Genomic DNA, 72,089 nt, shown 5'->3' with positions numbered 1-72,089 from the left:
AGAGGTCGTCACGATTGTGGACACTATGCGACTCAACAAGGTTGATCTAGGCGTAATAGAGGATATTCTTCTAGTCGTGAATGAAGAAAATTGTACATATAATTAAATTTATTGATGAAATTCAAACACGAAAATGCACTTCAGTCTACAATACATCCTAAGGAATCTTGAATATTATTTATCATAGTCGAAAGTTAATATCTATATTTTTGCATAAGTTTCTAACAACTTTAAACAAAAACAAAAATTTGAAATTAAAAATTAATATTGAGTGTATCAAAACAATCATAGAAATTTCTTGATCTCAAAGTAACATTATTTTTTATACTATTAAAAAATTAGTAATATTACTATTAAAATAAAAAACGAGATTAGTGAGATAGTTGATTTTATGTAAAATGATTTAGAATTAAACAAATGGAATATTATTATTATAAAAAACATAAGTAATGAAAGAGTTGATTTTAGAGTTGTTAAAAGAATGAAAAAAATAAAAACAAAAATATTTTTCTTTTTTTATTATTATTTATGAATGCATCTCTTCAAGAGACGCATTCTTAATTTTTTTTTTTTTTTTTAATGAATGCATTTCTTCAAGAGATGCATTTTTTTTAATGAAAGAGATGCATTCATTGCATGGAAAAAAAAAATTCAGAATGTGCATTCAGATAAAGACAGAAAAAATATCCCTTTTACCTAAATAAGTTGAAAAGTACCCCTTTTACCTTATTAAAATAAAATTCCATCCCAAAAATCTAATTATCCCCAAAATCTGGTTAAAAAGTTAAAGTGACTGATGCACACCGTTCAAAAGTAAAATAAAAAATAAAATAATAATAAAAATAAATAAAATCAAATGGTGAAAATTTCAATAAAATACCCTTGATTAACTAATGCTCTTTTTTTGGTTTTTGTTGTTAAAACTTCGTGAGTTGAATTAATATAAATATGATAAAAAATTAATTTTAAAAAAGAACTTAATTATTTAAAACTAATGAATAGAAAATTAACATTCATGATTAAAAATAGATATTAACTAAAATTCAAGATTACAAGTATAAAATTTTGAAGCGTAGGGATGAAAACAAAAACTAAACACAAATGTCGAAAGGTACAACTCATATAATTCAACCATAAATAATACATATATTTGATATCGAAGGTTTAAATTTTCATCTCTCACTCTTAGGACCCGTTTTGATTGACTTGAGAAAAAAATGATTTTCAAAAATTTCATTTTTATTTAAACACTTTTTATAAAAACGGATTAAAATACACTTGAAAAGTTATTTTGAGTTGCCAAGTACTTTAATTTCTTCCAAGATGACTTATTTTTTAAATTAAACACTTGAAAATATATTCTAAATACACCCTTAGTCAATTATAAAATACGTTTTTATTCGGTCTTATGTCCCAAAAATTGACACCTTAGTCCTTGACATTGACGATTATATTGGGAGGTCCCTTTTTCACTTTAAATATATCTATGTTCTATTCTAGAGTGTTCTCCAACAACTTTAAGAAATGTATTTTTCTTATTTGATCATGAATTTTTCTTAATCATCAAATCCGCTACATAAAAAACAAAATTAGAGAAATAGCTAGTTAGATCTACAACTCTAATTAATCTAAAATTAACTATTAATGTAACATCCCAAATTTTAGAAAAATTTAAGTTAATTATCTAAAATTATTGAGTTTAAATTTCCCTCTCATTTAGAAAATTAGAATTAAATTGAAATAATTGAAAAACTTTTATTGATTAAATTGAATTTAATTGATTAGATATTCGATTTGATTATCTTGAAAATATTGAATTTTGCTTCCCTTTGACTTTGGATTTTAGGGCCAACTTTAAAAAAAAAATAAAAGATAATTAAAGTGATGGATCTTATGCCATTTAATTTTGGTTTTTGAAGCCTAAATTAAGATAATTTGAAAAATTAATTGATTATTAATTTAATAGGATCTTTGGAGATTTTGAAGATATTGTGATAAAATATTTTATTTATCTTTTTCAAAATTTGAAAAAAATAAAAAAATTGAGATTTTTTTCGAAATTAAATGAGAGTGAAAAGAAGCCAAAAATTGGGGAGAAAGCAATTCGATTTTTCAACAACAGCTTCCACAAAATTTTCGATTGCTGGAGTTTGAACCGTTGGATTGTGCTAAAATATGGTCAGTCTGTTCGAGACATATATAGTTTCATTTGTACGGTTGGATCGTTATTTAAAGCTCTAGTTTGTTCATATTCGCTGCTAAATAAAATCTGTAAAACTAGAAATTCCCCTTATTTCTCACTCTCCCAAACCCTCCTCATGCAAGACCTTCACTACCAACTGCTACCTTAAACAATTTTTGTCGTTTGACAGCAACACCTGCTGCCTATTTATGGTAGCCACAAGCCGACGCGCCATTAGCGACCACTACCCGATCTTTGCCAGAATCTTGAGAAAAACCTTGGGTAAGCCACCACTGTTCCTTATGACCACAAATGGATCTTTCGTTATCATCAGATATGTGCTTTCATTAAATGTTTTATGGAAAATGTGTTTAAAAGCCTTCATGTCTAAGCTTTATGTATTGACTGAATGTTATTGCTAGTGTAAAAACCTAAAAGAAGTTAATATGAGATGACTATTTTGTTTTGGTGTTATGGAAAGAAAAAAGGATCATAATAAGGCCATTTGGCATTAGTTTAATTCATGGAAGGGCTATTAGAAATGAACATATATTTCTGTTCAGGGATATTGAAACCTGATAGAACTATGAAGTGTTATACACTTATGACATGAAAGAAAGAAATGGATGTATTTGGTTAAGCTATAGAATAAGGTAGGTGAATTAAATTCACTGGGAAATAATATTATGTTTTGCATTACGAGAATAGAACTAGTGGTGCTACAAGAAACTTTATCACAAGGCACACGTTCTTAGTTCGAGATTAAAGTTTCTTTATAAGATAAGAAAGAGGTGAAGAAGAGACTATAAATTCTATTAAGGATTACTAGATATTAAAGTCAAAATGTTCCAATAAATTTTTTGAAAGGTTTAATAGGTCATGATCACTTTCGTGGTATCGAAGTTGGTGGACCGAGTAATGTATGGTGTTTTAGTTCTTTATGTAACGTGCCTAAAAGGAAGAAGAATAACTAGATGGAGCAGAAAGTGATAGTATGAGGAACTCTTTACAAGATAGGTAAGATGAATTAGTCAAGGAATGCCAAAATGGTTGAAATTATAGTTGCCTTTAGATGGGGAGAAAACTAGTTGTTGGATTGAAAAATTCTTAAGGTGTTTGGGTTTAAACTATGTGTTTGTCTCAATGAAAAGGTTCAAGTTTAGTTAACCATACCAAGAGGAAGGATAAACGTTTTGAAGTTTAAAAGCAATATTATCTTGTGGGGATACCCTACTAAAGTTCCAAGTTTGGAATGAAATATTAGATTTCTGGAAGAGGTTATAAAGGGTCACATGTCTTGGTTTAGGGATTATGTTTCACTAGAAAAGTGAAAAGTGCACCTTCAAGTTGTTGGGTTAAACAAGGATAAATGTGAAGAAAATAATAGTATTTTGAAGAATCTCTTAACAAAGAGCATCCATGAGCACCGTCGGATCTCTCCAATTTCACCATGACTGAACAACACCAAATACATTCGAACATATAGTTATGCAAATATACAATAATTAACGACATGCTTTGAACACTAAAAAGTAAGGGAAATAGTTCTCATACCAGTTAAAGACGCTCTACAAGCTTTGGAACTAAATGCAACGGAAGATCTCTACTCGATCAACAAATGCCCAACAAATGTGTCGGTTGCAGCTGCACGAACAACCACAAACAAGAAAACGACGCGGTTTTCCCACTAACGTATGTCCGAGAGAGTTTTTAAGTTAATTATCATATAATTAACCAAATAAATTATTAATAAATATAATCATATTATATTTTTACCCTATAGTTTGATATCACATATCTACTATAGTATTTTCTCCTCTACTTGATATAAATCATATTTATATCTAATTTCCTCCAAAATAATGTATCTCATACATTTAACCAATTGTATCATATATAATTAACCAGTCCAATTATATCATATATAATTGAACTTCCTCTTGTCAATTTGAACATTTCAAATTAACCCAAACACTTGTTCTCAACTTTATCCAAGCTACCTAGGTGACCTAATGGACCTGTGGCTCGAAGCTCCAACTGTACGTGAATAGCTGACTAAACTCTTTAGCCACGAGATCCACCATCCGTTAACTGTCAGGCATTCCACTAAAGACCAACAACTGAACCCTTCTTACCACATATATATTTCTGTATCCATCAGATATAACCAATCATGAGTACGATGACCCTTCACAGATGCTCGTAAGTACAGCTGGGCCAAATTATCGTTTTGCCCATGTAGTTATATCTCACTTCTTAAGTACCACCGATTCCTCTAATGAATAATACAACATAGTCCAACTATGTGTGAACACCTCTCGGGCCAAGAGAAGGTGTGTGGCGCCATATCGTTCAAGCCCTGGAATCAGCCCTTAAGGGAACTATCTATCTACTTACCCTACCTCGGGGAAGGAGTAAATTTCATATTATGTAGCTGAGTTCCCATCTCCCAAATCAGACGAATCTCCAAAACGGTAGGTTTGAATTGGCGACCTGGCCACTCGTACCCATACAAATCAAAGGATTGCCCTCAATGGCAGGAATTCCCAACTCACTCAGGATTGAGGTTATGTTACCTATGATCATCCTAATGAAGTGAAGTCTCTATCATGAACGGTTTTATATAACGAGACATTAACACTTTGTGGTCAGGTCTTATACAAACTCTTTGTATAGGACGCCCCCGCTCGCATGTCCCCAACACAAATGATTAAGATCAGACCATCTGTGACAAGTCACAATACTTGTAACCATTCCTCAAAGCGGACCGCATCTGTAGCATTACCAGGATAAGGTTTCCCTCCTATATCCATATACTACATACTATTTTGGTTATCACTCAAGACATGATCCACTTGTATGTCACCATATGCATGCTTGAGTTACATACAGATAACCAAGAATTTTATGTTTATTGGTTTGTGGTAAATCAAATAAAACATGCAACTGAGCAAAATACAAGATGTGAAGTAAAGTATCATATATTATACAACACAAGCGTTCGTACAAAGTGTTTACAAACTACAGGACACGAGATTTTAGGGCATCAAACCCCAACAGTATTTAAGGAAAGGTTTTATTCATTTGGGGAGATAAATGGAAATTAATGTGTTTAAGATTCTCAAATAGTTAAAAACGGTTTGGATTTTAAGACATGATATGGGTGGATACAAAGCATGGTTTGGTGTAAAATATGAATCTCTCATTACCATTTGGAACTTTGTACTGTAGTATGCATTGTATATATATATATATATATATATATATATATATATATAGCTTCTTAGGTTGTTGGATTGTAGACTGTGAAAGGGGATTCGAATAGTCGCATGTTTTGGTATAGATATATTTCACTAGGGAAGTGAAATAGAGTATCTTAGATCTATTGGTCTTGGAAAAGATAAGGGAAGATGAAAGGATTTGAGAAATATTTTGTTGTTTTGAGAAGGGAAGGGGAATTAATATTTGAGATTAAGAACAAAAGTTTGGTTTGGTATCCAAGATAGGAAATATGTGTTTACGAACCTTTAGAGTTGGTATGAACAATCTCGTTACTATTTGGAACTATGGATTTAGTATTTATTGGTTGAATGGATATCCTACCTAAGTTATTGATCATGGAACTCAGTTTTAGCATGAGAATTTGATTAAACTAGACTATCACACGTTGGAAGAGTGATTAGCAATCTTCTTCAAATTATAGTAGAGTCGGAGCAAATAATTTTTTATGAAATGATGTTTAGTAGCAATATGTGAAACCTGCATTCCTATTTCCTTATATAAACTCATAACTAGGAGAATCTGACTAGGTATGAAACCCTGCGCTAAAAAGGAAGAACTCTCAGTGTTGAATAAATGTTCTTCAAAAGTTGAAATTTAATTAAGTGCAAAGTTAACACAAAACCAAGCGATTGTTGTTAAACGCATAAAATAAAACTAAGTCAAATCCAGTGTGAATTTGAGAGCTTGACTCTTGGGTAAAGCTCGGGAAAATTGGCTAAGTATTAGACAATGCGTTGGCCTTATGCTAAACGTTGGTGTTGTGTCATGCGTTGGCCATTAGACTTTGAGAAGTTATTTAGGCATTGAAAGAGGCTGAAGTATGGCCGAAAGGAAAGGCTTGCGATGGTGATATGTGGCAACACTATGCGATGGTGCTATACGGCAACATTATGCGATGGTGCTATGCGGCAGCACTATGCGATTGTGCTACGCGACAACACTATGCGATGTTGCTATGTGGCAACACTATGCGATGGTGCTAGGCGACAGCGATACTAGACGATGAGCTATGCGACTGTAACGACCCGAGTTCAGGAGGGGTACATGAATGAACCGATATCACATCCGAATGAGAGGGATGATGAGGACATGAAAGCATGACTAAGAAAGACTTAAAAGAATTGAAAGTTACTACCTATACCAACAAGGTGCACCTTTCTTTTCGGTGGCTCAATCATAAGAACTCCAAAGTTAAGGGTGCTTAGCTTGGAGCAATCCTATGTTGGGTAATCTCGTGGGAATTTTCCTAGGATGCATGTGAGTGAGGACAAAGCATGCTGAAAGGACCCGTGTTGGTTTATGGGGACAACTTTCATTTCTAAAAAGCATTCAAGGCAAGGGAGGAAGGGAGGTTGACATTGCCAAGTCGCAGGGGACGTAGGGGAATGTCGAGGCCATTATGGGTCGAATCCGGATTTCAAATCCTAGTCTAGGGGTGTTACAGCGACGATGAGATGAGCCATGGTGGACGCATGGTGAAAACGTCTTGCGTTGCTAAGGCTTGCAGTACATAGGGTTGTTATGCGTTGATGATGTGCTATACGTGTTGGACATCCGAGGGCATGTGGGCGCGTAGGATAAGGCTAATAGTATGCGATGGAAGGGTGTGGGTCATTATCCTAGTTGAGTGCATAGGGCAAAGGTAAGCCATACGGTAGAGGGCATGCCTCCAAGGAGGAGCCTTGCGAGCGTCAAGCATATGTGACCAAGTTGCATCAATCGGATGCATAAGGTAAGGTTGCGTTAATTGAAAATGGCACCATCAAGATTAGTAGGTCACATATGGGGAAGGTGATAGGCAATAATGGCTTGAAGGGTCTTATGTGGAGATTTGAAAAGACACCGCAAGAGCACGAAGATTGGATGTACGCATATGAAGTTGAGTGGACGCATCTGTGGTAGATGGGCGCATATGAGATTGAATGAACGCATTCAAGTTCGTCATCCGGACATGTGGCCTATTGGGAAGAAATCTTAGGCCTTAAGCAAATAAGGTGGATGCACAAAAAGACATGCAAATTTAAGCATTAAGTATTGGCTAAGGAAGAGGAAGACACCTTAGGTTGCGTTGATAGTATGGGGAAAAGACACATCAAATAGAAGGTGGAAGAGGCTGGGCATTGAAAGGACGCTTCATTTTAACCCACAAACCATTTAAGTCTATAAAGATCACAAAGAAAGGAGAAAATAAAAGATATTCGTATGATTGAACGAGGGAAGAGAGGCGTTGATCGGATGAAAGTACAAACAGAGGTGCTGAAGGAAACTATGTGTATGGATAAACGCCTAGGCTAAATTCAAACGAGAAGTTATTCCAGACTACTCGTGCAAATCAGGAAAACCGAGAGGTACTCACCAGTGGGGAAATAGTCGAGCCAGGGGAAGTAAACTCAAGACTCGAAACTTTCGCCAAGGAGTTTCAAGGCGAAACTCTAAGGGTCCAACAAAAGAATAAGGGAAACCAGGTGAACTGGGAGGGAAAATCTCAGCGAGTCACTATGAGTGATTTCTCCTTTTACTCTTGTAAGCATATTTAGAAATAATATGTTGTAGTTTATATTATGAGATGAATATGAGATGGGGATGGTCAGGGGGTCGATGGACCTAGAACCTGAGCCCAAAATAAATCCTTACAGGATGGTCAGGGGACCAAGGAGTCTAGTTCCTGAGCTTATGGGAAGGAAAAACCTTGAACGGGATGGTCAGAGGGCCGACGGGCCTAGCTTTTGAGCCCATGGAAGGAAGAACTATGTGCACATAAGTTGATATTTTTAGATGTGAAATGTTAACTATCTACCGTGTATGTAGGTAGGTTTGTGAAAAGCTTCATGGTTTGATGGAGGTTTGCATTGGAATCTCGTGATATAATACTTATGATTCCACTCACTGAGCTTTGAAAAGCTCATGGTTCATTTTCTATGTTTCTCTCGCAGGTAGCAGAAGAGTCCAAGTTGCAAAGTTGGTCAAGGTCTGCCACAAGTTTAGAAATGTACTAAATGAGATTGGTAGTCGGGTAGTAACACCCATGTAAATGTAACTTGAATTTGTAAACTAGGTTCCTAAATAAAGCATGTAAGATTTTTCAGTTGCTGTAGTAAATAAGGTTCTAAAAGGAAACTAGTAAGATATTATCAATAAAAAGTAGCATTAGTTAATATCACACATCTCCTCGGGCTCAAGAGTGCGGGCTAGGGGCGGGGTGTGATACCTTAGTATCAGAGCATAAGGTTTTGGGAAAGGGTAAACTAGAGAAAAGCATAGTGATATTATAATATGTCTACGTGGTGTATTATAGGAATCATGCCTCGTGGAAGACCGTGCAAGCAACCGGTGGGGACTCAAGATGCTACCTCAAAAGCAACGGGAGAGGACCAAGGCGGGTCAAGTCATTCGCAAGTAGAAATGGGAGGTGAAGAGCAAATGATGGGAAAATTTGCTTGATATTTGGCCGAGAGTTTAGGAGGGGTGTCAGTAGACCCTGAGAATGGTTTGGTATTGAACGATTGAAGGCATTAGAAGCCTCAATCATTGAAGAAACAACGAACCCAGTGGATGCAGAAGCTTGGTTCGTGATGATAGAGAAATGTTTTAGGGTTATGTGATGCCCTGAAGATAGAAAGGTGGCACTAGCAACTTTTCTACTTTAGAAAAGAGCTGAGGATTCGTGGCGGGTATTTGAAGATAGAAGAAGGGGAAAGGAAGAGGTTACTTGGGAGGAATTTGGAAAAAAACTCCCATGAACAACTCTATCCCCAAACATTTCGCGATGCAAAGCGAAATGAATTTCTTAAACTCGTACAAGGCTCATTATCAGTAGCTGAATATGAACAAAAATATACCAAACTTAGCAAATATGTCGTCGGCATAGTACTAGACAAAACTGAAAGGTGTAGAAGATTTGAGGAGGGGCTACAAGCTGAGATACGAACACACGTAACTGCCAGAACGAATAGGGCAAGAGTTTCCAAAATTAGTGGAAACAGCGTTACGTGTAGAAGTTAGCTTAGGAGCACCAGGAGGAATAGAATTCGAGGGGTGGAGAGAAAAGAGCCAGAAATTCTCCTTGGGGGTTCTAAATAAAAAGATAAGTAAGACCGATTCCAGGAAGCAGAAAACAAAAAGGAACCCACTCTGGAAGAAGTGTACATGCCCAAGGAATCTATAGCCAGTACCCAAAGGCCGTGGTGTTCAAATTGTAAAAGGTATCACTTTGGGCACTGCTATGGAGGGGCAAATGTGTGTTATAACTGCGGAGAAATTGGTCATTACAAACGAAACTACCCCCAGTTAGGAAAGGAGGACAAAGGCAAGGGAAAATCCCAAAAGTATAAACAGATGCATACTATTTTCTATTATAAATGTTTGTATAAAATTACTCTCCTGTAAATATGTTTTATTTGTGATTAATAAATATATTTTGACAAATTATGTTTGTTTGATGTAATGATTGCTAGCTAAATGGGATTAAGTCAAGCAAGAAATCCTTTATGCGAAAGGCTTGGGAAATACCACCCTGGAGAATGTTTGAAAGGAACGGATAAATGCTATATTTGTAGGCGCACAGGGCATAAAGGGAAACAGTGTCCAAAGTTTCAACATTTCCTTAGTCACCCGGAACCAACCTTTGACGTGAGTAGAGACTACCCCTGTCGTAGATGTCATAAAAGCCATCAGAGAGACCGAGAAGGGAGAAAAGGTTTATGCTTTAAATGTGAACAACCCAGTCACCAGTGTAGGGATTGTCCAACCAATATTCCAGCCAGTAGCTTAGGTGGAAATCACGCTTGGAATGATTATTGGTATTAAAAAGGAAATAAAAGTGTTTGTAAATAAAACCTATGTGAATAAATAAAGTTGTAAAAGGTTGTGGTGATGTATTTTGGAATGACAAATGCTCTACAGTATATGGGGACTTCAAAAGCCTCATTTAAATGAGATTTTCAGACTCGTGCATAGGAGGGTCTAAATGGTGATATGTGTTTATTTTAAGATTAAAGAGTAATATGATATTGTCTCAGATAAGTCATACAATTCATGGTAGACGGTGAAGACTTTCTGAAACGTGGAGTTAGCGCTAATTAAAAGTTCTTTGGCAGTATTATCGGTCTGAAGAAGTAATTTGGAAACATGAAGATGAGACCAGAACTAAGTATCACGAGCCTTTAAGGACTTGAACTTTCAAGGACGAAAGTCTCTTAAGGAGGGAAGAATGTAACATCTCGAATTTCAGGAAAATTTAAGTTAATTATCTAAAATTATTGAGTTTAAATTTCCCTTTCATTTGGAAAAAGGATTAAATTGAAATAATTGAAAAACTTTTATTGGTTAAATTGAATTTAATTGATTAGATATTCGAACTGATTATCCTGAAAATATTGAATTTTGCTTCCCTTTGATTTTGGATTATAGGGCCAACTTAAAAAAAAGAGATAATTAATTTCATGTGGTTTTGAATTGATTTAATCTTTGAAATAATTTAATTTGTATCAAATTAATGGATTTTGTGCCATTGAATTTTGGTTTTTGAAGCCTAAATTAAGGTAATTTGAAAAGTTAAATGATTATTAATTTAATTGAATCTTTGGAGATTTTGGAGATATTGTGATAAAATATTTTATTTATCTTTTTCAAAATTTGAAAAAAAAATAAAAGAATTGAGTTTTTTTTCGAAATTAAATGAGAGTGAAAAAAGGCCAAAAATTGGGTAGAAAACAATTCGATTTTTCAGTGATAGCTTCCACAAAATTATTGATTGCTGAAGTTTGAAACGTTGGACCGTGCTAAAATTTGGTCAGTTAGTTTGAGACCTATAGAGTTTCATTTTGAACAGTTGGATCGTTGTTTGTAGCTCTAGTTTATTCATAATCACTACTGAATAAAATCTGTAAAACTAGAAAATTCCCCATCTTTCACTCTCGCAAACCCTCCTCATACAAGACCCTCACTACCAGCCGCTAGCCTAAACAATTTTTTTCGTTTGACGGCAACACCCGCGGCCTATCTATGGTATCCATGAGTCGACGTGCCATCAGCCACCACTACTCGATCTTTGTCGGAATCTTGAGAAAAACCTTGGGTAAGACTTTTTTTTTCCCTTATAATTTGGGAGGTGAAATCACCCATTTGATTTTGGGTTAAATTAGTAACCTCTATTTGGTGTGAAACTTAGATTCAAGATTTGAAAGTTTTGAGGCATTCACCATCAAGCTAGAGATCTTTTTTCGTTTTGCAGAAAATTGTTAAGTTTTGGGTAAGTTGTTGGTTGGTTATTCTTTTGGATTGAGAGTAATAGTGGGAAAATTAAGATATTGATTTTGGATTTAATTCTTGACCAAATTGGCTAATTGAATCAAGTTTTGGAATTTGTCTTGGATCAAGCCACAACTTTGGGTTGATTCAAGTATTCCAAAGGTTTTAAGGAATTATTTGCGTAGACTTTTGTGACCAAGTTGAGGTAAGTGGTTTACTACCGGTTTGCCCTCGAACCCAAATACGTGTTATGTATTGGTTCCTAAGTTGGAATAAAATATTTTGATATGCCTGCTGATCAGATGAAAATTTTGGAAACTTACGCTTATGTCACTATATGTCGATGTTGTATGTTGTCGCAAAGTTTGATGGATGGATAAATTGTGAACTGTTGGGTGATCTTAGCATGATTTATGATCTGGTTTGTATGCTTATGTCTGTATGAGATTTTAGTGACTGTTAGTATTGCCATTGGGTTATGCACATCGCATGTTGTGAGCCTTCAGGCCCACACCCTATGCTTATGTACGGTGTTCTTTTGGGACCACCACTTATGTTTATGTTTGTGATCTCTGGGGTCACTACTTATGAAAATGTGCCTTCGAGTTCGCCCCTTATGCCTATGCCTATGCCTACGCCTATGATGCCCTTGTGCACTTCTGTCCCAATAGAAAGACTAACAGATCACTGAGTGGGCCCAGTAGTGGGTCACTTACTGAGTATCCTTTTATACTCATCCTTTTCTTTTCATGTTTTTCAGATAAGGGTAAAGATAGATTGACACATGACAAGAGTGATCTGTGACCTGGCCATTTGGATGAATTACTGCTTCCGCGCTTAGGTTTCACGTACTAGAGTCTAGTTTAGGAGTCATGCATTTTAAAAATTTTATGAAATATTCCTTGATTTTATTTATTGATTTATTTAATTGTTGTTTAATTTAAAGTTGGATTAGGGGTACCCCGAACAATATTTTTTTTTAGGTTTTCTCTTCTTTGTGTATTTGAGCATTATTTAATTAAATAAAAATATTATCTCTTTTATTTAATTATTCTTTGAGAAAATGTATTGCTAAGCCTATGCATGCATAAAGTAGCGTCCTAGAAACATACTAGAAATTTGGGTTGTTACAATTAAACTAATCTTAATTAATTATATTATACAAATTATTTAATCTTCCTCGTCCCTCCATTATTCATAATTATTCTAAATTAATCAATATACTATAATAACAAAGACTAAAGTGAGTATTTACTATTTAGTGAAAAATCAAAGGCAAGAAGTATAAACTTCAAAATTTAGAAACTAAATTGAAACAAAACTCAAACTTTGAGAATAAATTATTACATTTTGAAATTTAAAGACTAAATTAAAATTAACCTCAAGATTTAATAACTAAAAGTATAATTTTTTGAAATATAGACAATAAACGGGAATTAGATAAAAAAAAAAATCTTAGAAAACAATTAGGGGGAAAAATTAATTAGTATGAATATAAAAACATTAGAATGGGAAAGTGAAGAATGAGAATGAGAGAATAAATGGAAAGAGCTTGATATATTATTTTAGAAAAATATTTATATTAAAAGAAAGAATAAAAATATTGTTTATATACGGTGAAAAATGTATTCAATGAAAAGCTAGTATTATTTTTACTATTTTTTGGTTTTTAAATTAGGGTAAAGATAAGGGAGTTTATTAAGTTAATGAGATCAAACATAGCTTAGTCTCTTTATCATTGTACCACATGTCATGGGATGGAAGCGATATGCGTAAATCATAGAACTTTTTCCGTGAGGTGCCAAGAAAGTTTCCTCAACCAACCTATAAGTTAGACCCAAATTTTTCCCAAAGTCACCTACTAAAGCTCATGAACTCCAGAGTGGGTTGTTTTGTTGACTCACGTTGAAAGAGAAAAGAGGAGAATACTTTGATTGCGGAAATAACACTTTATTACCAAAGCTGATAAAATCCACAATACAAACACTCAAGGGGCACTCTAACTACGAGACCATGAATTTTAGAGAGAATTATAATGGAGAGAATATCACTTTCGCCTAGAAGTGAAGTAGTGTTTTTACATCCGCTAAAATCCTACTATTTATACTAGTGGGAAAAGCCTAAAAATGTGGAGGACGTGGGGGAGTGACCCAAATGGGGGTTAATCTCCCACTACCCTTTAAAATAGTACCACTTGTCTTGTCCCATGATCTCCTTCCTTTCCTTCTAGGAGAGGACATACCCACTAACTGCACCGGTTTAGCTCCACTTTCCCACATACTATTTTTAAAACACCACCTTTCTAGCTTGTAGGATACTTCTCACCTAGTGGGTGGTTACTCTTGGAATTTTCCACAATTCGTGTAGCTTTATCCCACGTTTGGAATGTGGTCTTCCCCACTCCTTGGGTAGTCTTCCAACCGTCCATAGGTCAAGTGTGCACTAAGTGCACTACCACTCGTGGCTGTCAGGTTAGGTGTTAGACTGCAACTCTTGCGCACTACCTTGTTCGGGTGTGCTTGTGGCTTATTGCTTGGTGCGCACCTGGGACCTTCGTGTGTTCGCCTAATGTGTGCCAGTGCCTAGTGTTGCATTGCCTTATGTCGCGTTGCACCTATTTGGGTTGTGCACCATGTGCACGCGCGTGCCCTTGCAATTGGTCCCTACGTGTCCATGTGTCATGCGTGCCCTACCAGCCACATATGCTCGTGCTAATCTCTAAGCACGGGGTGTGGGCTGCTTGCCCACATCATATCCGATGTCCAGCCGACCTCTCGTTCGCCTGGTGCGCCTGCTCGCACATCCGATACCTTGGGCGTGTATGTCTTGGCTAACCTCCCATTAGCCTTGGGCATGCATTGCACCCATTGAACACGACCCACCTACCATGTCATTGTGCTTCGGATATTGAGGGTCTGACACTATGCCATCCTTAAAAAGAACGAACACTTGTCTCATTTTATTACAAGACAATTTGCTTCAATATTTTAATTATGAGAAAAAGATGCCTTTGTTCAAATTACAATTCATGAACGATTTTTTAAACTTCTATATATTTATTAATTTATAGTAAGTGTTGGATTTTTACCCTTAATCTCAAATTAATAATTAATTAATATTTTGATGATAACAAACGTGATTTTATTCACTAATATTTTTAATGTTTTGAAGTGTTCATCGTGTAGAGCTCGAAACAACGATTCCAACAAAATTTGAATCGTTCAAATCAGAGTTCAAACGAAGAAGATATAGCGGAAACAAGCTTTAAGGGAAAAATCTCGAGATGATGACATGACAGATTTTATTCATCAAAGTGGACAGCTGAAAGGTGCCACTTGAAGCAATGAAGGAGTGACACATGGTGGACATTTGATTTTTGGATTGGTTTTAAAAAGATAATTTAAAAAGGAAATGATTTAAAAACAAATATATAAATGATTTAAAAATAAATATATATTATTATATTATATTATATTATATTTGTGTCTAATGACTAGTTGAGTTTAAATTTTCACCATTCAATTTTATTTTACCAACATCTAATGATTATATTATATTATTATAATATTATTATAATAATATAATATAATAATATTATATTATTATAATAATATAATAATTCACCATCTAATGATTATAATAATATAATATAATATTATTATATTATATTATATTATATTTGTGTCTAATGACTAGTTGAGTTTAAATTTTCACCATTCAATTTTATTTTACCAACATCTAATGATTCAAATTAAATTTGGTTTTCACTTACCCCATCTCTTTTTAAACTCTTCATCTTCTTCAAAATTAAAAAGAACATTTTTTTTGTTTTCAATCCTCCATAATTCATTAAGCTCCATTGTTGCACTTTCCAAGCTTCAACTTCTTCTTTTTCATCTTGTTCTTGAGAGAGATATATTATTGTATTGTGAAGATTGATTTGTTGTGAGCAAAAACTTGTAAATTTGCTCTTCAGGAGAGTTTTTCTCATATTGTTCTTCATTTCCAAATTCATTGTAAGAGTTGATCTTGATCCCTAAAAAGAGATGTTGTAATAGTTTGATCCTAACCATGGAAAGGATCCGTTCATTCTTACTCCCGAAAAAAGAACATTGTATTGATTCGATTCTAAGTCATGGAAAGAGTCAAGTTCGTAGTGACATACCCAAGAGGAGTTTGGAAAGTGGATATAGGTCGGTGTGTCGAATCACTATAAAATTCTTGGTGTCAATTTCTCCGTCCCTCTCCTATTTAATTTTGTAATTAATTTATTATTTTTTATTTGCAAGAAATTAATTATTATAATTATCCTTGAAATTAATGGCTCACCTTTGTCTATTTAGGTTGGTTGAATTTATCTTTGCATATTTATATTACTAATCTTATTATGAAAATTAAATTGGATACTTGAATTCATTTACATGAATTTATTGTTTAAATTACTTATTAGTAAAAAGCTTGTTAATTTGTTCAATTGGGTCCACATTAAAAAAAAAGTTCTAATTAGTTTGATTAAATCGTATTCACCCTTCTAGAGTTGCTATACCGGTCCTATAATAAGTGCCAAAATGAGCTTAGCTCTACTAGCATCAAGTATAAACTCTTAACCTCGAGGTCGAAAGTTCGATCCCCACCCTACATATTATTAGAAAAAAAAGGTTAAAATAAAAGCTTAGTCCCAGTACTATAAAGTTTGTTCAATTTTGATGCATGTACTTTCGTCCAATTTTAGTCTTTGTACTTTCAACAAGTCTTAAATTTTGTCGGTTAAAGTTAATTTTTACTAAAATGATAATTTTCATGCAATAAAATAAAAAAATGTGAATACATTTTTAACATACGGTAGAAAATAAAAGGTTTTTAAGAAAACCAACAACTAACTAGCATTGGGACTAAATTTAAAAGTTATTGAAAATAGAAAAACTAAAATTAAAATATAGGAACTAAATTGACGAACTTCAGAATGTTAATCTCACGCTTGTTCCTCATCCACCATACATTTCTGCCTACTTTTATCCCTTGAAATTATGTTTTAATTTTCCATTTTTATAAAAATAATATATTATCAACAATTCAACATTGACACTCTGTCATGTTGCATCAAACTTCATTCCAAATTTTTATTTTCATTAATTTTGACGATATACTTCAGTTAATTGTTGCGATTTATAGCGTGTATTTAATTTTTGAAATCTACTTACCCATTTGAATATAATATCCATACTCTCTCTCTCTCTCCGGTTATGCAATTTTTTGGTTCTTACAAAACAAAAGGAGAAATATTGTGTTTACATATTTATTCAATCAATATGGCCTCAAATGGAGCAATCACAGCTTGCACCCATGTCTGCGGAGGAAAGGGTGGATGAGCAAGACGGCGCCGCCGTCCACGGCGACATTTTGGAGTCTATTCTCTCCCACGTCCTTCTCATCGATCTGGCCTCCTCCTCTTGCGTTTCACGTGGTTGGGAACGCGCCGTTTCATCATTTCTCTCTCATTTCAACGCCCTCAAACCATGGCTCCTCCTCCACTCTTCTTTCACCGCCGCCTACGACCCCCGCTCCGCCGTCTGGATGGACATCAACTTCCGCCCATCGGTCACACCCGCTGCCCCCCTCCATTCTTCTCACTCCACTCTACTCTACACACTCACCCTCTCCCAGTTCTCTTTTTCAATCGACCCCCTCCATCTCAGGTGGCATCACGTGGAACCCCTGACATGGTGTGTCGATCCAATCGTTGCCTTCGTTGCCCACAGAGTCATCATCGTCGCCGGCAGGTGCGACTTTGTCGACGAAGCGCCGGCCGTTGAAATTTACGATTTGGAATCCAAAATGTGGGACACGTGCGGTGAATTGCCCTCAATTTTTGCCGAATTCACGACTGCCACGTGGTTTTCCGTTGCTGTTGACGAATATAAATTGCACGTCATGCATAAATATTCTGGGACGATATTTTCGTTTGACCCGATAAATAAATCGTGGGCCGAACCATATGAACTGAAACCCGACCCGGATGTATATTCGTCGATAATCGGATTTGCCGACGGCAGAATGGTGGTTGTGGGACTAATGGGATCGCCAGAGGATGTTAAAAGTGTGAAGATATATTAAGTGGCCGTTCAATTTTCGGAATGGAGGGAAATTGGGGAAATGCCGAAGACATTGGTTGAGAAGTTGCAGGGAGATAGTGCAGAAATGGCGTGGATCGGATTGTCGTTGGCGGAAAATTTCATATTCCTCCACCACGGATCGGACCCGGTGGGGGTGATACAATGCAAGGTAGTTGGCGGCGGTTGTAGGTGGGGAATCGTACCGATATAGTGGTGGATGACCGGACCCGACTTCGGCGGTTGGCGTTCACCAGTTCCAATGTCGGCATCGAAGATTTGAAGAAAGCACTGAGATTGGAAACTCCACGAATCACCATCAAGATCAAAGATTCTGACGGTGACTGAGTCAGATCGTTTTTGTCCCGATGAAATCCGGTAATACCTTTTTTTCCTTTATATATATAAATGTATTTTATTTTTATTTTCTTGTTGCAAAGTCAGACGTTGCTATTCAATCTAAAATGTTACTTTGGTATCAATGATTGAATGTTAGGTGGAAAAGACCTTTTCCGACTCTTGAGGTTTTTTTTTTTTTTTTTTTTTTTTTTTTTTTTTTTTTTGAAATTAAACCCTAAATATGGTAATAGTTACAATTTTACTTTTAGATTTTAAATTTAAAAAACCTACCTCAGGCACTGTTTAGGCCTCCAACTCCAAGTAAGTGAGGTGGGTTCTTTGGTTATTTCATGTTCGTGGTTTCAATTATAATAGTTGGTATTTCCAACGATTATAGTCTACAATTAAGTACAATATTAATATTTCAAATTTCTCTTTGTTATAATGTTTATTATTCACTACAAAGTTTATCATTTCATACTTATCCTCTCTTTCTCTCGTTATAGTGTTTGATAATTCTTATCCATAATAACATAGTCTGCATCCCAAATATGGATTATTATAACCAACCTACTAATATAACTATTAACTGTAATAATCACTGACTATAATAACTAATTAAAAATCCCAAATGTTCCTTAAACTTCTTTGTTGGTAAAAATTGGGCACAACCCAATCCTTGAGATTAATGTTTGTTAACTTCTTAAAATTGATAATAAGAAGAACTTTGTTAGCCTGATGTGATGCCTCAATGGTCTAAAACGCCTCGATGTTATAAATAGAAACCAATCATTTCATGGTCTGATCTTGTATAAACCAGACCACAAAATGATTGATTTCTATTTATAACATCGTTAATTGAAGAGACTAACATTTCATTAGGATGACCATAGGTGACTTGACCTTAATCCTGAGTGAATTGTGAGCTCATGTTTATGAGGAAATCCTTTGATCTATATGGGTGAGAGTTGTCAGTTTAGTCAACTCAATAAGCCTACCATTTTAGGATTTGTTCGAGTGGGGAGCTAGGAATACAACTATGCAAGATGGAATACACTTCCTTCCCGACATTAGAGAAAGTAGATGAATTGTTTTCTTAAAAGCTGATTCCGAGTCTTGAACAATGAGACATCACCCTTTCATTGGCCCGAGAAGGGTTAGTTTATAGTTGGACTATAGACTCTTTGTTCATTAGAGAGGCGAATGATACTTAAGGAGTTAGATATAACTACAGGGATAAAATAGTAATTTGACTCAGTTGTAGTTATGAGCAATTTGTGAAAGGTCAGCTTACTGTTGATTAGTTATATCCATGGACACACAAACATATATACCGTGCGAAAAGTTTAGTTATCAATATTTGTTGGAGTGACCTGATTAATGAATATTGATTAATTTATTTAAAGAGTTTAATTAATTAATCTCATATCATTAGAGCTTCTAATATATAGATCCATAAGATCCTCTTGCTAGCCATTAAGGGTTAAATAAAAATCAATTAATTTTGGATTAATTTGAATTGTTCAAATTAAATAAGGGAATTAATTGTATATAGATACATTATAAAATTAATTTTGAATAAGATAAATTTGATTAATTTTTAGGGATGGCAAATTTGGTCTATTTTTCTGTTTAATTTAATTTTACATATGATGTATGATTAAATTATTTTTTAATGTATGTTGTATAATGTATGTCATATAGTTTAAAATCTCACTTTAGGATAAACATATTTCATGTATCATATTTAATATAAGTGTTATATTATATGGTTGCGTGATTAATTAAGCATGCTCATGTATCATACTCGAATACAATTGATATATTGTATGATAGTATGTGCATGATTTTCATTAACTTTTAATATAAGTGTTATATTGTTTAATGAAAATGAATTATGCATTTAGTATGACATTATTTTAGTAAATATAAGAGTTATATTATGATGTCATTAGAATGCATGTTATAGGTTTTAATATTTCATTAAAATATAAGCGTTATATAATTAATGAATTAGATATTAAAATCTATAATCAAGGATTGCATGTAAACATAGGTCTTAATTAATTTTAAATGGTTCAAAATTAATTCACCTAGACTTATGTTGAATATTTCTAATATGATTAGAAATAAGATAATCTTTTATTTTTCTTTTAATATGATTAATTTAAAATAATAAAATGATTATCTATAAGTGATCTTTGTCTAAGCAAGGTTCTGTTCAAGGCTGAGGTATTTAAATTAGTGGAAACATAATACTCCTACTTGGGAACTGACCTAAAGGGTGAATTAGACAAATATTTTGTAAGCATGCAAAAAATGATTGGATTTATTAAAGTGTTTAATAAATAAAATCATATATTGTTAAAATATTCAATATAAACGTTATATTGAGCAAATTAACAATGATTTAGTTAAATTAATTAGTTGGATTTATCTAAGTTAATAAACCCTGGGTTCTAAAATACTTAGTGAGAGGGAAAAGATTATGTCATATGTCCTTTTTTCACTCACGTTCTCCGTATAAGTTCACACTGTGAGATCCATGTTCGGCCTCATGGCATCCTGGGTACACCCTTCCTTAGAAAGATATTTGCATTGGTCAATATCTAGGTGAATGGAGAAAGTGTTTGTAGTAAATGGGAGAAGGATGTGTGTCAACCTACGGTCTTCTTCATTAGTTTGTAATTTTTTCCATGCTCGGCCTCGTGGCTCTCTGAGAGAGTCCCCCATAGGAAGGTGTTTGCATGGAAAGAGACAGAGCGAACTCTAGAATGGATAAAATCACTATTGTCAATTGCACCAATTATGTTCTTCTCTAAGGCAGACTAGTTAGGGCGGGACTATAGGGTTGAAAATGAAGGATTACACTTATAAGAAAACATTACAGAAGTTAATGATTTCTTGACCAAATCAATGGTAATTAATAGGAATAAGAATTATTCTTGTATAATTTTTAATTGAGAATGTTCAGTAAAGGAATAACTACACCCCGAGTGACATTTATTCTAAATCACTAAAGTATCATTGCAAAATTAAATGTTGTTAGGGTTCATTAATTTTTGCTAAATTAATTTAATTAAATGAGTTTTTGGAAAGAAATCTAATATAAATAATTTGTTTTGTATCAGCATCTTATAACCATGACTAGCACTGTAATCTCCTTACTTGGTGCAGATAAATCAAATGGTAAGAATTATGCCACATGAAAATATACGATTAACAATGTCTTGGTCATCAGCGACCTCAAAGTTGTTCTAGTGGAGGAATGTCCTCCAGTCCCTAGACTCAATGCATCACGAAATGTTCGTGATGCCCATGACAAGTGGACAAAAGCCAATGAAAAGGCTCAAGTCTGCATTTTGGCAAGTTTAACTGAAGTCTTGGCCAAAAAGCATGAGACCAGGGTCACTACACGTGAGATAATTGAGTCATTGTGTGAGATGTTCGAGCAAGTGTCCACATATCTCAAGCATGATGCTCTCAAGTTCATCTTCAACGTCAGGATGAATGAGGGATCATCTGTTAGGGAGCATGTCTTTAATATGATGGTCCACTTCACATGGCAGAGATGAACAGGGTTGTCATAGACAAGTCTAAAAATAGAGACTCTTTCGAAGAGTTTCCTGCAGTTCCGCGACAATGTTTTCATGAAGAAAATAGAATACAACCTTACCACCCTTCTCAACGAGCTGTAGATATATGAGTCCTTAATGAAAGTCAAAGGACAACACAGAGAGGCAAATGTTTCCAGTTCCTCAAAAATTTTCTACAGAGGTTCTACCTCTAGGATTAAGTCTGCGCATTCTTCCTCAGGGTCCAAAAAATGGAATAATAAGAAAGATGGTAAGGGGAATAAAGCTACACCTGCTATTGTTGTCTAGAAGGGCAAAAATGTTAAGGTTGCAAAGGGAACCTGTTTTTATTGCAACTAGAATAGGTACTGGAAGAGAAATTGCCCAAAATACTTGGTCGAGAAGAATAAGGCAAAAGAAGGTAAATATGATTTACTAGTTTTAGAAACTTTTCAGTGGAAAATGACGATTATAACTGGATACTTGATTCATGGGTCACTAACTACGTTTATTCTTCATTACAGGAAACTAGTTCCTCGCAATAGCTGGAGTTGGAGACATGACTCTACGGGTTGGGACAGGGCAAGTTATCTCGATGATTTCAGAAGAGAGCTTGAAGTTTTTTTTCAATTCAAAATTTATATTGTTGGACAATGTTTATTTTATTCCTCATTTTAAGAGGAATTTAATTTCATTATGTTTTTTTTATTGGAACATTCATATAATATATTTTTTGGTCGTGATAAAACGTTTATCTAGAAAATGGTATTGATATTTGTTTATCAATAAACAAAAACAACTTATATGTGCTAAGATCGTTAGCATAAAAAAATACTTCATAATGTTGAAATGTACAATACTCCAATTATCGAAAATAAAAGACTAAAAGTTCCTCCAAAAGAAAATGCCCATCTTTGGAACTTGTATATTCAGACCTTTGTGATCTGATGAATGTTAAAGCAAGAGAAGGGTATGAATACTTAATCACTTTTACATATTATTATTCTAGATATGGGTATGTTTACCTAATGAAACATAAGTTTGATGAAAAGTTCAAGCAGTACAAGGCTAAAGTTGAGAATTTATTAGGTACAAAGATAAAAACACTTCGATTATATCGAGGTGGAGAGTATATAGATATTGGATTCCAAAAGTATTTGATAGAACATGGAATCACATCTTAACTCTCAGCAGTTGGTACACCTCAATAAAATGATGTATCAGAAAGGAGAAACAGAACCTTGTTAGACGTGGTTCGATCAATGATGAGTTATGCTTCTTTACCTAACTCGTTCTGAGGTTATTGAGTAGAGACTGCAGGTTATCTTTTAAACAAAGTTCCATCGAAAAGTGTTTTTGAAACACCTTTTGAATTATGGAGAGGTTGATAATATCTCAAGATTTGGTGGTGTCGGTCACATGTGCTAGTGGCAAACCCAAAGAAATTGGAACCACGTTTGAAATTATGCCTCTTTATAGGCTATTCCAAAAAAATGAGAGGTAGTTTATTTTTTGGTGTGTTTACAAATATACTAGAAAGAGTAAATGAACATCGCATATACAATACTACAGATTTGGTCATTCTTAATGCACGAAATTTTAAGAGGAATTTTAAATTCCGAAAATGGTATTGATATTTGTTTAGCAATAAACGAAAACAACTTATATGTGCTAAGATTGTTAGTATAAAAAATGCTTCATAATGTTGAAATGTCCAATACTGCAGCTATCGAAAATAAAAGACTAAAAGTTTCTCCAAAAGAAAATGCCCATCTTTGGCATCTGTGACTGGGTCACATAAATCTTAATAGAATTGAGAGATTTATCAAGAATGGACTTTTAAAGAAGTTAAAATAAAATTCTTTTACTTGTATGTGAATCTTGTCTAGAGGGAAAAATGACAAAACGACCATTTACTAGAAAAGGTTATAGAGCAAAAAAACCCTTGGAACATGTACATTCAGACCTCTATGATCTGATGAATGTTAAAGCAAGAGGAAGGTATGAATACTTAATCACTTTTACATATTATTATTCTAGATATGGGTATGTTTACCTAATGCAACATAAGCCTGATGAAAAGTTCAAGCAGTACAATGTTGAAGTTGAGAATTTATTGGGTACAAAAATAAAAACACTTCGATTAGATCGAGGTGGAGAGTATATGGATATGGGATTCCAAAACTATTTGATAGAACATGGAATCACATCTCAACTCTCAGCAATTGGTATACCTCAATAAAATGGTGTATCAGAAAGGAGAAACAAAACCTTGTTAGATATGGTTCGGTCAATGATGAGTTATGCTTCTTTACCTAACTCGTTCTGAGGTTATTGAGTAGAGACTGTAAGTTATCTTTTGAACCAAGTTCCATCAAAAATTGTTTCTGAAACACCTTTTGAATTATGGAGAGGTTGACAGCATCTCAGGATTTGGGGGTATCAGTCACATGTGCTAGTGGCAAACCCAAAGAAATTGGAACCACGTTTGAAATTATTCCTCTTTATAGGCTATTCCAAAAAAACGAGAGGTGGTTTATTTTTTGGTGTGTTTACAAATATACTAGAAAAATAAATGAACATTGCATATACACTACTACAAATTTGGTCTTTCTTAATGCACTTTTAAGAGAAATTTAGAATTTCGAAAATGGTATTGATATTTGTTTCACAATAAACGAAAAAAAACGTATATGTGCTAAGATCGTTAGCATAAAAAATGCTTCATAATGTTAAAATTTTCAATACTGCAACTATAAAATAAAAGACTAAAAGTATCTCCAAAAGAAAATGCCCATCTTTGGCATCTATGATTGGGTAACATAAGTCTCAATAGAATTGAGAGATTTATCAAGAATGGACTTCTAAAGAAATTAGAATAAAATTCTTTAATTGTATGTGAATCTTGTCTAGAGGGAAAAATGACAAAACAACCATTTACTAGAAAAGGTTATAGAGAAAAAAAAACCCTTGGAACTTGTACATTCAGACCTCTGTGTTCTGAAGAATGTTAAAGCAAGAGGAGAGTATGAATACTTAATCACTTTTACATATTATTATTCTAGATATGGGTATGTTTACCTAATGCAACGTAAGTCTGATGAAAAGTTCAAGCAGTACAAAGTTGAAGTTGAGAATTTATTGGGTACAAAGATAGAAACACTTCGATTAGATCGAGGTGGAGAGAATATGAACATGGGATTCCAAAACTATTTGATAGAACACGGAATCACATCTCAATTTTCAGCAATTGGTACACCTTAATAAAATGGTGTATTGATAGTTGGTAGAAATACAAGTTATTATAGCTCAAATAAGTAAAACAATGAGAGAATGCGATGACAAAATAAGCAATATCATGTCCGAAAGTGCTAAACTGATAAGAATTGCGATCGCAAGCGCTAATCACATAAAAACAGTTAATTTACTTATTTTGTGCAGGAAAAATGCGATGGTGCAAGGGAAATTGCGATCCAAAGGAACAAGTCGTTAGCGTGCTTGAAGATTGTGATTGCAAGTCATGCGATCGTATGCGATCATGAGAAGCTTCTAAAAAAAGGTGGCCGCATAAAGACTGCGCATCAAGGTGACAGCATAATAAATCACGATAGGACGGAAAGTTGATAACGGTCGAATCCGAATTTAGTTGACAAGCTGTTAAAGCCACACTATAGCAAGTACACTCAACTTTCGGTGACCACTAATTGGCGCATTAGAGCAGGAGAATTAATGACACCCATCATTGCAATCATTAGCAAGAAAGGCTGCTTCATCTTGAGCTCTATAAATACCGAAGGCCACTAGTATAAAAGGGTTAACGAGCTTAGGAGTAGAGAATCAATTAGTCTGTTCACGCACATACTCATACATATACTTAGAGGAAGGAGAAGAGCAAGGAGACGAGGAAACCGAGAAATCATTCCCGAATAGATCGAGAGACTACTGGAAAGCGTTACAAAGGAGAGAGGACCAACAACTGTGAGAGCAAGAATACACATCTTGAATAGAGTTGGAGTGAACAAGAGTAGTGTAAAAGGCCACGGGAAGTAAAACATTGCTTACCGGGCTTCTTATCTCTCAAATCCATTAGTTATTTTGTATTCAGTACTTTATTTATAGAAAATGGAAATCTCATTTGAATCTATGTTCAATCTCTCCATACCACGCATGAGTAGCTAAATTTCTGAATGGGTTGAGAAGTACTTAGCTAGCATGACTTAAGATTTACATTTTATGCAATCATCTTGTCTTATGTATGCGTCATTCATCATTTGGACATACTTGAGAGAGTAGTCTAAAGATAGAATCTAGGCTTGAAAGAATCAAATTAGAATCTAGGCTTAAGAGAGTCAGATTAGAATCGCATAAGCAAGAAATAGGGGCTTAGACATAAGCTCTATTGCTATCTACACATCGCATGCACCCTAGAAATAGGAATGATTGTATGTGGTCACCTTGTTTTATGTGTGCATCATTCATCATCGCATAGACAAGAGTAGAGGCTAATAAATAAGTTCTATCGACTGTTTCATATACATATCACATGCGTACTAGAAATAGGAATAATGGCATCTACATTGAGAAATATAGTACTAATATTTGTGTGTAGCATGGTCGCATAACTTGTGTACAATCTTAGGAAATATTAGCTAAACCCCTTCTCAACCCCTTCATTGCATACTCACTGTAACTCTACGCTTTCATCAACTCTGCGTTCAACTCCGTCGCATAGGAAAACTCTCAATCAAAATATTATCCACTTCATTTATTTACCACCACAATAGAATCAAAGAGTCTGCTGCATATTTATTCAGTAGTCCCTATGTTTGACCCTGAATTTAATAGGAAACCTAAGAAGGCTTATACTTGGGTCTTGTTAGGAAAACTTGCATGATCACCGCATAACATATCACCGCAAACTCACACCATAATGTATCACAAATTACACGCATCAAGTTTTTGGCGTTGTTGCCAGGGACTACGGTATATATTACGCTAACAACAAACCTCTTTGATTTTCTTTGCATCTTTCGACCTTTGTGCATTGCCATTCCTTCAGTAAAGGAAGAAGCAGACATCATATGAGCGAAGGACATGCTCCTGAGCCAACTACGACCCAGAGATCGGAAGAACATTTTGAAGAAGACAGAGAGACAACTCCCAGAACGGCGGAACAACCGGAAGAAAGAGCCGCAAATGCGAACAACATTATGGCAAATCCTATCCTCCTGGCGAATGATCGCAATAGACCCATCCGGGACTATGCATCACCTAAACTGTATGATTTCTCCTTAGGAATCATGAGGCCAGCTTTGAATGGTCAAGGTTTGAGATGAAGTCTGTTATGTTATAGATGATCCAGACAGTTGGACAGTTTGGTGGACGGCGTGACGAAGATCTGCACGCCCATCTCCGGAGCTTTATTGAAATTTATAACACTTTTGTGTTCCCGAATATCTCTGCTGAAGAAGTTCAGCTCACGCTATTTCCATTTTTCGTTATGCGATAAAGCAAGGAAATGGGCATACTCCCTCGAATCAGATGAGATAACTTCATGGGAACAGGTTATCGAGAAGTTTATGAAGAAATATTTCCCTCCTACAGAGAATGCCAGAAGGAGGAAGTTAATTACAAATTTTGAACAAAAAGAAGAAGAATCGCTCAGCGATACGTGGGCGAGGTTTAAGAGATTAGTGCGAGATTACCCGTACAACGAATTACCAGACTGCCTCCGGATAGAAATTTTCTACTGTGGATTAAATCCTACATCGCAGACAGCTGTCAATGCGGCAGCAGTAGGCGGTTTGCTGGATAAGGCATATGATGAGGCTAATAATATCCTTGATCGCATATCAAAAAATCATGAAGATTGGCAGGAAAGCGACCAACGAGTAAAACCCAAAGAAGGTAACACAAATAACGGTGCCATCGCATCTTTACAAAATCAAATGAATACGATGATAAATCTGCTACAGGGCATCGCAATTAACAATCCTAGAACACAAAGAGTGCAAGTCAACGCAATTGAACAAACAAGCATGAGTTGTGCTACATGTGGAGAATCGAATCCGATTGAAGAGTGTCTACGGAACCCGCAGTCAATCTACTTTGTAAAGAACAACCCTTTCTCAAATACATACAACTCTGGGTGGAGAAACCACCCCAATTTTGCTTGAAAAAATAACCAACAACAAGGTTACAAACCTATGGTGCAAAAACAAAAACTTGTTATAATGAAAATGAATGATGTGCTAAGAGTCAAGTTCTTATCCCCGGCAACGGCGCCAAAAACTTGTAAAGATTTAAAATGAATGATGTTGATGCTCTATGCGCTCAAGTTGCTTCTGTGAATAAGATGATGCGATACTACGTTCTAAATGTATGCGATGATAATGATATGCTTCGTAGTATGCGTTCGTGTAGTGTGTGTCACAAGTTTTCTTGCGCTGGAACCAAGTATAATTCCAACGCAAGTTTCTCAGATTGACCTGAGGTCGAACACGGGGATTGTTGAGATTATTGCGATACTAATGTGTATGTGCGACCGGTTAAAATAAAGAATAATGAATCGGTTTTGCAGAAAAGTAAATTGCGATAAAAAGTAAATTGCGGTGATAAAATAAATGACTAAACTATTAATATACAGGTTGAGGACTGGCTGTGAAGTTATGCAAAAGAGTCTAATGAATGTGGAGGCAAGTCTTGTGAAGTGAATCAGAAAGAGAATAGGTTGAGGGAAAGGACATCGCAAGTTCGTCAATCTTGTTGAGGACGCAACTAAGGTTCCGCTTTCTCTTGGCTTACACCTTTCAGTGATCGGCCACGTTCCCATATGTCTATGATGAAACAGGGATGAATGTGATGAACGCAAGGTTGTTTCTATCTCTGGAAACACTTCTCACTTTAGTTAACGCATTTTTCCAACCTTCTTTCGATAGGTAGAATAACATCTTCACTTCTGCTCTCACAGGTGAAGATGTCGTCGAGCATGCTTTAGCTAAACTCGGTCGATTTCCTTAACAAGGATTAACTCACTCGCTTAATCCTTCCCCTTTACCTAGGGGATTGGTGACATATGATGAAGAAAATGGATGATAAATGTGTGGAAAAGAACAGAGAGATGATAATGATTACGATAATGATATTAAATCTAACAATCAGCGTTTGTTACAATGGTGAATGAAAGATTAAAGATAGATGGACACAGTAGATGAATGGAAGAATAAGAACAAATACGGAAAGAGTGTCAATGTCTTGACACAGATCCCGATCGGAGACGTTGTGCTTGCCGACGTGTGGAAGTAATGGAGTGGAAAGCTTCCCTCTCAGGCTTGCTTTCCAAGTAGAAGTGACCTCTCGCATAGAGCTTCTTCTTCGGGAATGGAAAGAATTACTTGCTCGGAGACTTACTTTTCAGTCTTGTCTCGTCGTTCTCCCAGATTTTCTCTGGATTGTCTCTTCAGACCAGCCTCTCTAATATTGAATTCGATGAAGCTATTTATAGACCTTGGCTCCTTCTGTATTAGTGGTCCCACTTTAAAAATCTGATAATTCCTGCCATGGCATAGTGAAAATGGCCACCCTGCTCCACGATCAATTTGTCAGAATCGTACAATAGAAAAGCTGTACACTTGTCAGAAGTCCCTACAAATGCGTTGCTCTTCTCATCTTCGATCAATCGCCGCATGCGGTATAATTGTTTTGATCTTCTATCGATTGTCGCATGCGGTGTGTAATTGTTTTGATCTTCTAACGATTGCCACATGCGGTGGAAATGCATTGATCGCTTGAATCCATGATCGATCATCGCATACGTTGCAATTGCGTTGTTCTTTTCCATTCTTGATCGATTGCCACATGTTGTATGGATGCTTTGTTCATTTTTGTCCTCGAGCGATTATTGCATGCGGTGACCTATTTCCTGTAAAACAAAGACTTGGACATTCCATTTCGCCATCGCAATGGGGTTAGCGGGTGTGTTTACGACACTTTACAATTTTTGTATTTCTAAGTCAATTTCTATACTGTCGACGCAACTTTTCCTTCTTTTTGTCGCATAATCTAAATAAAACGGCATAAATAACTTGTATTTCTATAAGTTATCAAAGGACCACCGGGATTTTTCCAACGAACTAACGGTCAACAGCAACAACAAGCCAGCAGCTCTCAAGCACCACCATCATCCTCTCTGGAGAACCTGTTAAAATAATACATTGAAAAGAATGAGACGGTCTTCCATTCATAGGTTGATAGCTAATATCATTCCCTCAACAAACATGGAGTTTTTTTTTCTTTTATTAGTGCAAGGATTTTTTATACCAATGTTAATTAGGACTACACAAACCAGAAGCTCAATTCTCCATAAATAATAAGAAACTATGTCAAATGACAAGAAAATTATTTTAAACTTGCCTTCCAAATGGAGTTTTATGATTTGAATCAAGTTCAAAGATCTCCAAATTAAATTTATGATCATTTAATTAAACTTCCACTGCACGAGCTGAAATGACATCTCCTGTTCCAACCTTGAGTGTCATTTCACCCTCCTCGAGCTGCTGGAAGAAACTAATTCTCTATAAAGAAGAAAAAACATGATTAGTGGCTCCCAAATCAAGTATCTAGATATTATGATCATTTTCCACTAAACAAGTGATATTATGATCATTTTCCATTAAACACGTTTCTAGAACTAATAAATATTATTTACCTTCCTTCTCTTTCTTCTTCTCATTGAGGAACTTGGGGCAATTACATTTTCAATGACCATCCACATTGCAATGGGAGCACTTACCCTTGTTGACCACCTTGGTTTTGGCCTTGCCTTTCCCAGCAGTGGGAGCCTTCCCCTTCGCTTGTTTCTTTTTCTGGATCTTCTTAGAACCAGAAGATGAGGGAACAGACTCAGTTCCAGATGATGAACCCTTGTGGAACTTCTTGGAATGGGAAACATTTTCCTCTCCTTATCTCAATCCCTAACATTTCATAAGAGATTGATAAGTCCGCAACTCATTCAGGAAGGTAGTCATGGTGTACTCTGTTTTATTCATAACTACATTGCTATGGAATTAGAGGAAACTCTTTGGAAAAGATTCTAAAATAAAGAACATCTGACTTTGCTCGTCGATGACTGTGTCGTTCATCTCAACGACATTGACATGGACCATCAAATCGAGAACATGTTCTCTAACTGATTGGCCTTCCTTCATATGCACGTTAAAAAAGTACTTGAGGGCCTCGTGCCAAATCTAAGAGGACAGTTGCCCAAACTTCTCCTCGAGCTCCATGATTTGACGTCAGTGATCATGGCCTCGCGTTTCTTGGTAAGAATGTCAGACAGACTTGCCAAGATATAGACTTGGGCCTTGTCATTGGCGTTTGTCCAACGGTCATAAGCATCCCTTACCGCTTGGGATGCATTACGAGTGGGGATTAGAGTACATTCCTTCGTTAAAACGAATCGTGTTGGGTATAATGTCCTAAAACTCGTCATTTGTATTATTAAACATATTCTATACACAATAAAGATGTTGTTGAGATTATTTCCATAAAAATTTTATTGATATTGTAAATTACATTGATAGTTTCCTAAATCTAATAAACTAATGAACCTATGGCTATAGAATGAATACTTAATCTTTATGTAGAGACATAAAAGAGGATCAAGTTTGAGTATATAGCCAAATCAGTCAATAAATATATGGATAGGGTTGAGTACCTTATTCTGGGGACACTATTGAATGCGGCCCAGTTTGTATATTGATACAAATGATATGATCCTGTAATCATGCATGAGGAGACATGTGAGTGGAGGCATCCTATGCAAACGATGTTTGCATAAGACAGAACCATGAAATAATCACTTTTTCTTTATAACGTCGTTTATTGTTAAAAACTAATTATTTCAAACTAGATGACCTAAAGTAACTCGATCACAATCCTGAGTTAACTATGAACTTCTGTTTATTCGGGATTATCCTTAGATTTGAATGGGTGAGAGTTGGTTTAACAGCCCGACTCAATAAGCCCCTAATTTCAGGGATAATACTAGGTAGATAACTGGGGACATAATCCTGCAAGTTGGAATTCAAACCTACCCACTTTAGGGATAGTAGATAGGTTGTTCCCTTAAGTACTGACTCCTAATTTTTAACAAAGGGACCCCGCACTCTCCATGGCTGAGAGAAACTCCGTTTATATGGTAGGACCATAAACCAATTGTTCATTAGTGGATCAGTGGAGACTTAAGGAGTAAGATATATTACAGGGGTAAAATGGTAACTTTGACCTTGTTGTAAATACAAATGACCTATGAAGGATTTACTTACTGATTATGATTAAATCAAGTAGACATAAATATATCTACAGTGAGAAGAGTTCAACTATTGACGTATAGTGAAGTGTCTCGGTAGTTAACGAATATCGATGAATTCGGTTAAAGGAGTTTGACCAATTAAGTTTAAATCGTTGGAGCTCATGATCATACTTAACCTATAGTGGTATTTATCTAAGTGACATCCATAAAGCATTTAAATAGCAAATGAATCGGTAATTTTGGCCCCTAGGATAAAATAAAGCAAGAAATTAAAACAATTATGCAAATTTTGTCCTGAAATAAGCTTTTACTACTCCGGAACCGGACTAGACCAACTCAAACCAACTCAAACTGTTTCAAACCGGACCCCAAAGTGGGTTGGATCATTGCGTTTGTATCAAATACAAAGTGGGTTATATCCATAGTGTTATCAAGATAGGTATCCAGCCTTATCCCTATACTATAAACCCTTTAGGTTGTATCTTAAAGATTGATCTCTGTATGTCTCCACATACAGTTTAAGACTCATCAGACAACCTTGGATGTTAGTTTATTAGATTTCAAGTTATTAAGACAAAACAAAATACAACACAATCAATAACATTTATTGAAATAACATCGATAACTCTTTATTGATAACGGTCAATTATTTGCATTTACTATCTACGAGTTTTAGGTCATAAAACCCAACAATTGAGACAACACTCAAAGAGAAAATTGTAACATTTTAGAACCTATGGACTAAATTGAAATTAAACCAAAAAACTTAAAGTGACATTCTGAAACAAAGAAATCAAATGGTAATTGTACCCAAAATCTAGGGACCAAATTTTTTTTTTTTTTTGTTGGGAAAAATATAGTTTTGTCTCTATGAGTTTGTTTTCAACTAACAGAAATATGATATGGCTGAGGCGAAGTGTGTAACTTTTTTAATTATGTGGAATTTTTATTATTTTCTATTAATTCTGTTTTATTTTTTATTTTTTTAGTTTCCCTTTCGTCTCTTTCTCTTCCCCTGACATTGTTTCTCTTTTTGGAAAGAATTTTGGATGCACATAAACACCAGCCCCGTCACCTATCACAATGAAAATCTCAAAACTTAGAATTACCAACCCATTAATCAGCTACCAAACCCATCGGAAACCATCTCTTCCACTGCGAAGTTATCTAATTTCTTTTCACACCTAAACAAACAAACACAAATTTTTGTACTAGCTCTTTCTTTAGAAGAAAAAAATCTGCCCATATATGCTTAATTTTCCCCTTAAAAATCTCAACTCACATTGGAGCTCAAAAGGAGAAGAAAAGGGTGGGTGAAACTAAAAATGGTGGTAGAGAAAATATCATTAACAAAATAATAAAAATTTACACATCATTAAAAAATGGCACCTCATCTATGCCATATCATCTTGGAAAATTTGTACGGATGACCAAAAAATTGACAAAGAATATCAGATGACCTAGTTATTGATAAAACTACTGAATGATCCTTTGTTCACATCAAACTCAGGTAAAATTACCTAAATATACTCGCGTGCAAGTGGAAAAGCATCTCGCTCTCTCTCTCTTTTTTTTCTCACTCATAAATCACCACTCTCCCTATGTCTCTCGCTCTCTCTTGGTCTCGCTCTTGCTCTCTCTTCTTCTTTTTCACTCACAACTTACTACTCTCTCTATGTCTCTTGCTCTCTCTCAGTCTCGATCTCTCTCACTCTCTCTCGGTCTTAGTTCTCTTACTCTCTCTTAGTCTCGGTCACTCTCACTCTCTCTTAGTCTCGATCACTCTCGCTCTCTCTTAGTCTTGATCACTCTCGCTCTCTCTTAGTCTCGGTCACTCTCGCTCTCTCTCGATCTCTTTCTCTCTCGCTCTCTCTTGATCTCGATTTCTCTCGGTCTCTCTCTTCCTTTCCTCATACACAAAATCACTGTCCTCTCTCGCTCTTGCTCATCGAAGTTGGTCACGTCGGAGCTGCTCACTTGGACTTGTCGTGCTGGAGAAGAAGAAGAAGACGTGCAGAGGAGAAGAAGCAAGAGAATCTCACTCTCGTATGTCGGAAAAGATGCAGTGTCAGAGAAAGTGTAGTCATGTCGGAGAAGAAAAAGACTCACGAAGATAAAGAAGAAGAAGAAAAAACTCAATCAAAGAAGAAGAAGACAACGTGAAAAAGAGAAGAAAAAAATCAGACATGTCAGTGGTCTAGAGAAGAAGAAAGATAAAGAAAAATAAACAAACAAAGGAAGGACAATACCGTAACTTTACTTCTCAATGACATCAGCAGAAGTTTATTTGACATTTGTTTAAAAATTTGGGTCATTTGACATTTTGGGCCTAATTTTTTGGTCATCTGAACAATTATTCTTATCATTTTTTCGTTAGGGGTCAAACAAGCTCGTGGACCATTTAAGTCCATTTTTCAAACTTCAAGGACTAAAAGTGTATCTTTTAAAACATCATGAATCAAATAGAAACATGCCTTAAACCTAAATAACCAAAAGTATATTTTGCTTTTTTTAGAAAAAAACTCAAGTTTAGTATAATAAAACCTTTAACCTCTTAGTCACAATACTCTACACTACTGATTTGCACGACATGAAAAATAAAGTATAAGATAGTGTTAAAGTAAACTAATCATCATAATTTATTATGGTACATATATTATTAACATTATAACAAATGAACCTACCACCAAATAAAGAATAAACTCTTTCCGATAAGATAAAAGAATTAAGGGTCTATTTGGTAGGGAATTCATATTCTGTTTCATGTTTTTAGGTTCATTGATTTCAGCAAATATGTCATATTTTGTTTCTAAAAACTATTTTTGTATATCAAACAGTGTAAATTATAAAAATAATATTTCTATATTTTCATTATATCCATAATATGAATATTGAATTTTAAAGGGCAGAATTATATTAAATAAAGATAAAAACACTTAAATTATATTACGTTATGTTATATCTTTTGAAAAATAAAATACGTATTATATAACATATTACAAATTATATAATATTAAAAATAATAATCATATACAAGAATGTAACGTAAAAAAAGATAAAATAATAATAATTTATTATCGATCAACTAATATTTAGTGGATAACTACAATAGTTTTATGATTTATAAATATACATCAATCACATTTTAAACAATTATATAAATTAGAATCCATTTTCTACCAAACATATATTTGAAAACATGAAAATATAATTGTTTTTTCATCACTAATTTATTTTCAAATTTCCTATCAAACATGTCCTAGAAATGGGTCTATTATTGGTCGTTCAACTCAAAGGGCAGAGGGCTCGTACACAAGGGGCAAGAATTATTTTTATCAAGCCACTTCAAAATACATGACTCGTCATACACATGGCCACAGGGAATCTTTACCACCAATCTCTCTTCCCAATTGAATTGATTCAAACAGATGCAGCAATCCCCCAAATCTTCCCCAATCTTCTCTTCCAATCTCTCCATCTTCACCTTCTTCCTCGCCGGCGAACCTCCATCAACACCCACCACTCCGCCGTCCAATTCGCTATCAGTTGGAACCATCCATGTGATTTCGGTGGTGTTGATGACGGCGACAATGTGTAAGCTTATGTCTCTGTTTCCAGCCGTCATTTGGTTGACATTCAGAGCGATGATCTCGCAAGCGACGGCGTAAATGTCGAGCGATGTAAGCAATTGCTCGATGTAGAATTGGAAGACTATTGGATCATCGTAGAGTTCGCGGAGAGAAATAGGTAACAGTGCATTGTTCTGTGAAATGGGTGTAGATTCGAATTGGTTGAGAGATCCGATTGTTACACGGCGGAAAATGTGGGATCGGACTTGTAAAACTTGATGAAATTGTTGGGCGGAAGGCGTGGCAATGTGAACTTCGTATTGGATCGATCGAGAAGTAGGGAAAGGCATGATGAAGATTGTAGATGAGAATTTGAAGGGAAGATTTATGAGTTTTTTGGTTTATAAAAGGGGCGGGAAGTCGATTTGATTTAGGAAACATGTCTCGAAATCCTATTATGATTTGGAAATTATTTTTACTTCTCCTAATTCTATTAGGTTTCATGGCAGGGAAGGAAATTGAAGAATGATAATGAGACGATTATCTTTGTAGCATTCCGGATTTTAGGAAAATTTAAATTAATTATCTAAAATTATTGAGTTCAAATTTCCCTTTCACTTGAAAAATTGGGGTTAAATTAAAATAATTGAAAAACCTTTATTGATTAAATTGAATTTAATTCATTAGATATTAGAACTGATTATTTTGAAAATATTGAATTTTGCTCCTCTTTGATTTTAGATTTTAGGGTCAACTTAAAAAAAATTAAGAGATAATTAATTTCATATGGTTTAATTGATTTAAATATTTTGAAAGATTTAATTTGTATCAAATTGATGGATTTTATGTCCTTTAATTTTGGTTTTTGAAGCCTAAATTAAGATAATTTGAAAAGTTAATTGATTTATAAATTTAATAAAATCTTTGGAGATTTTGGAGATATTGTGATCAAATATTTTATTTATCTTTTCAAAATTGAAAAAAAAAATAAAAGAATTGAGATTTTTTTTTTTTTTTTTTTTTTTTGAAATCAAATGAAAGTGAAAAGAGGTCAAAAATTGGGGAGAAAACAATTCGATTTTTCAGCGACAGCTTCCATAAAATTATCGATTTCTGGAGTTTGAACCGTTGGATCGTGCTCCAATTTGGTCATACTATTCAAGACATATGGAGTTTCATTTTGAACGGTTGGATCATTATTTGAAGCTATGGTTTGTTTGTAATTTCTGCCGAATAAAATCTGTAAAACTAGAAATTCTTCTTCTCTCCCACTCTCGCAAACCCTGCAATACCCTCACTACTAGTCACTAGCCTAAATAATTTATGTCGTCCAACAGCAATACCCGTTGCCTAGCTACGAGCTGACGCACCACCGTCACCTACCGCCACTGTCCGATCTTTGTCGGAATCTTGAGAAAAACCTTGGGTAAGACTTATTTTCCTTATAATTTGGGAGGTGAAATTCACCCATTTGATTTTGGGTTAAATTAGTAACCTCCCTTTGGTGTGAAACTTAGATTCAAGATTTGGAAGTTTTGAGGCATTGATCATGAGACTATTTTGTTTTGCAGAAAATTGGTGAAGATCGTAAGTTTTGTAAGTTGTTGGATGGTTATTCTTTTGGATTGAGAGTAATAGTGGAAAATTAAGTTCTTGATTTTTGGATTTAATTCTTGATCAGATTGGCTAATTAAATCAAGTTTTGGAATTTGTCTTGGACCAAGCCACAACTTTAGGTTGATTCAAGTGTGCTAAAGAAGTTCTAAGGAGATTTTGTTTTGTGTTTTTACCAAGTTGACTTGGTGGACTCTGCAGCATGATTTTGTTTATCATTATGTTTTGCTAGTTGCATGGAAATTACAACTATTATGAGCATGTTAAAATTTCTAATCAGTGTTGATATTATGTATGTGATGCATGAATAGACCATTAGAGTGGTTTATTGTCTCACCTTGATGCATGTTATTATTATGTTTGACGGTGTGCCTACGGACTGCTAGACATGTGTGAACCGACAGATTAACGTTCATGTTATTATCATGTTTGACGGTGTGCCTACGGGCCTCTAGACATGCATGAGACGACAGGTTTACGTTCATGTTAATTTTATTTTCATGTTTCATGTTTTAACGGTGTGCCTACAGGCCGCTAGACATGCATGAACCGACAAGTTAACGTTCATGTTATTATCATGTTTGACGGTGTGCCTACGGGCCGCTAGACATGTGTGAGTCGATTGGTTCACGTTCATGTTATTATTATGTTTGACGGTGTGTCTACGGGTCGCTAGACATGCGTGGGTCGATGGGTTCACGTTCATGTTATTATCATGTTTGACAGTGTGCCTGCGGGCCGCTAGACATGTGTTTCAAGGCAAGATAGTACATCTTATGGTTTTCTTTTCATCATCAAAAATCGATGTAGCTGTATGAGCCACGGGCTATCTTTCTTTGCTCGTGGATGCATAGTCCGATCCCGGTAATGGATCACTTACTGAGTATTTTATACTCAACCTTTCTTAATTTATGTTTTTCAGGTAATGATAGGAACGGACCGGCGAGTGAGAAGAGGGACCTGTGATCGTGCCATATGGGACATGTAAATTGCTTCCGCTCAGTTTACGTTTTCAAGCTATTTAAAAGTTTTGATTTGAAACTCAATGTTAGTCAAAATTTTATTTGTTTAAGTTATTTTTTTTCCTTCATTATTTTAGGGGCCCCGAACAAAGATTTTACTTATTTGTTATTTATTTTGGAAAACTATGTTTATTATTTTAATGAATTTTTATGGTCAAAATATTTGTGTTTTAAATGTGTATTTATGAGTAACGATCGTTATCAGAGCACTCAAAAGGTCGGGTCGTTACAGTTGGTATCAGAGCCTAAGTTTTAGGTTCTGTAGACTGACTTATGATATAAGTCTTGGTTTTTTGTCCCTTATGGCTATTCACGGATCCTTCGTTCTCGCCAGGTATGTTCTTTCATTAAATGTTTTATGGAAGATGTGTTTAAAAGCCTCATGTCTAAGCCTTATGTATTGACTGATTGTTATTTCTAGTTTAACGACCTGAAAGAAGTTAATATGAGATGGCTATTTTGTTTTGGTATTATGGAAAGAAAGAAGGATCATAATAAGGCTATTTGGCGTTAGTTTAATTCATGGAAGGACTGTTAGAAATGAACATATATTTCTGTTCAGGGATATTGAAACCTGATAGAACTATGAAGTGTTATGTACTTCTGACATGAAAGAAAGAAATAGATGTATTTGGTTAAGTTATAGAATAAGGTAGGTGAATTGGAAATTCACTGAGGAATGATATTAAGTTTTGCATTACGAGAATAAAACTAGTGGTGCTACAAGGAACTTTATCATAAGGCATACGTTCTTGATTACAAGATTTAGTTTCTTTATAAGATAAGAAAGAGGTGAAGAAGAGACTGTAAATTCTATTAAGGATTACTAGATGTTAAAGTCAAAATGTTCCAAGAAAAATTTTGAAAGGATTAATAGGTCATGATCACTTTCATGGTATTGAAGTTGGTGGAGCGAGTATGTATGGTGTTTTGGTTCTTTATGTAACATGCCTAAAAGGAAGAAGAATTACTAGATAGAGGATAAAGCGATAGTATGAGGAACTCTTTACGACCTAGGTAAGATGAATTGGTCAAGGAATTAATGAAGCCATCAATTTGATTTGAAGGTGCAAGCAATCTAGCCCCAAGTAAAAAAACAAGCTATATGAGTATTAAGGTTGAGTAAATTTGATCTTCCAGAATGACCCCTAGCACTAGAGATGAACTTGAGTTGAGGGCAACTCCTATCCTTAAGGCTTCTCATAGAAGGACTCAAGTAGAGTTGGAATAGCCTAAGTCATTGATACAAGAACCATTTAGCAAAGTATTTCATATGTGCCTTAATGTTTTTCCTTAGAGCACACCAGCTTTGTTTATTAGGAAAGAAAGATGATTCACGCGACTTTTTATCAATTATTACGGATTGAATATGATAGTGTATCTCGGTTGCAGGGGATTGTTAGGGCAATTAGGTGCCGAATCCGAATTCTGAATCCTGGACTTGAGATGCCATGAGAGATATGGTTTCTGTTGCATGGACAGTGAGGTGACCCACTCTATGGAGTGTGAACATTCTCAATATAGATGTATGCAATCATAAAGGTCTTTATCTTAGAAACTAGCATCAGGTAATGGTTACAACTATTATGAGGTTATGGTGATGTATTTTGGAATGACAAATGCTCTACAGTATATGGGGAATTCAAGAGCTTCATTTAAGTGAGATTTTCAGACTCGTGCATAGGAGGGTCTAAATGGTTATATGTGTTTATTTTAAGATTAAAGAGTAACATGATATTGTCTCAGATAAGTCATACAATTCATGGTAGACGGTGAAGACTTTCTGAAACATGGAGTTAGCGCTAATTAAAAGTTCTTTGGCAGTATTATCGGTCTGAAGAAGTAATTTGGAAACATGAAGATGAGACCAGAACTAAGTATCACGAGCCTTTAAGGACTTGAACTTTCGAGGACGAAAGTTTCTTAAGGAGGGAAGAATGTAACATCCCGAATTTTAGGAAAATTTGAGTTAATTATTTAAAATTATTGAGTTCAAATTTCCCTTTCATTTGGAAAATTGGGGTTAAATTGAAATAATTGAAAAAAATTTATTGATTAATTTGAATTTAATTCATTAGATATTCGAACTTATTATTTTGAAAATATTGAATTTTGTTTCCCTTTGATTTTGGATTTTAGGGCCAACTTAAAAAAAAAAAAAATTAAAGAGATAATTAATTTCATGTAGTTTAATTGATTTAAATATTTGGAATGATTTAATTTGTATCGGATTTAATTTCTTTTAATTTTGGTTTTTGAAACCTAAATTAAGATAATTTGAAAAGTTAATTGATTTATAAATTTAATAAAATCTTTGGAGATTTTAGAGATATTGTGATAAAATATTTTATTTATCTTTTCAAAATTAAAAAAAAAAAAAAAAAGAATAGAGTTTTTTTTTTTTTTTTTTTTTGAAATCAAATAAGAGTGAAAAGAGGTCAAAAATTGGGAAGAAAACAATTCGGTTTTTCAGCGATAGTTTCCATAAAATTATTGATTTTTGAAGTTTGAACCGTTGGATCGTGCTCAAATTTGGTCAGACTATTCGAGACATATGGAGTTTCATTTTGAACGGTTAGATCATTGTTTGAAATGATGGTTTATTCGTAATTGCTGCTGAATAAAATCTGTAAAACTAGAAATGCTCCTTCTCTCCCACTCTCGCAACCCTCATCATGCAAGACCCTCGCCGCTAGCCTAAACAATTTATGCCGTCCGATAGCAACACCCGCTGCCTAACTATGAGCCGACGCGCCACCTACCGTCACTGTCCGATCTTTGTCGGAATCTTGAGAAAAATCTTGGGTAAGACTTATTTTCCTTATAATTTGGAAGGTGAAATTCACTCATTTGATTTTGAGTTAAATTAGTAACCTCTCTTTGGTGTGAATCTTAGATTCAAGATTTGAAAGTTTTGAGGCATTGACCATCAAGTTAGAGACCATTTTGTTTTGCAGAAAATTGGTTAAGATCGTAAGTTTTGAAGTTATTGGATGGTTATTCTTTTGGATTGAGAGTAATAGTTGAAAATTAAGTTATTGATTTTTGAATTTAACTCTTGATCAAATTGGCTAATTGAATCAAGTTTTGGAGTTTGTCTTGGACCAAGCCACAACTTTAGGTTGATTCAAGTGTGCTAAAGAAGTTCTAAGGAGATTTTGTTTTGCGTTTTTACCAAGTTGAGGTAAGTGATACTATTACCGGTGCCTTCATGCCAGGCGACCTAGATTAGACCTATAAAGTTACTTGGTGGACTATGGAGCATGATTTTGTTTATCATTAAGTTTTGCTAGTTGCATGGCAGTTACAAGTATTATGAGCATGTTAAATTTCTAATCAGTACTGATATTATGTATGTGATGCATGAATAGACCAGTAGAGCGGTTTATTGTCTGCCTTGACGCATGTTATTATTATGTTTGACAGTATGCCTACGGGCCGCTAGACATGCGTGAGTCGACAGGTTTACGTTCATGTTACTTTTATTTTCATGTTTCATGTTTTAACGGTGTGTCTACGGGCCGCTAGACATACGTGAACCGACAGGTTAACGTTCATGTTATTATCATATTTGACAGTGTTACGGGCCGCTAGACATGCGTGAGTCGATTGGTTCACGTTCATGTTATTATTATGTTTGACGGTGTGCCTACGGGCCACTAGACATGCGTGGGTCGACGGGTTCACGTTCTTGTTATTATCATATTTGACGGTGTGCCTGCGGGCCGCTAGACATGTGTTTCAAGGCAAGATAGTATGTCTTTTGGTTTTCCTTTCATCATCAAAAATCGATGTAGCTGTATGAGCCACGGGCTATCTTTCTTTGCTCGTGGATGCATAGTCTGATCCCGATAATGGGATCACTTACTGAGTATTTATACTTAACCTTTCTTAATTTATGTTTTTCAAGTAATGATAGGAACGGACTGGCAGGTGACGAGAAAGACCTGTGATTGTGCCATATGGGACATGTAAAAATCACTTCCGCTCAGTTTACATTTTCAAGCTATTTAAAAGTTTTGATTTGAAACTCAATATTGGTCAAATTTTGATTTGTTTAAGTTTTTTTCTTTCATTATTTTAGGTGCCCCGAACAAAGGTTTTACTTATTTGTTATTTATTTTGAAAAACTATGTTTATTATTTTAATGAATTTTTATGGTCAAAATATTTGTGTTTTAAATGTGTATTTATGAGTAACGACATTATCAGAGCACTCAAAAGGTTACAATCTTAAACTTTCTTAATTAAAACAACTTGCCTTTCGGCGAACAGAATCCAAATCCATGGCGGATTCTTTTTTCTTTTCTTTTTTTATAGTAGAAAGGGTTTTCTTTTTCTCTCTCAAACCATAGCATGGTGTGAGAAAAAAAAGTATTAGTTGCTTTTTTGTTTATGTTTGTTTTTGTTTGTTTTTTTGTTTTCTTTAATATATACATAGCTTACAAAATAAACTCTAACACTAAATATGTTTTGGTATTTTAATTATTATGGTACACATATATTTGTTAAGGATCTTTTTAAACATAAAAAAATATTTTAAAATATCTACACTTTATAACAAAATTTTCTAAAAATACAAAACAGTTTTGAAATATTTCGCTATAAAGTGTAAATATTATTATAATTTTTATATTTATAAGAATTTCTCAGAAAAAAAGTGTCAAAATTCTAATTATTAAAAGCACACCAATTTTTAACTTGAAAATAGCAAAAAAGACCCATTCAAAACAAAGTGGAAATAAATATTAAAAAAATTAGAAGACAAAAAGTCAAGAAAATTGAGAGCCAAATAGATAATAAACTAAACCAAATAAAACTAATATATTGGTTTGATTCTTTATATGAGATCAATTTGGATCATTTCTTTAAAATGTCAATTGATAGTGTGGTTTGATTCTTAGTTAGTCCCAAAATAGACTAAATCAAACTAGTTTTTCACTCTGATAGGAATGTAACGAGTTTTTTTATAATATTTCGAAAATAATTACAAAGTATAGAATGGAACGGTTGCCTTTCACGGCTATACAAAGAAGATACATACAATAAAAAATCTCCATTATAACCTCCTCTTTAATATAATTACTATACGTATAATGCACATGAAATCGTATAGTTCTAATTATTTTTTTTAAATAGTGGTTGTTAATCTATAATAAATAAATATTTTACATTTTTGTTTTAGTTATCATCAACTTTAAAAGTTAAATAATATTATTTTTTTTTTAATGTTTTCATATCATTGCCTTTTTCACACAAAAAAAAAATCTTATATCTAGTACAAAGAGAAAAAAATTTGTTCTAGTAATTAAATTATAGAATTAATGTGTTAATATTACATATATCGTGCAATAATTTTTATTCTACAATTATTATATATCTATCTTGAAGTCACACAAAATGATGAATTGTTTTACTCTATTAATTACTACTTTTATTCAATTAGATCTTCTTTTTTTTCTATAAACTTTGGATCTCATGGAAGTTTTTTTTAATAATGTAAATGTAAGTATTTATTTTGTTTTTCTTTTATACGTGTATCTCACGTATACATTGGAAGAATTAATGCACCAATTCAATGTGTATAACCACCTCCACCCCCGAACAGATGCATCCAGTTGGCATCTATTGTATCCTATCTCAAAAAGTCTCATTCCGTCAACATCAATTGCACTTATTCGACCCAAGACTTTGTTTTTTTATTTTTTAAAATATATACATTTTTTTTTGTAAACTAAAAATTGGAAAGGTCATATCCGCCGTCTTTCAAACAGACACTTAACTCAAAAAGTCATAACTACTCAATAAAATACAATATGGAAATTTATGGAAAATGTAAGGACAGGACATGTAAAGATTCTTAGTACATAGCCCCTTTTAATATAGTAGGGATATAGATTTCAAAATCGTGTTTTTCTTTTATATTACTTTATGGGGAAAGCCCCAAGTTTTCTGGAATAAGTGTATTTGATTCGTAAAGTTTCAAATTAATCATTTAATTTAGTCCCTAAATTTTCAATAATAGGTTTAAAAGGCCATCTTCATTAACATAAGTATGTAAATTAACATATTATACATTATTTAAATATTAATGTGGCTTGAATTGATGATTGGATTATTTATTTTTTATTTTTATTTAGAAAATATTTTCTAAAAAAGTCTCATACTTTATAACTTAATTGAGATTCTACGGCATAATAAATCGTCTCGTTCAAACCAACCGCACATGAAAAGAATATTATTCATTTGATCAATGAAGTTTCATCCAACGCCGAAACTTCAACAACTGATGATTGTCGAGTTATTTTTACTGTATTACGAGTCGAAGTAGATCAATATTCATCTTTATCATTGTTTAGGCAAAGCATATTGACCACCACGCCTGCATTTTGTTCTTCTAATGCTTCAACCACTTTTCCATTGATTCAATGTTCTAGGTAAGTGAAAATAACATAAGCAATTCTTTGAAGCCTCTTTTTTACTTATGTTTTTAATTTAGTCCAAATTTTGGAGCCTTAAAATTTTAGGATAAAACTACACTAATTCATAATACTTTTCTAACCAATAAGAAAAGTCATATGTTGATGTTTGGATTTTTTTTTAATCGTAGATGCATGAATTTATGGCAAAATATTTTTCATTCCATAATAGAGTACATTGGGGGAAAAGAATTAATTGTGAAGAACCGAAAAGCTATTATGTTGTCAATTATTGAATTGAAGTCAATAATGAACAACAAGGAGATACACAACTCAAATGTCATTAAAATTACAATAACAATTCAATAAATCTTCTTCATCTTACTCCTAATTGTGGAAAATTCTTCTTTGAGGTCGTCCTTCGCACTCCACTTATAGAGAAGCATCTTTTTCACAAGTCAACAGAGATGTATAATGTTAGCTTTTATTAGCATGAACTCCAATGTCAGCATATGGCATAGAAAAATCTCTTCATAAAATGCAATGATGTGTTTCTTCATAGATTGATAGCTAATATTATTCCCTCAAATTAATTAGGACTACACAAACGAGCAGCTCAATTCTCCACAAATTATAATTAAAAAAAAAAAAAAACTATGTCAAATGATAAAAGAAATTTATTTAAGCTTGCCTTCCAAATGGAGTTTTATGATTTGAATCGTTCAAATATATATATATATATATATAAATAGTAGCATACAATAACAGCAAACAAACTTCACAAGAAGTTAAGAACTACAAATTACACTTACCCAATTGAATTGAATTGCATGGGTGTGAAGTTACATTTTTGCCCAATGCCAATCCTTTAACTTGAGTCGTCTAGTCTGAACCTATATACAAAAGAGTTTCAATGGTTAGAATCATATTTAATTCACCAAAGTAAATTCGAAAATAATCTGCCCATTAATCCAATTCTTTAGGATCTTAAATGTATTTGGATGGTTCGAACTCACAAATTGACTTTTATAGGCTATGAAGAATTCGATTTGAGGCTATTCGTGGTCATTGAACGAGCGATGAACAATGAAGGAATGTGTTGTGAGTCGTGCACATCTTTGATAGTCCCATGATCCACACTAGTGGCTAGTGAACGAGCGATGAACAGAACAAATAATAAGATTTCATGGATTTGTTGTTCACGTTGTTAGTTGTTTTAGGGCTCAAATTGGTTTTTTCCCTTTTTCTTCTTTTTAGAAAATTTAAATACAAATCATCAACTTAGGCATAAAGTTAAATAATTCACTTAGACAAATCTATTAATTTAAACAGTTATATAATGAAGATGACCTTTTAAACTTATTATTAAACATTTAGACTAAAATGACTAATTTGAAACTTCAAAGAGCAGACGCACCTATTCCATAAAACTCGGAACTAAAAATATATTATTCTCTTACTTTTTTTCATGAATTTTACAAGTATTTTGAAAAGAGGGAGAGAGATTATTATTTTAAAAAATAAGAATAAAATCGAGTCATTTCTCAAAATAAATTTGAGTCAATCTAATCATCCGTTCATTATTTATCGTTCAAAAATCCATGACCTCGTATCGTAAAACTCCAACAAAAACAAATTGATCCATGGTTCATTTCCTTGGTCCCACACAATTGGTGAACTAAAATAATAAAAATAAATTTAAAAATAGTAAACTTAAAAAGACAATTTATTGTGCCAAATTGAGTTTAACTCACGAGTAATTAACATAACTTTTCTCTTAGAGATGGTCCTTATCTCATAGTTGTTATACTAAATAAACAACAATTCATTGTACTTTTATGACATGAAAAATATAATCATTTATTATCACGGGAATTGAGATGTATTGTTAAATCGACCATTTAATCTCATATTGTAATGTGAGTTTCCCAATAAGGAGGGATTCTCGTTGTTGGACCATTTATTAGTATGAGAAATTTTCGGATGGAACCAAAAGCAAATCATAAGAGGAGGGTCTTTGTCCCTAAATATGTTTATTTAACATGCGGGACTGGACCTCATGGGCTCAACTCGAATGGGGTGGAGAATCCTCAATTAGACAAAGAACGGGGATGGAGCGGGGAGTACCCCCATTCCCGTCTCCACCCCATTGTCAACTCACAATGAGACTATATGAGTTGAGATTAGAAAAAAATGAAGGATCAAACTCATACTCGATCTTTTATCAATATATATATATATTGTAATATTTAAAATTTGATTTCTAAAAATTATGATAATTGAGTATTTTAATTATATCGTTGTTATATTAGTGAAAATTTTAACTATTTAATTAAAAGAATTCATAATGGTAATTTAAGTTAATTGATTTTTAAAAAAAACCAAACAGAAAAAAGTGAAATGGAACAGTGAGATTTAAACCATAGATCTGGTTACTAATACACTTGAATATCAATTTATCTATATTCGGTTATGTAAAATTTAACTATTTAATTAAAAAAAATCATATTGGTGAATTAAGTTGATTAATTTTTTTTGAAAAAAACCAATTAAAAAAATGAGATAGAAAAAATTAAATTATAGATCTCGTTGTTATTAATACACTTAAATATCAATTTAGCAAGACTTGGTTTTATATCTATAATTTTCTCTTATACTTGCAAACGAAAACGAAAAGGTAAGAAATTTTAACATTAAAAATATAAAATAAGATTAAACCATTCAAATAGAAATGCTAAACTTTTTCAATAAATTAAAAAAAAAAATACCGATATCTTGGAGAGAGAACATTTGAACTTATTTAGATTAAACATGCATCTTTTAAAATTTCAAACATGAAGCCAAACTTGAGAGGGAAAAAAATAACAAATTTATTGATGAAAACTCAGACGGAAAAAGAATAAATGTCTCACTAAATAAATAATTACGGAGAGATAAGACAGAAGTTTTGAGGCAAATAAAACAAAAACTTATTATAGGGAAAAAAAAACGAAAGAAAAAGGAAAGGAAATACCGAAGAGAACGAAACGGTGGTGGAGTTCTAGGGCTCACCACGAGCTCGTGTAGTACTGGGTAATTTCATTCATCCCCAAATTGATTGTCTTTGCATTTCAGATTTGCAGCGGAATTATCAGATCAGGTATTATTTTCCTCGATTCTTCATTTCACGATCTATGTTTCTTGGGTTCCATTTCCATCTAATGTCCTCAATTGGGTTTTCTGGGTGTAGGGCTTCTGGTGGGGGGGAGGAAATTTTGACTGAAAAGTTAAGGTTCGATTTCAAGAATTGAACTTCTCGAGCGTATTGTCTCTAAAAGTTTGAAAATGGAGGGTACAGAACAGTGGAAGGTTCAGGTTGAACAATTGAAGGTCCAGATGAAGCAATGGCTGGAACAAGGCTTGGATTTTGTTCACCAAATACCCCCAATTCAACTTTACGTTGGGGTTGGTGTGTTGTTATTTACCACCGTACTTCTTTTACTAAGTGAGTCTTTCTCTCTAGTTGTTCAATTTTCGTTCTTTAGCCCTGTAGTGGTATATGGTGAAACGTTTGGAAATTTGAAGTTGACCACCCCTTGTCTCTCGGCAGCTCGCTTGTTTAAGCGCAGAAAATCGAATACCATTGTACTCAGTGGGCTTAGTGGAAGTGGGAAAACTGTTCTTTTTTATCAAGTAAGCATCTTTCTTGCAGGTTTCTTCCTGTATTTATATGTAGGAATTTTAGTTTATCAGGTATTTGATAACTGGAGACGATTGTCGTCAGATACTTGAACGGTAGTTTTTTGCTTTCTTCATTTACCTTGATTCCAAATGAGTGGTTAAGCCTTTTGTGATATGAGTTTATACACTAGTTGTATTTCTCACCGTTTTCTCAAGAAGTAGCTTTAAAGGCACTAATGTTATTTTGGAACATTTTGTCCACATATCATGTAAGAATGTCCATTCTGTTTTAGACGTATTCTTCAAGGTCGGTTAGGAAGTTAGTAAAACAGTATCTGTGCATACTTTTGGTTTTGTGTTATGTATCTTGGTGTTTAATGTCTTGGATACTTCAAAGCTTAATTTAGGCACGGTTTGGTAACTATTTCATTTTTTGTTTTTGGTTTTGAAAAATTAAGTCTATTTCTTCTTAATATCTTATAGTGATTTGCATCTTTTTGAAGTAAAAGAGTTTACTTCTTAGCCAAATTCAAAAAACAAAAACTACTTTTTAAAAACTACGTTTGTAGTTTTCAAATTTTGAATACTATTGGTAAAAAGTACATAACAAAGCAAGAAGTTTAGAAGTAGGAGGAATGTTTATAGGATTATTTTTCAAAAAATAAAAACCAAAAACTAAATGATGATTGATTTGATGCTGACAATGCTGTTATTGCTGTTATATACTTTTAAGATATAGCATAATTTCTTTTGGGTTTATGATGATGCTATACCTATATATGTGTTAAGGATTTTTCCTTGACAGGGCTCTGGGGGAGAAATCCTCTTGCCTTCTAGATGCATTTATAACGTTTTTTATGGTTTTGCAGCTTCGTGATGGTTCTTCTCATCAGGGTACTGTTACATCAATGGAACCTAATGAGGGAACTTTTGTGCTTCATTCTGAAATAACAAAGGTAATTTATGTTTTATAGAACTGATGCTGAGGAATTGAGAGTGCTCCATTTCTGATCCATTGCAGCCTTAAAATCAATACTAATAATGCTGTGTGGTTTCTGTTTCCAGCAGTCAACTTTTTTTTTTCTCACTTCACTTGATCAAACTTAAACTAACAGATATTGTTTGTTCTTTGTATGCCTCGGTAGAAGGACAAATTGAAGCCTGTTCATCTTGTTGATGTCCCTGGGCATTCTCGCCTTCGAGCCAAACTAGATGACTTTTTGCCTCAAGCAGCTGGTGTAGTCTTTGTGGTGGATGCTTTGGATTTTTTGCCCAACTGTCGTGCAGCTTCAGAGTAATGGATTAGTCCTCTTAACTTTTCATTTATGTGTGTGTGCATTTACCATACAAATGTAGAATTTTGAGTCGCCCAAGTTCGGCATGAATGTGTGACATGAGCTCGAGTCCCCTGAGTTCTCACAATTCTCACCTGGAAAACATCCTATATCGCAACCGTGCTGTACATAATTCATGTTTAAGTACACAAAGCAATTACACAATTAAATGTCTCATGTTACTAGTTTAATTTAATTAAATTTGTCTTGAAGGTACCTTTATGACATCCTGACTAATGCGAGTGTTGTGAAGAAGAAAATCCCTGTCCTGATACTATGCAACAAAACAGACAAGGTGACGGCCCACACAAAGGAGTTTATCAACAGGCAGATGGAAAAAGAGATGTATGGCACTCAACTCTCTATATTGGGAATATCTTTTTAATGACCTGTTAAAAAAACTATTCAAATTACAGTAGGTATTATTATCTGCCATGAATTTGTTTTCCGATTATCAGTGTTGTGTTTTCTATGTTTGTACAGTGACAAGTTACGAGTATCAAGAAGTGTGATCTCAGCTGCTGATATCTCAAATGACTTCACACTAGGAGTACCTGGAAAAGCGTTTTCATTCACACATTGCCATAACAAAGTTACAGTTGCTGAAGCTTCTGGATTGAATGGTGAAGTTTCTGAGGTGGAGCAATTTATAAGGGAAAACGTGAAGTTCTAGATGTATATTCGATTCTACATGTTGTTGATTTGGTGCTTTTTGGCCCCTTCAATGTGGAACCCCGATATTTGTACTTTTGAGAATTTCCGAATTTCATCCCAATTTTTGTAGTATTTTAAGACAGAAGAAGTTATATGTCCATGCCTTCTTCCTTGTTGATAAAAGGACAGGACCAAGATTTTAGCGGGAAACAGTAAGTACAATGTCACAGAAAGCCAGAAACGTTGGTTGTTTAAATAATAGAAATTGAGATGTTGTTGGCTTCTTTTGGTGGTTGAAATAAGACCGTTTCCAAAACTCTGCAAAATGGGCATAACGGTTGAAGTATTTGATAGATTGACTTAAAATATTAGGTCATAATATGATTTGGCCTGAAAGGTTTTATAACTCTCTTTAAGTTCTCTCCTTTTCTTCTTCTCTCCCAACTCTTGTTCTATTTCTCTCCTTCAATCTCCCTCTCTCTCTCTCTTGCTTTCTCTAGACCACTTCTCCCCACTTCTCTGCATTTCATCCTATTTCTTATATTTTATCTCTAATGACGAAAACGGTCTCCATGAATGGAGTTGTTTCTTTTTTTCTTCTTATTTTTCTAGAAAATTCATCAAAGATGTATTAAAACTAAATATCAAAACCATCATTGCCAGTCCCAACACAGGAAAGTCGTGTTTAACAATGTGAATCGTGAGACAACAAAGCATGTTTGGCCAAAGAATGGGTTGTATTATTACGGCATCTAGGAGTATAATTCAACCTCGCACTTGTAATCTACTAAATGAAGAGTACACCTCACCAAAAATAACCCCAGATGGGGATAGAGAGAAGGATGCGTCAAAATCAAGCTACATTTTACCACACCAATCTCTTCAACCAACTGTAAGCCCACGAACAAAGCAAGAACTTCCCCCACTTCAGAATCCAGACACCTCCAACGGAAGACAACCTGAGCAGCAACCACATTACCGTGCCCGTTCCTCACAACCGCGCCTAACCCAACAAGACGGATGACAGGCAGCATCGATGTTAATTTTGATCCTACCAGAAGCCAGCGGACACCATCTGACCAGCATCCCCTCACCTGACCCACTACCACCAGCACGGTCCGATCTGACCTCCATCCTAGCAAACCGACCCATCTGCCCACCTTCCTTAAACATAACAAGACCTCGTTCAATATTATCATAGCCCCAGAGATCTCAAAGCAATACAAGAGAATCCACTCCATAGTACGATCTACAGACGCAATCAGATTCGAGTTCTTCACTTTATTTCGATCCTCCCAAATTGCCCAACAAGTAACTACAAACAGAATAAATGGCTCTTTATTCAGACAAGTCGCCGCCTTCATTAACGCGTTACAACAAGAAGCCACCTCCTCCAACATGATCCCAAAATCAGGTAAGATCTTCATCCAAATCTTGGACGATCTCTTACATTTAAACAGAACGTGATACCCAGACTCAAATCTCTTCCACAACACACCACTTTTGAGATGGAGTATTTCTCTTTACTAAATTAATGTTGGTTGGAAGAATACCGTGGAATGCTTTCCGTAGGAAATTTTTAATGGAATTGTTTCTTCTTCCTTTGACGATGTGCGATGGCTCATGGCAATAGATGGGGCTTTTTTCGCTCTTTTTTTTCTTGATGCCAACCAAATCAAGTGCAGAGGGCAAGCATAAAAAAGTAAGATGAAACTAGACCAAGACATAGAGAATGAGTTAAAAAGTGACTTAGAACTGGAACAAGAGAAAAAATGAGCAAAAACTTCAATTAGAGTGAGAAAATAAGCTAGAATTAGAATGAGAGAGAAAAAAAATCTGAAAGAAAAACTTATAACGAAAGGTTAGAAATTTTTGTTTTGAAAAAATGGGTCGGATTTTTTAGTACAAAAATCTCAAAACAGCTTTTATGTTGGTTCCGTTTGACTACAGATCTGAAATTGCAATAGCACTGGGGTAGAAACATATGTTTTATTCCTCTTCAACGTGTTTTAGTCGATACTTTTAAAAGTACAGTTACAATGTTCGATTAATTTATTTACAAATGGATATATTGATATGCAACTTTTCCCTTCTCATCTTGTTACAAGAAAATGAAATTATACCAATCAAAGCGACTTGCACATCTATTCAGGGCTGAGCTTCTTTGCTATAATATCAACAGGTAATGATCCTAAAGGAACTATAGGGTCAACGTTATCAAAAAGGTCTCCTTCCCAATCTACATCGTCATCGGAGTTGTAGTTAGCTTGGCTGTGATCCTGACTTTCAGGGCTGTCATCTGGGCTGCTGACATCTTCACTTGACGTGATAAATGCTGGATACGAATGCTCAGTTGCTTGTGAAATTTTCTCAAACTCCTCAACTTTCTCTAAAAGGTCATCAGGAGCAAGACCAATCTCATCTAGCAACAATGCCTTGTTTGAACCGATGGCACGCTCCCATAGCAGCTTCATTTTCGGGCTGGTTTTGATCTTATGATGATTGCCATGTAAGAGGTCACCATTCTCAATAGACTCGCCTAGAAAAAGTAACAAAAGAGTGAAAATAGGCATTTAAAAAGCCAGAACAGCAGAGCATTACCCAATGAAAATTTGGCTTTCCATTTTCAAGTTCTTATGTTTAATAATACATCTGCAGTTTTTATGTTTAATAGCAACGAGTAATAGAATAGACAATTGTAATTTGCATACTCAAGACTGCATGCCATTGCCTTTTTATATTACTGAATCTAGCAAGAGTGTTTAATGAAATAAAAGGACTCTACATACCAGATGAACCTGAAGAATCATTTGAGCTAACTCGAGTAGGAAGTGGAGCAGAACGATCGTCTGAAATAACCAACTTCCAATCCTTTCCCCTCCACATCAATATCTGTTCGTTGTCAAATGATAATAACACACAAGGAACCAATTCCTGTAGATAAAAGTCAAGAAGTAATGATAATTAATAATTTATGTCAATCAATCATCGAATTATTTCCAAACTGCTGCTTCAATAGATACACATAAGTTCAACAAAAGTATAGGCTCTGAAGGCGTTTCTAGTGGTACTGCATATAGAAATAGTAAGTTGCAATTGCAATATTCATGTGGTGGGAGTTCAAAGTTATACACGATATCACAAGCATATGTATACAAGCAGAAAAGAGAATGAAAATGCTCTACTCATCACAAGGGTGCACAGTTTCGTCATATGTTAAATGAATCTTCCAATAGAGCATAACCAACTCAGTTCCAGTGCTATTGCGGCTATATGCGGAGGTTTAGCTCAGGATTAACTGCTAACTTCTATGCAAGAAACGTTCCAAGAATCACCACAGATAAGGCAATGAGTAAAGAACAATGCAAAGATTAAAGGATGAAAATGTATGCCAACCTTGAGTTTAGCACCCAACTTTTTATAATCACTTTCATGCATGCCACTGCAATCAACCTTCACCAAAATGCTTCCTTCAAAAGCATGCCTTACGTCATCCACTAAGGAAATGTACACACCATTTTTTGCTGCGAAGGAAGATAAATTAAACTCAACACTTAACAAGGGGAATATGATGTGTCCTCTTTGTATAAATAATAAGCAATTGAAGTAAAGATGTGAATTGTAGTAGTTTAAATCAGAGTTAGTACAATAATATAAAGTGACAAAACTTGTTACTTCATAGAATCACGTTGTCCATCATGGTCACACCCCCATTCCTTTCCATTCTTAAGTCTTGGCTCATTAGCTTCATCACCTAATTTACATTTTTGCAAAAGACTAACATTGCCTCTATCACATAAAACACTATATAAATTATCTCACTTTCAAAGTTGGCCCTTAATCTTCAGACAATAGAAATATGAAATTGAAGAACTTTTCCAAAAACACATCAACATGATAGCTTTCCAAGAGGACCCTTTCTATCCCCATTTTTTCCCCGAATATTTGCTTAATCCTCACTCTTTTCATCTTGCTCTACTTATAACCACTCTAATTCAAGCAAAGAAACTCACTTTCATGTCTAGTCTAACCTTAATAACAGTTCTACCATTGGTATCTACAGATAATTAACAAAATATTTTTGTCCAATGGATTCATTCACTTGGAAGAAGGGAAAGACTGGAGACCATAGAGAATGATATACTCACTTACCTAATTTACATATTGGCAAAAGATTTTTCCCTTTCATCCTTAGCTCATTAGCTTCCTCTTTTGTTAACCCTTCCGGAGCTTCTTGAATAAGTTTTGGATACACTGGGGCTGCAGGTTTCCAAAGCATTACAGGATATTGAGGGCGAGTACGATAATTATAGTTTCTACCTCGGAACAGATATAATACACCACCGACTCGGTGAATTATTTTTCCACCAGTCTTTTCCTGGAATAATTAGCACAAGAAACTTCCATGTAAATGAACTGAGAATACCAACTCTTTCAGAGAAATAGAAGAGGAATTGTCAGAAAGGATTTAGGAAAGTAAATATTAAGGGCAACATTTTTATTGGTAAAGACTAAGAGTAAAATGATATAATATAGTCGCAAACTTGAGGAAACCAATTAAAGGAGAACCTTCAACATGTAACACTTTTTTTCCTCCTTAAATCATGTTAAACTATTTTTGTTCAATTCTAAATCAAATAGTTTCATTGAAATCTTGACAATTCCTTATCATATTCAACGTGATGAATATAGTCTAGCTAACAGTCAAATTGAGAATAATGTCGGTAGGGTACATGCCTGGTAGGCTGGTTTGAATTAGGAATATCATGGTATAGAATGTGGTACATTCAGCACCACACCACTTCATAACCTTGTACCTTAATGTTTAGTGTTTGGCACATTGAGCATTTATTACGAGTGAGCTATGCCATATTTCTCTTGCTGTCTTGGAGAATTATAATTCAATCCACAAAACAGATAGCTAGTGGTAAAACTAGATAGTACAGTAATAAGAGAAGGCAAAAAGAATAAAACTTACTTCATACAAACAATTCAATAGAAATGACTACAAAAAATGAAGAACGTATGAAAAGAACACCTCAATATGATGGCAAATATTATCCATATCTACTGTGGGAACACCTTTGCAACGAACTTTACAGACACGCTGGCGCTTCCAATGCGAATGTATCAATTCCAACATATTATGCGTAAGTCCATCCCTTCCTAACACGTCCAATTCAAACCAAAAAAGGTCACCAACTTCAGCCGATCATAGAACTGGGAATGGCAACAAGGCATATATATGATCACATAACAACCATAGATAGTAAAATTGCATATGGAAAAGGGAGGGGGAAAGAAATCATAGCTCACCAAGATTAACCTGGCGATTGTGTGACAAATGGGGTTTCACCAGCATGCGAATTTCCCAATTCTTAAGAGGTTCCCCAAGTATTTCCTCTCTGCTTTTCCCCTCCTTGGGATACTGGCCAAGCGGGAACGGGCCCGGCATTTGGACTTGCTTAACCCCTTTAGTACCAGGAGGGGGCGGATTGAAGGAATCGAAGAGAGGGATTTTCTTCTTCGAGCTTTTCAATGGAGCTTTGCCCGTCCAAGGCCTCGGCATCGTCGGAGGTGCAAAGGGTAGAAACGCCGGTTCGCGAATTGCAATGGGCTTGACTTTGGGGGTCTCAGAGTAACTGTATTGAAACTCGAATGGAGCATCAGGGAGTAGATACGAGACACCGGAATCGCCGATGACGACGGAGCGATCGCCGTGGGATGATATGACTCCATCTTTGACGGGCCTGTAGTAGTTGGAACGGCGGTGGAAGGTTTTGAGAGCAGGATTAGGGGGTTTTGGAGGGTTGTTGGTGCGAAGAGTGCGGGATTTGGGAGGAGGGTATTTGGGAATTGGAATGGGTGTTGAAGGAGAAGAAGTGGGTGAAGGATCGTGAGGCGGTGGAGCTGAAGGGAGTGAAGAGAATAGGTTTAGGCCTGGCAGTGATGGGATTCTCGCCATTGTTACAGTACTGAGTACTCTCTTTCTTTCTTTCCCTCTCCTCTCGTTGGAGAAGATGGATAAGGCAGAGCTTCCCACTAGCCTGACAGATATTTTCGTTGCTCGGCCTTAATCTTGGAGGGTACTGCACGATGCTACAACCACTACAATAGTTGAGCTATGAAAGATAAGTTGATCTTAATCTGTGTATCGGTTTTTTTTTATATATAATCGGTTCGGTTTGGCTTTTTTATTTATATAATATTAGTTTCAATTCAATTATCGGTTCTATATATATAATATATATGCAACCTGAAATCTTTTTTTAACTTGTAATCTTAAAAATAATCGAATGGATACTTCAATAAAAATGGAGAGGCGTTTGAGACAATAAGTTAGTTATTATACTCCTAGGTTATTATAGTTGAATTATGATAGTTTGCATTTGGGTGTAAATTACTTTAGTTTGAGTTATAATAGTATATGTTTGAAGTGTAAACTATTTTAGTTTGAGAATAAAATAGTAAAAATTGTAGTAAATAATAAAAAAAAATAATGAATGTTAAATAGTAAAAATGATAATAAATAATAAATACCGTAGCAAATTGAGGTTTTGAAATAATATTGACTGTAACTAATTAGGAATTTTGAAATAGTTTTTACTATAACAAGAGGTAGTTATTATATTTTGATGATGACTCTTGCCCCAAACGTCCTTTGAATTTTTATTCTATTTTATCATTCAATTTGATCGGAAGTTCAACTTAAAAGATCTAAACATCTCATCTATTGGATCATGAGATCCAAATCTCTTAAATCCCAGCTGCATACCAACTCAAACAAAAAGGGAAAAATAGTCAAAAAGACAAAAAAAAAAAAAAAAAAAAAAAAAAAAAAGTTTTAACGAGGTTTATATCTTTTGTACGATATACATGTTATATAAATCATTGAAAGCATGTGTGAATACTTTTTTTTAATTAGTTTTCAAGTAATAATTTATCGATGTGGAAGAATTGCAATACTTTTTTCAAGTTTACTTGTAAGATTGTAACTTTTATTTAAGTGTATTAAAAAAACTTTTATTGAGTCTTGAAAATAAGTAGAGGACACCTATTGCACATTAGATGTTGTTACTAACGTTGTTACAACATACCATAGAACATTAAAACATAGATAATTAACTAATAAAAATAATACCAGAGATTGGTAACCTAGTTCGATGAATACCACTATGTCTAAGGGGGCAGTATGCCAGAAAAGACAACTTCACTAATATAAATGATAAGCAGCTACAACGTAATATTTATCTATAACTATAGCATTGTTGGTGTTGACAATCAACAAGCAGAAGCAATTAGGATATTAAGCACTCTAATTCCATTAATTTTATCAACCAAGTAAGCATGTTCATAATAAATTAAAAGGGTTTCAGAAATTTACCTTTGATGAACTTTCAAATTCCTTCAATTTTAGCTTGAATCTCTTCTCCAATAGATTGTAGACAACCACTTAATTTTTTTCACTATCCTCTTGACCCTTAGATTGGATTGTGGGATCCAAAATAAGAATCAATTGAAGAGAAATTTGGAAAATTTTCAGATTAAATGTCATAACCTAGAGAGACTCTTCTCCCTTAATTTCTCAAATTGCATGTCCAAAAACAGTAGCTAAAGTTCAATCAATTTTTTTTCTTCTTCTCCATGCAATTTGTGAAACCCAAATTTCAATTTCCCTACTTAAGTAAGTAATTAAGGGATTTAACTAAGTATAAGTTAAATCCTATGTGGAAGAGAAGGAAATTTCTAAGTGTTAAATGGATTTTCCTTTAGTAGCTTTGAGATAAGCCTTAACTAGTAGAATTTTGGCTAAGTGTAAGGTCAAAAGAAACCATGTGTTAGGTGTTAGGAAACATTGAACACATAAGATGAGGCTGAGTTAGTAGAAGCTTAAAAGGGATTAAGCATTGAAGCCAAAAGCAACCATGCGATTTGTGAGGTTGGACGCATGTTGGCCGAAGCATGGCAAGAGGCGTTGCCAAGAGTTGCTCGTGCGTTGAGGATACGTGAGCGAGAGTGGAGAGAGCAAAAGAAGCTTGAGCGGAAGGCGTTGGATAGACGATCGTGTAGCTTCAGGCGGCGCTAAACGATGTGGAGTAATGTGCTACATGATAGGCAAAGGCACTACACGATCAATGCAAGTGCTAGACGATAAATGTAGAAACTAAACGATAGTGCTAGATGATAGCACTAAAAGATAGCGTTAAGCATTGAGCAGGTGCTAGACGATGCGCGGGCGCGGAGCGATAGACTACACGACGGTATTACACGATAGGCCAAGCGTTAGATGATGGCCGTTCGCGATAGACGCAAACGCTGGGCGATGAGCACTATATGATAAATAAACGTGCTAGACGATGAGTGGGTGCGTTACACGATAAGGCATCAGCGCTACGGGATGGAGCTAAATGATAGGCACAACGGCTATGCGATAGGCTATGCGCGAGATTTTTAAGAGCGAGATATCACTAAACGATTGAGCTACACGATCGGGCATTAGGGCTATACGATGGATACAGGCACTAGACGATTACAGCGAGAGGGCTGAATGTTAAGCAATAGCGAGATGTTTAGTAAACGATGGAGCTAAGTGATGAAGTGCAGAAGCTGCACGACGGACTAAATGATGGAGCGGTGTTTAGGCTTGCATTACACAAGGCTGATGAGCTCACTCGGACAAATGGTTATACCAAGAGGTGGTTGAAGCTTGAGTTAATAGGAGCTGGACGAATAAAGATTCATGCAAAGAGAGCTTTATACATGAGGAAGACAACTCAAGCAAGTGAGTGGCATGAGAGTAGGCAAATGTCAAGGGAGTAGGTGATGGCAAAACATGGTGTAAACACTCCAAAGTAAGAGGTGTCATGCGTTGGAGGCCTTAAGAGATGAGAATGATTGGTTCCTTTGGTCTATAAATACCACCACAAGATGTCTCTTCAATTCATAAGCCAAATCCTCTTCAAAGAATGTAAGGAAGAATGTTAGAAGGTGGATTTGGAGGAGACTATGCGTTAATCATGAATACCATGCATTGACCATGCGTTTTCAAAAGAAGGAGATGTTGTCGGACAGTGAAGTATGGAAGTAGCATCAACTTGGGACAAAGAATTCTCCTAGAATACTCGTGCGTTTTGAGTGATTCTAAAGCCACATGAAAGATCTGAGAATCTAGTTTTCAATGTAGGGCGCTATAGAAGAAGCTCCAAGGAATCAGGATGGAAAGTGAAGGAAAGACAGAATAGTCGAGCTATCAGGTAAGCTTGCGCCGATCTTGATGTTTTGAGGATTCCGGCCAGACCACGAGAATTTTTTGGCTAAGATTTTAAGGTAAGCTTACTGAGACATTTTAAAGCATATTTGTAGAAGGAAGTATCTCGAAATAAGGCTTAGAACTATGATTAATCTAAGCTTAAAAGTTGGATTTTAGGGTCCAAAAAGGGAGCCCGAGGAAACTGAGGAACATCTAAATAGGAGGATTCCTACCTTACCAAGGTGAGTGGTACTTTTCTTTAAGTCTTAAAGCATATCTTTTAGAGTAAAGTGTATATGCTTATGTTATGAATAAGTGATTTAGCATGAGAATAAGATTATAAGATCGGGATGGTCAGGAGGTCAATAAACCTAGTTCTTGAGCCCCGAGCGAAACCTCACGGGATGGTCAGGGGACCAAGAAGCCTAGTTCCTGAGCCTGTGGGAGGAACCTCGTATGGGATGGTCAAATGGCTGGCAGGCCTAGCTTCTGAGCCCATAAGCGAGGAGCTATGTGCACATAGAGGACATAAGATACAAAGGGAATGCAACAGACTAAGCGTTTATGATTAGTAATAGTTGACTATCTACCGTGTGTGTAGGTAGAGATCAGACTCATTCAAAGCTGAGGTTTGAGTATTAACCTCGTATTTATTATATGTTTGTATTATGAGTTAAAATATACTCTAGAAGCTGCTCATCACTCACTGAGCTTCTTGAAGCTCATTTTTTTCTTTTCATGTTTTCTTCCCAGGTAGTGAAAGGTGAGAAGTTACAGGGTGCTGCTAAGGTCAAGGTCCGCCACAAGCCACAATCACATTTCTGGGGTTTTAGAGTTATTGTAAACTTTGTAGTTAAGTCTTGGAGTTTTATAAACGTTACACTATTGTAATAAATTGGGCCTAATCAATCAGTTGTTATTTATCTCCTTGACTTAAAGTTTACTAAGAGTAAAGAGGTTCATATGGGCAGTAGGTATCACAAAAGAGTGGTATCTATGGTCTGTCACGCCTCTTGTCGGGCTCAGGAGGCGGGCCCAGGGCGGGGTGTGATCCAACCTTCTTCCATGAGGTAATGACATTCAAACCACTTTTGAGTAGTGGATTTGTATGGTGTAAGGTGGAGTGAAACCCACTTCTTCCAATTTTAATTTTAAATGAATTTTAACATGAAATTCAAATAAATTTAATTTGAAATCAAATGTCAAAATTTTAAAACTAATTATATAAAATATTAATTCAAAAATTAATATTTTAACATTAATTATAAATAATTAACTAAATGATTTAATTATTAAATTGATTTAATATCAAAATTTTAAATTAATATAACATACCAATTTAAAAAACATGAATCCCTATTCATGTAATATTTAAATCATACTTAAATATTTTTCACTTCTCCAATTTCATTTAATTCAATAATTAAACGTTTTAATTATATTATATATAATTAATAATTCTCTTAAAATGAATTTGAACGTTTCAAATTCTTTCATCACGCTATTATAAAGTTTAGTCCGTTTGTGAGCTAGTAAGGGGACCTAATGGACCTACAGATCATGAGCTCCAACGATCCGAGATTAATTGGCTAAATTCTTTAAACCGAATTAATCAACATTCGTTAACTACCAAGTTACTCCATTAAAGCCCATTAGTTGCACTCTTCTCACTATAGATATATTTATGTCCACTTGATTTAACCATGATCAGTAAGTCGATCATTCACAGATTGTTCTTATTAATAGTTGGGTCAAAAAATATTGTTTTACCATTGTAATATATCTGCTCCTTAAGTCTCCACTGATTCACCAATAAACAATTGGTTTATGGTCCTATCATAAATCGGGTCCCTCTCAGCCATAGAAAGGGTGGGGCCCATTGTTCAAAACTAGGAGTTAGTACTTAAGGGAACAACCTATCTACTAACCCTAAAATGTGTAAAAGTGAATTTCGTCTTGCAAGACTATATCCCTAGCTATCTACCTGGTCTTACCCCTAAAATGGGAGGCTTATTGAGCAGCATTGTTGAGTCACTCTCACCCATGCAAATTAAAAGGATAATCTCGAATAAACAAGAGTTCATAGTTAGCTCAGGATTGAGATTGAGTTACCTTAGGTCATCAGATTGAAATAGTCAGTTTTAACGGCAAACGGCGTTATAAATAAAAAGTGACTATTTCGTAGTCCAAACTTATGCAAACATCTTTTGCATAGGATGCCCCATTCGCATGTCTCCACATGAACGATTTCGAGATCACATTGTTTATATCAAATACAAAACGGGTCGCATCCATAGTGTCCCCAGGATAAGGCATAATAAGGTACCCAACTCTATCCTTATACTCATAGACTGTTTTGGCTATATACCCAAACATGATCCTCTTTTATGTCTCCACATAAGGTTCAAGTACTCATGCTATAGCCAGGGATTCATTAGTTTATTGGATTTAATTTTTACAAGTGCAATTTACATATTCAATAACAATTTTATTGAATAAACCTTAATAATATCTTTATTTCAAATAGAATATGTTTAATTTTACAAACTGCGAGTTTTAGGACATACAACCCAACAACCTTTCACTTGGATTAAAACTTCAGTGGGTTTATATATACAAATATATACAATGTTGAGTATGAGAGAATAAATACAATAAATTAGGACATTAGATAACCATTAATTCTCCCACTTACCCTAGATTTACCTATCTCGTAGTCTTATTCCAACAACGTGACCCTCAAACACTTCAGCCATGAGGGTTTTTATAAATAGATCAGCTAAATTGTCTTCTAAGGCTATTTGCGTGGCGATCACGTCTCCTTGGTGTATGATCTCCCAGGTGAGATGGTACTTGCGTTCGATGTATTTCCCGCACTTATGGCTTCTCAGTTCTTTGGAATTTGCAACTGCACCACTGTGATCACAATAGATGGTGATCAGCCGATGCATATTTGGAACCACTTCCAAATCGGTCAAGAACTTTCTAAGTCATACTACTTACTTAGTTGCTTCACATACAACTACATACTCCGCTTCCATAGTGGAGTCAACAATACAACTTTGCGTTATACTCCTCCATAATATAGCTCCTTTATTCAGAGTGAATATTGATCCCAAATCTGATTTCCTAGAATCACATAAGTCTGAAAATTAGAATCAACATATCCTATAAGGATCAGATCCTTAGTACCATACATGAGCATATAGTTCCTTGTTCTCCGAAGATACTTAAGGATGTTCTTAACGGTAGTCCAATAATCATATTCAGAATTGGACTGATATCTACTGACCATTCCAACTACATAACATATGTCTGGGCATGTATATGATAACGGGTAAAAATGCACGTTATCATGGTGCTAAGTTCTTAAACAATGTTAGCTTGCGTTGATAAAATATCTTAAATTGTATCCATCAAGCATCAATTTCATAGTATTGCGGTCGCATGCGTTCATCACATTGGAACAGTTGATTTTTTTTGTTTTTATGCAGAATATGCATTGATGTAATGAAGAATTGCAATCATAGGAAATCATTGGTCGAATACAACTTCACCTCAAAGCTTTGCGATGATCGTGTTCGCAAACATTCGCCCAAGAAGGATTACCACAATTTGATTAGCACAACATGGTGGGCGCATCTGGGCGAAAGGCTAATTAATCGCGATGGGACAGAAAGCTGATGACAGTCGAATCTGAATTAAGTTGACAGCCGATAACGATCACAAGTACATGCAGCTTTTCGGTGACAAATATTCGGCGCATCAGTCAGGAATTAAAGTCGTCCCATCTATACAATTATGATATAGAAGGCGCCTTTCACCATAGATGTTCTATAAATACCAAGGGCAGCCTTCAGAAAAGGGGTTCAACTATCTTTTGTTCTACAAATTCACGCCCCTGTCCATAGTTTTTTTTTTTAAGGCGGAGCAAGAGAAGAGTGGTGACGCTGAAGATCGCTTAGGGAAACTCAAGAGAGAACCTTGAGGCGAAGAAGTAGAGAGCGGGCCAACTCTTGCGAGAGTGAGATTATCTTTTGAGCACGAGTAGAAAACAATGTAAAAGCCTGGGCAGTAAAAGATTGTTACCAGGCCCTTTTATTCTATACTTGCATTGTTATTTTGTACTTCATCGTTATATTTATACAATGGAAGTTCTATTTCTACATATGTTCACTCTCTTGACACACATGAGTAGCTAAACTAGTCGAATGGGTTGAGAAGAACTAAGCTAACATGACCTAGGAAGTTCATTGCTTGCAATTGTCTTGTTTTATGCTGTGCAAAATACCCTTTAGAGTTACTCAAGAGAGAGTCTAAAGAAAGAAACCTAATGGCTCAAGAGAGCTAGGTTAGAATCTGGACTCGAAAGAGTAAGATTAGAACTGTATAAACAAGAGATAGGGACTTAGAGATAAGCTCTGTTTGTCAACCTGCATCGCATGCATCCTATAGATAGGAATGATATTATGTGGTCGCCTTATTTGTGTGTGTTATCCTGTCATAGCATAAATAAGAGTAAAGGCTTATGTGTAGGTCCTATAGACTTATTGCATATATCGCATGCATTCTAGTTTTAGAAGTCATGGCATTCGCACCGAGAGGTGGTTTATTATTGTATGCATGTTGCATGAACGCATTCTAGGAAGTGTTAGCCAAAACTCTTCTCAACTTGTTCACCGCATACTCATCACATCTTCCGTTTACCAACTCTTTTCAAACTCCGCCACATTTATTTATTTTTCATTAACGCAAACAACAAACCCAACAATTTATTTATTTATCCGGCTACCGCAAAGTTCTTCATAAAAATTACCAACGCAACCTGTTTTCACAAGTCCCTGTGTTCGACCCTGGATTTACCAGGAAACTCAGAGGAATCTGCACTTGGATTCCACTGAGGAAACTTGAGTGCACAATGCAATCTCATCAACGCATAACATCCACATTTTCACTTTCACAAAATTACGCATCAAGTTTTTGGCGCTGTTGCCGGGGACTTCGGCAAAATTATTTGCTAACAGTAATTTTTCCGATTTCTCTGCAAACTCTCAATCTCTAGCGAATTACGACCCGGAGATTGAGAAGACATTTAGACAAAGATTGGGAGACCGCCAACAACAACCACAGTCAGATAAAGAAGAGATGGTGGAGCAGCCTGGAAATGGAGCACCAAATGATAACAATGTCATGGCGAATCCAATTTTGTTGGCAAACGATCGCAATAGACCCATTAGGGACTATGCATCGCCAAACCTCTATGATTTCTCCCCAGGAATCATGAGGCCTGCCCTCGACAGAAGTCGATTCAAAATGAAGCTGGTGATGCTGCAGATGATCCAGACTGCAGGTCAATTCGGAGGAAAGCGTGGCGAGGACCCACACGTCCACCTCCGAAGCTTTATTGAAATCTGTAATACTTTTGTGTTCCCGAACATCTCTGCCAAAGAAGTTCGACTAACGTTATTCCCATTTTCTCTCTGTGATCAGGTTAGGAAATGGACATATTCTCTCGAGCCAAGAGAGATCACTTCTTAGGAACAGGTTGTGGAAAAGTTTATAAAGAAGTATTTTCCACCTACTGAGAATGCCAGATGAAGGAAACTTATCACTAATTTTGAACAAGACATGGACGAATCGCTCAGCGATGTCTGGGCGAGGTTTAAGAGGTTGGTCCGGAACTATCCACACAATGGGTTACCAGATGCCTTCAAATGGAGATTTTCTATCATGGTTTGAATCCCGCTTCGCAGACCATTGCCAATGTGGCAGCCGCTGGTGGTCTGCTTGATAAAACGTATAACAAGGCGAAGAATATCCTGGATCGCATCTCTAAGAACCATGAAGATTGAAGAAAGAGTGACCAGAGATTGAGACTCAAAGACAATGACGCAAATAATGGTGCTATTGCTTCACTACAAAAACAGATGACCGCAATGATGAATTTAATCCAAGGAATTGCGATCAACAGCCCAACACCGCAAAATGGGCAAATCAATGCAATCAGTCAAAACATCGCAAGGTGTGCGACTTTCGATGATGGGCATGCGATGGAAGATTGCCCGCAAAATCCACAAACTGTATATATTGTAAAAAATAATCCTTTTTCGAATACCTACAACCCCGGTGGAGAAACCACCCCAATTTTACTTAGAAGAATCAGCAACAAAATTTCCAACCTGTGGCACAGAAGGAAGGGCCATCAGGATTCTTCCCACGCAACAACGATCAAACGAGCAATCAAGCAAGTAGCTCACAACCATCGCAATCCTCTTCTTTAAAGAGCCTATTGAAGTAATACATAGAGAAAAACGAAATGGTGTTTCAAAGTCAGGTTACGTCCATCTGTGATCTCGAATTACAGATGGGCGAGATTGCGAGTGAGCTAAAGAGTAGATCGCAAGGGGCTTTACCGAGTTCAACTGAACTTCCACGCAACCCGGTGGGATCAGGTAAAGAGCAATGTCAGGTTGTGACATTGCGAAGTGGGAAGATTGTGGAAGGAGAAAAGAAGGAGCTTAGTCGAACAACTTCTATTGCGATTGAACCTGAGATTGTGGTGATGCAAGAAGAAGAAAGAGAAAAAGAAGCAATAGAACCGGAGGTTGCGTCGACCTCAAAGTCAACTGAAATGGGGACCGTGAAAGTGTAGTTACCCCCTTTCCCACAGAGATTAAGGAAGAAAAAGAACGAAGAGGTACAGTATCACCGCTTCTTATCTATGTTAAAGCAATTACATGTTAACATTCCTTTCGGTGAAGCGATTGAGGAGATGCCTGCCTATACCAAGTTTCTGAAGGATATGGTAACTAAGAAGAGGGGAGCTAGAAAATTTTCCACAGTGGCGTTAACACAAAGTTCAAAATCAATAATTCTACCGAAAATGAGCGATCCTGGGAGCTTTGCTATACCATGCTCCATAAGAGGAATATACATCGGGCAAGCCATGTGTGACGGGGGAGCCAGCATAAATTTGATGCCTCTGTTAATCTTTAGACAATTGAATGTGGGGCAACTTGTGCCCACAACGGTGACTCTCCAACTGGCCGATAGATCTATGGTGCATCCAAAGGGAAAGGTGAAGGATGTGCTGATAACTATTGACAAATTTATCCTGTCGGCTGACTTCATCATTTTAGACTACGAGGCCGACAAAGATGTGCCCATCATTCTGGGGTGACCTTTTCTATCGACGGGTCGTGCTCAAATTGATGTGCATAAAGGGAAAATCGCCTTGAGTATCAACGGACAGAAGCTCAAGTTTAACATAATTAATGCCATGAAGTTTATGGATGAAGAAGACTTGCATGACTCTGATGATGACCAAAATTCGATTGAAGAAGAAAAGTTTGATGAAGAAGATGCCAGCGCATCCGTTGCTGCCTGTAATGCGATCATAACAAAAACAAACAGGGAAGAAGAAATGATCGCAAATTAAGAAGAAGAGCCAACAGATCAAAGAAAAACAACGCAATCTTCCCTAGTAGAACTACCAACACTTGAATTAAAGATCCTACCAACCCATTTAAAGTACACATTTTTTGGGCAGAATGAGAAGCTGCCAGTTATCATTTCCTCTGCGCTCAACGAAGAACAGGAGAATGCGTTGATGAGCATTCTCAGAAAACATGTGCGAGCAATTGGCTGGATGCTTGCCGACATTAGAGGAATTAACCTTACGTACTACATGCACCGCATTCGTCTTGAAGATGACCACAAAGCAACAATTGTACATCAACGCAGACTCAATTCTACAATGAAGGAGGTCATCAAGAAGAAGATCATTAAATGGTTGGATGCAGGCATTATCTATCCTATAGCAGATAGCACGTGGGTCTGCCCCGTGTAGTGCGTGCCAAAGAAGGGCAGAATGACGGTAGTCCCGAATGAAAACAACGAATTAATACCATAAAGAACCATCACTGGATGGCGCATTTGCATGGACTACCGCAAGCTGAATGCGGTCACAAAGAAAGATCATTTCCCCTTGACATTCATTGATCAAATGCTAGACCGACTAGCTGGGAATGATTTTTACTGCTTCCTGAATGGTTATGCCGGATACAACCAAATTATGATAGCTCTAGAAAATCAAGACAATACCACATTCACCTACCCATATGGGACATTTGCTTTTCGCCACATGTCGTTTAGCCTCTGCAATGCGCCAAGCATGTTCTAAAGGTGCATGATGGCTGTCTTTTCAGATTATCTCGAGGACTCTGTGGAAATATTTATAGATGACTTCTCCATTTATAGGAACACTTATGAAATCTGTCTAGCAAACTTGGAAAAGATACTGAAGAGATACGAAGAGACGAATCTGGTGCTTAATTGGGAAAATTTCCATTTCATGGTGAAGGAGGGCATAGTGTTGGGACATAAGGTCTCCCGAGATGGGTTGGAGGTGGACAAAGTAAAAATTGAAGCAATTGGAAAACTTCCACCTCCAATTAGCGTGAAGGTTGTACAAAGCTTCTTGGGGCACGTTGGATTCTATAGACGATTTGTCAAAGACTTTTCTAAAATAGCACGACCACTGAGTGCGTTGTTAGAGGCTGACAGAAAATTTGAGTTTGACAACAATTGCCTCAAAGCATTTCGAGTTTTGAAGAATGCGCTAATTACCGCACCCGTATTGATTGCACTGGATTGGACACTGCCATTTGAAATAATGTGCGACGCAAGCGGGTATGCGATGGGAGCAGCTTTAGCGCAAAAGAGAAATACAATCTTGCATCCCATCGCATATGCGAGTAAAACATTAAACCCCGCTCAGACAAATTATACCACCACAGAGAAATAACTCTTGGCGGTAATTTTTGCGTTGAAAAAATTTCGGGCATATTTGTTAGGAACAAAGGTACTCATCCACACTGATCACTTGACGATCAAATACTTAATGACAAAAAAGGACGCAAAGTCGAGGTTGATCAGATGGGTTATCCTCCTTCAAGAATTTGACATAGAAATAATTGACCGGAAGGGAACAGAAAATCAAGTTGTGGATCACTTGTCTAGACTGGAAAATCCTAAGGTTGATCGCAATGAGTCTGAGGTGAGTGTCATATTCCCGGATGAGGAGCTGTTCCATATAGAAGAATTGTCATGGTATGCAGACATAGTCAATTATTTGATTTGCGAGCAATTTTCTAAAGATTACACCTACCACCAACAGAAGAAGCTAGAAAATGAATGCAGACATTATTATTGGGATGAGCTAAATCTGTATAAAAGAGGTGTAGACTAGATTTTCCGATTATGCGTATCAAATGTTGCTCAACAACACATATTATCGCAATGTCACGACTCACCATATGGTGGGACTTTGGAGGGCAGCGCACCGTAGCCAAAGTTTTGCAGAGTGGATTCTTTTGGCCTATATTGTTCAAGGATGCGACTGACTACGCAATGAAATGCGATCGGTGCAACGCATATGTAACATTTCATGGAAACATGCAATGCCAATGAACACCATCTTGGAGCTTGAATTATTCGACGTATGGGGGATTGATTTCATGGGACCATTCCCTCATTCGAATGGTAAACATTACATTATTAGCCATCGATTATATCTCCAAGTGGATAGAGGCAATTGTATGCGCCACAAGTGATGCGACGGTAGTCTCCCAGTTCCTAAAGAAACATATTTTCACTCGTTTTGGCACTCCCCGTGCCATTATAAGTGATGAAAGATCCCACTTTGTCAACCATAATATCAAAGAGCTGCTGCACAAATACAACATCCTCCACAAAGTGACCACCGCATACCATCTGCAAATGAATGGTCAGGCCGAGGTGTCCAATAGAGAAATTAAGCCGATACTTGAGAAGGTAGTAAGGCCTTCACAAACAAAGCTTAACGATGCATTATGGGCCTACCGAACTGCATTTAAAACACCAATAGGTATGTCCCCATATGCATTGGTATTTGGTAAGGCGTGTCATTTGCCTTTGGAGCTAGAATATAAGGCACTGTAGGTGGTAAAGAAGTTGAATTTTGATTTGAAGAAAGCAGGAGAAGCGCGAAAAATGCAATTGGTCAAGCTAAAAGAATAGAGGATTAACGCATATGAAAATGCGAAGATTTATAAAGAGCGCACCAAGCGCTGGCATGACAAACGCATATGCGGCAAGAACCTCCAAGTAGGGCTAAAGATCTTACTATTCAACTCATGTCTGCGACTCTTCCCGGGAAAACTAAAGTCACGTTGGACCGGACCGTTCATAGTTAGACAAGTATTTTTGCATGGCGTGGTTGAATTATCAAATGATGACGGAACCAACATATTCAAAGTTAATGGGCAACGAGTAAAGGCATATCATGGAGAAGGATGGCATCGCCAAGTCGACTCCGTGGAACTAAAGAACTTTGAATAAAGAAGGAAGTAGGTGGTCCCTGCGTTATCAAAAGATCGCAATCCATCAGGGACGCAAGTTTTAGGAAGCATCAATTCTTCAATTCTTCTCTACTATTCGTAATTTTCACTACATCTTTTCAGTCTTTATCTATCTTTATTTTACTATTTCTATTTCTATTTCTACAAAAAAAAAAAATGGAGATTGCGCTAGCGAGTTGTGTTTTGTTTAAAATAATTTGACCCTCTCTGTGTTTTTCTTGCAACGATCGAGGCGCTGGATTGCAGAGATGTTACGCGAAGAAACAACTTATCTCACTCCATCACCGCAACCTAAAGAAGAGAGATCGCCGTAAAGATGGATGCGTCAATGCATAATGCGGGCGACAACACAAATTTGGGGGTGTATTCTTCCTTATCTCTATTTCAAATTTTGCGCTATCACATTGCATTTTAGTTTTCAAGTTTTATCACCGCATCCTCTTTGATCATCGTAATCATTTGACATAGATAATTTAGTGGGTTACCGCATAATGTCTCTTTTCCAAGTATGATTTCAATGATGAAAAATATGCTTCTATTTCTTTCGTATATACTAAAGTCAACTTAATCTTAAGATAGTCACCTCATAAAATATTTCTAGAAGTTAGGGGTTTGTTAGCCTTCTTTCAAACTCTCTTTACAAAGCTTTCTAAGAACATCGCATGACTTGTCTCAATCTTTTGGCAATGAGGACATTGCCACATTTTAAATTTGGGGGTGAGGTATTTATTTTCGACCTTGCTATTTTGAAAAAAAAATGAGAATAACAACTCCACTATCAACGCAATAGGAAACCCATATTGATAAGAGTTAAGTTGTGAAAGGCACTTACCCATAGTTGGATGTTCGCATGACACACGTAGGGGCAAGCCAAAATGAAAGTAAGTCACCAGGATCAACGCATAAATAAATGACCGCAACTCCACTACCAAGTAGGTCTGAGTGTAGTCTGAGAAAGAGTGTATTCTCGTAGTTGAATGTCTGCATGACACCCGTGAGGGCAAGCCGAAACGAAGGCAAGGCACTTGGATCAGCGCAAGGCCAGAAAAAAATAACAATGACAAGAAATATGAAAAGATAAAATCATTTGACACCCCGGTGGAAAAATTTTCTTTTTGAAATAAATCATGCGATATTCCGGAAGTTAGTAAGGTCTTTTTAAAGGGTAAGCTTGCAGTCCCTAGGTCTTAGAAATATTTTGAGAATAAACTTGAATAAGACTTAAGGAAATTCTGGTATATAGGATTTGAACGATGTACCCTTGAGAAATCTAGGAAAAGAACATTGCGGTTGACTTGCTAAAGGAATCTTTGGCTTATGCTTGAGGACAAACATTGTTTAAATTTTGGGGTGTGATAACGGGCAGAAATGCACGTTATCATTATGCTAAGTTCTTAAACAATGTTAGCTTGCGTTGATAAAATGTGTTAAATTGCGTCCATCAAGCATCAATTTCATAATATTGCGGTTGCATGCGTTCATCGTATAGGAACAATTGATTTTTTTGTTTTTATGCAGAATATGCATTGACACAATGCAAGAATTGCGATCATAGGAAATCATTGGTTAAACGCAACTTCACCGCAAAACTTTGTGATGATCATGTTCACAAACATTTGCTCGAGAAGGACTACCGCAATTTGATCAGCACAACATGGTGGGCGCATCTGGGTGAAAGGCTAATTAATCGCGATGGAACAGAAAGCTAATGACAGTCAAATCCGAATTAAGTTGACAGCCGATAACTATCACAAGTACATGCAGCTTTTCGGTGACAAATATTTGGTGCATCAGTCAGGAATTAAAGTCATCCCATCTGTACAGTTATGAGAGAGACGTCGCCTTTCAGCATGTATGTTCTATAAATACCAAGGGCAGCCTTCAGAAAAGGGGTTCAACTACCATTTGTTCTATAAGTTCACGCCTCTGTCCATAGTTTTCTTTTTTTAAGATGGAGCAAGAAAAGAGTGGTGACGTCGTAGATCGCTCAGGGCAACTCGAGAGAGAACCTTGAGGTGAAGAAGTAGAGAGGGGGCCGACTCTCGCGAGAGTGAGATTATCTTTTGAGCACGAGTAGAAAACGGTGTAAAAGCCTGGGCAGCAAGAGATTGCTACCATG

General features: G+C 35.5%; 3 protein-coding genes and 1 long non-coding RNA gene across 4 annotated transcripts; 3 read left to right on the top strand and 1 right to left on the bottom strand.

The window, feature by feature from the left end:
* The first annotated feature begins 16,890 nt into the window (after positions 1–16,890).
* On the top strand, positions 16,891–19,471 carry LOC120080868 (F-box/kelch-repeat protein At1g23390). The gene is given in 2 exon segments (XM_039035529.2): positions 16,891–18,029; positions 18,032–19,471. Coding segments are annotated over 2 exon segments (1,137 nt in total). The 5' UTR covers positions 16,891–17,032; the 3' UTR covers positions 18,172–19,471.
* Positions 19,472–47,579: 28,108 nt separating this feature from the next.
* On the top strand, positions 47,580–50,602 carry LOC120081321 (uncharacterized). Its single transcript, XM_039036074.2, has 7 exons — positions 47,580–47,811; positions 47,902–48,156; positions 48,262–48,344; positions 49,202–49,288; positions 49,478–49,626; positions 49,880–50,011; positions 50,150–50,602. The coding sequence occupies exons 2-7, from the start codon at positions 47,997–47,999 to the stop codon at positions 50,337–50,339; spliced, it is 801 nt and encodes a 266-aa protein (XP_038892002.1). The 5' UTR covers positions 47,580–47,811; positions 47,902–47,996; the 3' UTR covers positions 50,340–50,602.
* A 491-nt stretch (positions 50,603–51,093) lies between these two features.
* Positions 51,094–53,113, top strand: LOC150035283 (uncharacterized). The gene is made up of 2 exons (XR_016530627.1): positions 51,094–51,734; positions 52,503–53,113. It is a non-coding gene; the product is annotated as an uncharacterized LOC150035283 (long non-coding RNA).
* CAF2 (RNA-binding CRS1 / YhbY (CRM) domain-containing protein) lies at positions 52,291–56,464 on the bottom strand. Its single transcript, XM_039036073.2, has 6 exons — positions 55,637–56,464; positions 55,359–55,486; positions 54,473–54,698; positions 53,717–53,844; positions 53,110–53,254; positions 52,291–52,859 (listed from the first exon to the last, which is right to left on the bottom strand). Exons 1-6 carry the CDS (start codon positions 56,283–56,285, stop codon positions 52,465–52,467), a joined length of 1,671 nt encoding a protein of 556 aa, XP_038892001.1. The 5' UTR covers positions 56,286–56,464; the 3' UTR covers positions 52,291–52,464.
* Positions 56,465–72,089: the final 15,625 nt, after the last annotated feature.

The sequence above is a fragment of the Benincasa hispida genome, chromosome 7, assembly GCF_027475165.1.
Source record: "Benincasa hispida cultivar pf3 chromosome 7, pf3_genome.v1.1, whole genome shotgun sequence".
NCBI lineage: Eukaryota > Viridiplantae > Streptophyta > Magnoliopsida > Cucurbitales > Cucurbitaceae > Benincasa > Benincasa hispida.
Note: the sequence above shows the minus strand (reverse complement) of the source record. Positions and strands in the feature narration are given on the sequence as shown.

What these genes read in the sequence shown, in the direction of transcription:
- LOC120081321 (XM_039036074.2), top strand. Translation starts at nt 47,997, where the DNA reads ATGGAGGGTACAGAACAGTGGAAGGTTCAGGTTGAACAATTGAAGGTC. An exon ending in CACCGTACTTCTTTTACTAA is followed by an intron (nt 48,157 to 48,261) that starts GTGAGTCTTTCT and finishes GTCTCTCGGCAG; the next exon opens with CTCGCTTGTTTAAGCGCAGA. An exon ending in AAACTGTTCTTTTTTATCAA is followed by an intron (nt 48,345 to 49,201) that starts GTAAGCATCTTT and finishes ATGGTTTTGCAG; the next exon opens with CTTCGTGATGGTTCTTCTCA.
- CAF2 (XM_039036073.2), bottom strand. Translation starts at nt 56,285, where the DNA reads ATGGCGAGAATCCCATCACTGCCAGGCCTAAACCTATTCTCTTCACTC. An exon ending in CAATCGCCAGGTTAATCTTG is followed by an intron (nt 55,487 to 55,636) that starts GTGAGCTATGAT and finishes TGGACGTGTTAG; the next exon opens with GAAGGGATGGACTTACGCAT. An exon ending in TTTGCCAATATGTAAATTAG is followed by an intron (nt 53,845 to 54,472) that starts GTAAGTGAGTAT and finishes CTTCCTTCGCAG; the next exon opens with CAAAAAATGGTGTGTACATT.